This window comes from Camellia sinensis, chromosome 2 (assembly GCF_055761805.1).
Source record: "Camellia sinensis isolate YWXY chromosome 2, ASM5576180v1, whole genome shotgun sequence".
Lineage (NCBI taxonomy): Eukaryota > Viridiplantae > Streptophyta > Magnoliopsida > Ericales > Theaceae > Camellia > Camellia sinensis.
Genome location: NC_138962.1, coordinates 170,918,816 through 170,990,904, shown reverse-complemented (window position 1 = coordinate 170,990,904; position 72,089 = coordinate 170,918,816). Strand labels below are relative to the sequence as shown.

The 72,089-nt window shown below is 38.7% G+C and overlaps 2 protein-coding genes across 2 annotated transcripts; one reads left to right on the top strand and one right to left on the bottom strand.

The window, feature by feature from the left end:
- The first annotated feature begins 35,310 nt into the window (after nt 1-35,310).
- Nucleotides 35,311-35,897, top strand: LOC145819240 (oxidoreductase/transition metal ion-binding protein). Its single transcript, XM_082913202.1, has 2 exons — nt 35,311-35,663; nt 35,774-35,897. The coding sequence occupies exons 1-2, from the start codon at nt 35,311-35,313 to the stop codon at nt 35,895-35,897; spliced, it is 477 nt and encodes a 158-aa protein (XP_082769328.1).
- A 3,147-nt stretch (nt 35,898-39,044) lies between these two features.
- LOC114260181 (cytochrome P450 CYP749A22) lies at nt 39,045-58,923 on the bottom strand. The gene is made up of 5 exons (XM_028200238.2): nt 58,439-58,923; nt 58,121-58,344; nt 57,759-57,991; nt 40,245-40,620; nt 39,045-39,682 (listed from the first exon to the last, which is right to left on the bottom strand). The coding sequence occupies exons 1-5, from the start codon at nt 58,722-58,724 to the stop codon at nt 39,254-39,256; spliced, it is 1,548 nt and encodes a 515-aa protein (XP_028056039.2). The 5' UTR covers nt 58,725-58,923; the 3' UTR covers nt 39,045-39,253.
- Nucleotides 58,924-72,089: the final 13,166 nt, after the last annotated feature.

The following is a 72,089-nucleotide window of genomic DNA, read 5'->3' as shown; positions in this document are numbered from 1 at the left end:
TTATATGTTTCATTTATTATATAGACAAAACAATTGCTTTACATAGAATTTTTGTGTGTTTGTATTCCATATCAATAAAGCAATCTGTCAATTTTTTTTTTCTTTTTTTGTATATGTTTTTCTTTTTCTTATTTTTGAGAAAATTTAGTATTTTACAAGTTACAATAGTGCTGAAGTTCAAACAATACTCCTAAGTCGCAAGGAGAACAAACAACAATAAATGAGAATGATAATCGAGAATTACTAGAACGATCAAATAGATGGCTTTTATAGAGGAATTAGAAAGTTTTACCATGAGGAAGAAATTTTAGTTTGGAAGCACATATGGCCAACTAGTCTTAAAACAATATGTTAATAAGAAACTTATCAAAGACTACTATGTAAAGAGGACACTTCTGTTTTTGTTTCCCTTTTCTTTCTTTCCATCTTTTTTTTTTGTTTTTGTTTTTGTTTTTTTTTTTTTTTTTTTGTGTGTGTATAACTAGAATCTTGAATCATAAAAATGGTGTATATGAGATGGAGAGAGTTTTTCTATTTGAGTGTTCACTGTTGTTAATTGTATTTCAATTTTTTTTGGCACAATTTTTTCTTAGTCCAATAGATATGAGCACACCATTGTTTTTTCTTTCTTGCAAAAGTTTTAGCTTGAGGTCATGTGTGACAAATGGTTAAAACATTAATCTTAGATAATAATAATAATAATAATAATAATAATAAAACTAAGGACCAAATAAGAAAGGCAAAATTACTTATATTAATGTGTGATTTTGGTACATATGAAAAAATAAAAATAAAATATTTATAAGATGTCCAGTCCCTTCCTTTTCTTTTATCTTCTTATATACTATAAGAATGTAGTATAAAACATGAAAGGCCTCCAAACCCTTAATACTAACTCTTAATTACTTTCTTTCATACTGGTATTCTCTCAAGTCCCCTTTACTAATTTTCCTAACTTCTATTTTGTTTTTTAAATAAACGTAAAAAAATGTTTTTGATATACAAATAGATAAAGTTAACAAATTTGTTCTATCTCGTTTCTGTTAAACTCTTTCGTAATTAACAATTTTGATCCTATATGTTCAATTAAAATCTTTATTTTATCTCTCAATATCTAATTTTAAATTTTATTTTTTTTAAAGTCTATCTAAACAAATCTAATTTAAAATTTTGATTTTTTTTATTTGAATTTTGATTTTTTTACAAGAGCTTCAAGCATTAAATAGAAATTTTCAATTTTAAAATTTTTAAAAATAAAAAAAATATTTGGCATAAAGTGATTAAAAAATTACAAACCCACAAATATTTATAACCATATATATATATATATTAAAAATACATATAAACCCATAACAAATATAGATAGATAGATTTATGGCATTCAGTTTATTAGTAATTCTTTTTAGTATATATATGTTTTAGACATTAGAGTTATTGAGAAACATCTTATTTATTGTTAGTATTATTTCATTAGTTAGAAATCAAGTTTATTATTTCAAGAAAAATAGATCAGTTGAATTATAATAACATTTTGTGCATATCTGCTTTTTAAATTATTGTCTTTACTTATAAAATTTGAGAAGACGATCTTTATTCATTATGATTATAATTTTATGACAGAATTTAGAACTTGATGCATTATTAAAAGTAGCAGTGATTTAGACCCCTTCAAACTTCAACCCCCACCACCCCCACACACACACGTGGCGGGTAGTGATTGGAGAAGAAGAAAAAAAAAAGTGACCAATCAAAAAAGAAAAGGGGTCAAAGGGGGATGAGGGAGAAGGAGGTCTCAATCTTTATTCTATTAAAAAATTTATATACTATAAATTAGACTTGTGCATAGCACGGGTTTACCACTAGTGTATATATATATATATATGGGGAAGTGATTGAGACCCCTTCCAATCACCACCACTCCACCCCCCACACATACGTGGTGGATGGTGATTGGAGGAGAAGGAAAAAAAGAAAAATAAAAATAAAAATAAAAAATTGACCAATTAAAAAGAGAAGGGATCAAAAAGAGTGACTCCTTGAGAGGACCAACTCATTTTCCATATATATATATATATATATATATAGATTGATAGACACATATGCTTGGGTGAGCTCAGTATGAGTCTGTGGTCCATGGACGGTGGCATGTGTCGGTTGTTCACTTGCCCACTTTTTGATAACATGAATCTGAAACCAGCAATGCTACAGACCCCCAGTTGGGGTGACCTCCAGTGACCCCCAGTGCCACGTGTCGGCCTGGGGTTGGTTGAAAACTCAAAAAAAAAAAAAAAAAAAAAAACTGTTTTTTTGGACCAATGGGAGAGGACCCCCAGTACCCCCACTGGGGTCCAAAGCTTTATTCATCTGAAACCCATAATATTAATATAATATAATATAATTCTCACCGGCCTTTGGATTGGATGTAGTTTTGATGAGTCATCAAAGAAAAAAAGAGAATCCAATAATCAGCAGTTTAGGTAAAAGTCTTCTCTTTCCAATTCATTGATTTTTCTTCACAACCAAGGAAAACATCCAATCACACGCGCATCATACAAGTTAATTAGTTCTTTTTTTTTTTTTTCTTTGATAAATTACACTTTTTTGATTTAAAAAATATATAATTAGTTTCATACTCTTAACATAAATTTTGATATAATTACAATAATTTTTCTTTTGATATGGTTAATGTGACCAAAGTTAATGTAAATAATAAGTAGACATTAAAATAATCAAATATAAATATATATTTTAGTAAAAAACAAATAATGACATTACTTTTTTTTTATTCATACTACTAACAAATTAGTGATAAGAAATGATTTAACTATTATATAGATTAAAATATTAAGAGAAATCAAGATAATTATACCAAAAAGTGTAAAAATTAACTATATATATATATATATATTTTAAAAATTTTAAGAGAGATGAGTGTAATTATTTTTTTTTTTTTTCAAGCGAAAGTCATGATTAATTGTTATATTAACAATTGGGGGGAATTGAACTCCCAATCCCTCTTTGAGTAAAATTCACGATTTTTTCTTAGGATAGACTTGGTGACTAAAAAGTTAGTCACTTAAACTACAACATTTGATTTTGCATAGAATTAATTTGAAGTTTGTAATTGGAAAGATCAAAATTTTGGATAAAAATGAAAAACTCAATAAGGTTATGATCGTGGTGGCAAAAGAAGTAACCACGACTCTAATTTCATTACATAAATGATTATAAATATATATATATATATATATGTATGCATTTGTTATTGTTTGATCATATAAGATTATCTTTAAGATTTTCTTGAACTATTTAGGTTTTTTATGTATAGTACACCTCTTTTCTCTCTTATCTTTTTATTTTGCAAAATTACACTACATATCAGCACCAATTAACCTTTAAACTTGTAAAATTTGACACTTTGTAAATCATTTGTCATCCTAAGTAGAGCGTAATTTGGGTGGGCTTAACTTAAATTTTTTTAGGATTTGGATAAAATATTTTTTGAATTTAATATGAGTTTGAGCAAAAATTTAGAAGTTTGAATTAAATTTGGATGAGTTTGGGCAAATATATCAAACAACCCCAGCTATCTGAAGCTCGAATAATATATATAGATATACAAAAATTATTAGCTATTACGTGATATTAAAATAATTTAAATTATCAAATCATATTGAATATATTATATACACAAGTAACACAAAATCTTACCTTTTTTTATTTTTATTTTATTCTCACTCATAAATTGTAAAGATTACCATAACGACATCTCTTTTACATTATATATATTATTTATTTTGATGTTATTAATAATTTTCTAAAGAAAATGTAAAAAGAGTTTAATTTTAATAAATTAATAATTTAGCTGCACACATGCACACAAAAATGAAACTCATGTACAAGTCGGGCAATTTGGATTTAACTCGGATCAGGTTTGGACAGATAATCTCGAGTTGAAATTCGGGTTTGGATGAACATGGACAAGTCTTAGCATAACTTAGATTAGATTTGAACAACCTTCCAATCTGACTTGAACCCGCCTGAGTTGAATCTCCTAATCCTAAGTTATAAAATTATATTTTTATAATTCAACGTTGAAAATGCAAATAGTAAAAGTAAAAAGGTGAGGTAGAGTAGGGATGGCAATTAGGGATTGTTTGGAATGATCTAAATAAGTACACTTTTTAACTTTTTATGAAATATGGGTTGGATTTGGGTTGAGTTGAAATGATTTGTTAGAGAAGTGATGTGACTTAAATAAGATGATATGATTTAAATAAGATAATAACTTTTTGACTCTTTAAATTTTTTAAGAGTTGCCAAACTTCCTCACCACAGTTCGTGCAAGTTTTTCTAGCCCTGATAAGAAAACTGAGAGGGGATGGTATTTATTTCCTCTGCTTTGTTTTCCTTGTCCACACCCCGATTACATTAAATACATAACTTATATATATAATTTGTTAAATATAATAATTGTAAAGCACCAAAACATTCATATATATCTTATTTTTTTATTTCTCTATCTCCCATTTTAATCATTTTAACTGTTATTATTTATTAATATTTATTCTCTCATATATTATATCATCTTTTTTCTCATTAGTACCGCCTTTCCTTAAAAATTACAAATTATTCTGAAACTTCCCCACTCCCGCTACGTCTCTATTTTCTCCGCTCTCACTCTGTCCTATTGCCATTCCTAAAGCGTAGTTACATTAAGCCAGCGCAAGTTAATAGGTCTAGCTGCCAGATCAAGAATGTTCACTGTGGGGATATATTTTCTGAGTACCAACACGTGGCAAGGTGACGCCGACGTGTCAGCCGAGGTGCCACGTGTTCTGGTCGTGACGCCGAGGTGATCTCAGCAAGGCCGAAGATATCGGAATCCGAGATAAGTGGATAAGGGACAAGAGTCCTAGAATGAAAAGGAAACTCAACTTGGATGAGGGACAAGAGTCCTAGAATGGGAGAAGACTTCAGTTTGGGTAAATATGAGACTCTTAGAGAGTTTATCCTAATCCCACTGAGAGTCCCAGATTAGCAGTAATCCTAAGTCCATTAGGGCCAAGCTCCTATTGGGACTAGGATTGTATTGGCTATAAAAGAGAGGCACCCCCATGGGTCTAAGGTATGTTTTTAATACTCAAGCTTGTGAGTTAGTACTTGATTATCTTTGAGAGATATACTGACTTGATCGTCGGAGTGTCCCCGGGTGGTCGAAACCACCGCGGGATTCTTATATTTCTGTTACAGGTCAGTCAGGGGCCATCTATTCTGCCAGTGCTCTCCAGCTGGTTACTAAGCGGGCAGTGTGGTCGGAAAATCACCCACACAATTTGGCGCCGTCTGTGGGAAAGAAAGAAGAATAGATGGCCAATGACGGACAGAATGATCAGATTAGAGACAATACTCCTACTGGAGTGGGAGACCTATCGATCTCGACATTGAAGGGGACGATCGCAACACAGAAACTCGTGACCAGAGTCACGGAGTGAAAGACGCCAGCCAGGAAGGTGACGCACCAAAGACAACAGATCGAAGCGGATACTACAACGAAGATGGCCTCCAGGTATGGAAGGATAGATACCTGCGGAGGAACGAAGACCCTTCCAGAAGGGATGCAAAGACAGGGGGCATGAGCGCTCCCAAGAAGATAACATTCAAGTATAGAAGAGCTCAACCTGAGTGAACAAATCCCGGATCCCGGCCAGAAGACATGATCTCGGCCTAGATGAGTAAGTCCGAGAAAAGAAAAGCTCAACCTGAGTGAGCAGATCCAAGATTCCAGAAGATAAGATCTCGACACCTGAGTCCGAGAAGAGAAGAGCACAATGAGCAGATCTCAGATCCCAGAAGATAAAAAGGAAACACACAAGATCAAACTAAAGTTGGCCAGAAGTATGCTAAGGTCGAGGAAGACATGCCGGGAACAAAGGCGTCGGAACAAGAAAAACGGCTCGCCGATGCGAGGCCAAGAATCAAACTCAAGTTGGAGCCAAGTAAGATCAATAGAGAAACCAGGGCCGACAACCTCGGCTTGAATTCAACCTCGGCGACAAGGTCGAAGCTACATGTATGATGAGAACCCAAGTGGATTTTTAAGTTCACACTGGGGGGGCAGAGAGAAGAAGAATGCGTTTATCACTTGTTGAAATTTGTAGCAATTTACAAGTTGGTTAAACCAATATGATGCTTAATCGAAGTTAAGCCGAGATGATGTTTAACCGAAGTTAAACCGAGATGATGCTTAACCGAAGTTAAGCCCAGATAATGCTTAACTGAAGTTAAGCCGAGATGATGCTTAACCGAAGTTAAGCCGAGACGATGCTTAACCGAAGTTAAGCCGAGATGATGTTTAACTGAAGTTAAACCGAGATGATGCTTAACCGAAGTTAAGCCCAGATAATTCTTAACTGATGTTAAGCCGAGATGATGCTTAACCGAAGTTAAGCCGAGACGATGCTTAACCGAAGTTAAGCCGAAGATGATGTTTAACCGAAGTTAAACCAAGATGATGCTTAACCGAAGTTAAGCCCAGATGATGCTTAACTGAAGTTAAGCCGAGATGATGCTTAATCGAAGTTAAGCCGAGACGATGCTTAACCGAAGCTAAGCCGAGATGATGTTTAACCGAAGTTAAACCGAGATGATGCTTAACCGAAGTTAAGCCCAGATAATGCTTAACCGAAGTTAAGCCGAGACGATGCTTAACCGAAGTTAAGCCGAAGATGATGTTTAACCGAAGTTAAACCGAGATGATGCTTAATCGAAATTAAGCCGAAGATGATGTGTAATCGAAGTTAAGCCGAGATGATGCTTAACTGAAATTAAGCCAAGATGGTTCCTTATCTTCACTTGTTAAAATTTGTAGCAATTTACAAGTTGAAGTTAAGCCGAGATTATTCCTTAATTCACTTGCTGAAATTTGTAGCAATTTACAAGTTGGAGTTAAGCTGATTCCTTATCTTCACTTGTTGAAATTTGTAGCAATTTACAAGTCGAAGTTAAGCCGAGATTATTCCTTAATTCACTTGTTGAAATTTGTAGCAATTTACAAGTTGGAGTTAAGCTGATTCCTTATCTTCACTTGTTGAAATTTGTAGCAATTTACAAGTCGAAGTTAAGCCGAGATTATTCCTTAATTCACTTGTTGAAATTTGTAGCAATTTACAAGTTGGAATTAAGCTGATTCCTTATCTTCACTTGTTAAAATTTGTAGCAATTTACAAGTTGGAGTTAAGTTGATTCCTTATCTTCACTTGTTGAAATTTGTAGCAATTTACAAGTTGAAGTTAAGCCGAGATTACTGTTTCTCTTCACTTGTTGAAATTTGTAGCAATTTGCAAGTCGAAGTGAAGCCGATGTTATAGTTTGCACACTTGTAGCAATCTACAGGTTGGTCCAACCAAAGAAGATGCTTAACACTTGTTGAAATTTGTAGCAATTTACAAGATAATGTTAAGCCGACATATGATCATCTGTTGAAATTTGCAGCAATTTACAGGTTGAGGTAAAAGCTAAGTATATTGTTTAAACACTTGTTGAAATTTGTAGCAATTTACAAGTAGGTCATTGTTATAACTTGAGAAAAATTTACAGTATATGTTAACACTTGTTGAAATTTGTAGCAATTTACAAGTAGGCCAGATCGAGATCACCGTTTAAACACTTGTTGAAACTTGAGAAAAAGTTTGCAAAGTTAACATTGAGTAGTATATGTTTCACACTTGTTAGAATTTATGAAAAGTTTGCAGGTCAGTATCTTGCCGAAGTAAAAGTTTTGTAGCTATTATACCCGAGGTATGTAACCCAGAGAAGATTGCACAAAGGAGGCAAAGTATGAAAGGCATACAAAATATTCTAAGTATAGAATCATGCAAGAACAGTTAGAAGAAGATCAAAAACAGAATTCATCGTGATTGACACGCCCTCGCCATGCAATATCATCTTGGGAAGGCCATGGCTGCATACAATGGGGGCAGTTCCCTCAACGTTGCATCAACTATTGCGGTACCCCACAGAACATGGGATTAAAGAAATCAGAGGAGACCAACTGCAGGCAAAGAATTGCTCCATGGCAGCAATGAAAACTACCTGCAACATTCGGGAACCAGGGAAGGCAGAGATTGAAGACGGGGACATGGAGGTCCTAGATGATGTCGGCAAGGAGTCAGCCAAAAAGAGTGAAGAGACACTGAAGAAAATCCTCGTCCAGGAGGGCGACGAAGAGCGCTTCATTCAGAGAAGGAAAGTTGAATTAGACATTCAAGAACAAGGAGGCACATCGGCCATATGCAAAGCTTACATTATCTAAAGAACAAAAAGGTACAAGAGTACAAGTGACAAAAAAAAGGAAAAACTTCAAAAACTGAGGTGATGCTTAACCGAAGTTAAGCCGAGATGATGTTTAACCGAAGTTAAACCGAGATGATGTTTAACCGAAGTTAAACTGAAGTGATGCTTAACCGAAGTTAAACTGAAGTGATGCTTAACCGAAGTTAAGCCGAGATGATGTTTAACCAAAGTTAAACGGAGATGATGCTTAAACCGAAGTTAAAACGAAATGATGAAATTCTGAGAGTGCACAAAGTTAAATGTCGACAAAAGATTCGCCAGAGTCAAACGACGTTTTGATTAGAACCACTAAGTGCACGCCAGAAGTGGTGACCAGAATTGTGAAAGGAATAAATGCTTCAAGAGACAGCGATTATAATTTGCAAAGGCCAAAGAGAAAGAGGGTCTAAAGGGGGTGAATTAAATACCAGAAGTTGTAATACATTGGCGAAAGAAGAACACATCAGGTCTACAGCACGAGGCCCACTTCCCTAATGTGATCCTAAGTACAACTTGCGTTCACATTAGGGGGCAGGGAGAAGGTGTAGGGGGGAAGGAATGATAATTAAGGAGCAAGGAATGTTAACACTTGTTGAAATTTTTTGAGCAAATTACAAGATGAGTTAACCGAAGATTATGAAGTCTACCACTTGTTGAAATTTGTAGCAATTTACAAGTTTGGTATAGCCGAGATAACACTGAAAGACGTTTTCCGAGATATGATCAACCGAGATGACCAACTAGCTTGTTAAGAGCTGAGAAGGTTAGCAAGTACAAAAATAAAGACCTTAAAGAACTAGGGACTGAAAGCAAGAACGTCGGACTAATCTGCTTCAACGGACGACAATGGCTCAGCCTCGGCAGTCAGTTGGAGGAGCTTCTCTGTCATTACCTCGGCATCAATTTCAAGAAGGAAGCAAAACTACTCGGCATCAGCGGTAGGTTGTGTCTCACCCCCAGAAGACAGTTGGAAAGAACTTCTCAACAGCCTTCTCAGCCACAAGCTCAGCATCAACCTCTTGAAGAGTTTGATCAAAAGCTCTTCTCGGCGATTGGCATCTCGGAGTTTTAAAAGTAAGGATTGAAAACAAGAATCTGAAAAAAGACACAGAAAACAGAAACAAGAATGTAATCAAGAATGGTGATGAAGCTATCAAGAAAGCAAGACAAAAAAACTGTACAAGTGAGTCAAGCCAAGAACAGTGGTAGAAATCAACAGATGTGTGTGAACAGTGTGTATTCAAGAAAGATGATTTGGAAATAATGGGTAAAACAAGCAATGGTAATTAACAATGAAGCAGAGCTTCTTGGAAAGCAACAAGAAATAAAAACAGGAGGAACGGTGACTTACCAGAAAGAGGGAGGCCGGGATGAGAATTGCCGAAGTCTGACGACATTGACAGAATGATGTAAAGCTTCACTGGATGAGAGAAACAAAGACAGTTGCAGAAGCTTGAAAGCTTGGAACAAGCGACGGATTTAAGCAAAAGAGCTAGAAAGAGAAAAAGCCAGAAGATTAAATGAAAAAAGAGAAAAATAGTCAAGAAGATGACAAAGTTCAAAGAATAAAGCCAAGTACACAGGCACTAAGTAAGTATGTGAAGAACAAGAAAGCAACGAACCAAACATGATGCTAGCAACAGAAAACGGATATGACAAAGAACAATTCCAGGCATCTTAGCAATAAGAAATCAAAAACTTGAAGACAGACGAAAATAGAAGGCAACAGATGGCAAGTGAACAGATTTAGAAGAGTTATGAAAGATTGAGCCTAATAGTAAGTAAAGAATTTATGAATCTACAAAGTGAAATGAACGCCGATATGAAAATCGCCGGAGTCAAATAGATGACTGGAAATCGGGAACTCACTAGAGAGTGTGAGTAGAGCAGTTGCAAAGCTCTTGGAGTTTACGAATTAATGGAACTGGAACCTCGGTTAGAAGGTGTGATCTCGAGCAGCTTGGAAAGCATGAAGCTTGATACTTAACAGAAGTGGACAGTAAAGTCCAGGGAACTTTGAGGTCGGCGAGTTTGATCTCGGACAGAGGGGCACAGATGAACGAACAGTGTAGGTTCCATCACCTCAGAATGCCGAGGTAATAGAACCTAGGGGGTAGTTGTGGGGATATATTTTCTGAGTACCAACACGTGGCAAGGTGACGCCGACGTGTCAGCCGAGGTGCCACGTGTCCTGGTCGTGACGCCGAGGTGATCTCAGCAAGGCCGAAGATATCGGAATCCGAGATAAGTGGATAAGGGACAAGAGTCCTAGAATGAAAAGGAAACTCAACTTGGATGAGGGACAAGAGTCCTAGAATGGGAGAAGACTTCAGTTTGGGTAAATATGAGACTCTTAGAGAGTTTATCCTAATCCCACTGAGAGTCCCAGATTAGCAGTAATCCTAAGTCCATTAGGGCCAGGCTCCTATTGGGACTAGGATTGTATTGGCTATAAAAGAGAGGCACCCCCATGGGTCTAAGGTATGTTTTTAATACTCAAGCTTGTGAGTTAGTACTTGATTATCTTTGAGAGATATACTGACTTGATCGTCGGAGTGTCCCCGGGTGGTCGAAACCACCGCGGGATTCTTATATTTCTGTTACAGGTCAGTCAGGGGCCATCTATTCTGCCAGTGCTCTCCAGCTGGTTACTAAGCGGGCAGTGTGGTCGGAAAATCACCCACACATTCACTAAGCAGTGGTGGATGAGATGTGTCCTCAACTCATACCCATCCCAATGTCATTCCTATTTATCATATGATGAATTTTCCTACTTTCGATGATATTTTATTAGGAAAATTATACTTATGATTTTTGTAATTTACTTCTTTTGTTAATTTAATCATTGTTATTTTAATTATATCAATTTTTTTTTTGTGTGTGTGTGTGTAATAATCAAGACACAATTCCTTTTAAGTTAGATTAGACATCTAAATTTGAGGGGTGAAGAGATGCACCGCTCTTCATTACCACCATGTGAAAAGCAAGAGTCATTATAACGCCCAAGTCTTACCAATTCAACTATACCCTTGGATGCGCATGTCAATTAGACAATAAGCAATGATAGAATAATTCATTCAAAATGGAATTAACTATTTTAAATTACACGAATCTTTATTCACTTTGAGAAGGGCGAAATATTTTTTTCGTTGATTTCATTCCAATTTTTGAAGGACATTATCAATTAGAATAAATTCATATGAGTAAATCAATAAAATTTATGCAAATAGAACTAAAAGGAACAGATTGGTAGAAGAGGCAAATTAAGAGAACTACCATTGCAATTCACCCTTTATTATATGATGAAATTTTCTGTTTTTGCATATCTTATTTGAATTTTCCAAAGAAACACCATGTGTAAATTTAGAACTCCACAAATGCTATAGTCCAAGATTATTGGTCCCATAATTTTCTCGGTAAAATATTCATTTGGTAAAAATTGAATTGTTATAGTGTGAGTCCAATGGTTCATTTGTTTAGGTAAAAAATATTTTATATATTTTTTAGTGTTTAATACAATAGAAAACGAAAGTCAACGAAAAACATTTTTCATGATCAATAGAAAACTAGTCTATACAGGTAGAAAATGTTTTTCACTTTTAAGAGGTGGAAAACGTTTTCAAGATAAAAATCTTATCAATGTCATCACATTACTACCGCCACTTTCACCTCCTCCACCACACCGCAATCACCGTCGCTATCACTACCGTTGCCACCCCACCATCATGTCACTACTTTCACTTCCACCTTCGTTTCACCATTAGAACCAGTACTAAACATGGAAAAAAAAAATCATAAAAAATATTTTCTAATTGAAAATATTTTTTTGTCAAAACAAACAGAGCGCTGAATCATAAATTAAAACTTTTGAATAAAATTTATAGAATTATAGATGATGTTGATTGTGTTGATTAAAGTGAGAAAAATGGGGTATATAAGCTCTGATTTTCGGCGCGTGTTAATCATTGTCCGTTACAAGCGCGTGGATATTGTGCTTCAAAACAAATATTGAAAATAAGAAAAACAATTTGAAGAAAAGAAAAACAAAACCACTATATAAACCATTGTTCACCACAAGAGCTTGTCTCACAACAAAGCAACCAAATAATAGTCTCTACTCACAATTTCACTTCCTCATCTCTCTCTACTCTCTACCAAATCAAAACAAACCTTCATAGCAACCTTTGAGAACCAACCCAACCAAAGCTTTGTTAGAGATGTCAAATGACTACTCTTCTTCTCAGTCTTCTTTGCCCATTCACTTGTGCTTCTTCCTCCTAACACTATTCATGTTCATAAGCTTCTCATGGTACATGAACTATGAGTCCATCTTCGAAGGCTTTTTCGGCCAAATCAAACTCGCTCTCATTGTGTCCCCCTTGATTCTCCTTCTAGCTCTGCATTTGTTCTCCAACTTCAATACCCGCGGCCGGTCTCCCTCTTCCTTTTTCTTGCCGTTGCCGGAGAGAGAGTCTTTTCACAGGGCTGGTGGAACTCCATGGGGTGTTGGTCTCCTCCTTGTGCTGCTCTTTTTCATGATCTCCCACCAGTCTTCCTTTCAAGAGCGCTGGTTTCCTCTCCTCAGCAGATGATCATGATCAATAATTTATATATATACTATATAGTGATCAAATTACTGTGTTTGAAGGGTGGGCTTGTGATTAACTTCAATCTGTGCAGGGTTACTTGATTTCTTTTTTCTTCTTTAGTTGGTAAGGAAGCTGTAGTAGTTGGGTTGTGTTTGATTTTTCGATTTGAGAAGAGATTTGCAAAGAAAATAACAGAAAATATGAAAGGTATTTAGTTTATATTTTATTTTATTTTTCTTTTTTTGCGTCTTACTTTCGACAAATTTATCACTAGATGCGAAATTCAAACACAACTTACAAAGTTGCGGATTTTGAGTTGTTAATTATTATGAGTAAATGTATAATATATGTCAACTGTAATAAAATAAAATTGGTAAGAAATATGTAAACTATATTTTTTATGTATCGACCATGAAATTTATAGTGTCGGCGTGTTAATATCTGTTTTTCTTAAAAAGTAAGTGAACATTCTGTCTTGCTTAAGAAGTAAGTGAACATTCAATCTAATAAAAAGAAAAGAGAAATAAGTGAACAATATCAAAATTATGTGCAATTTGTGTACAAAAGAGAGAGAGGGGGTATAAAAGTGGGGTGCAGCTTATTGAAAGGTTGCAAATTAAGATTAATGTAGATCTATGTACAAGGTTGGTACAGCACAAAGCCAGTGGAGCCCCATTTTCTATGTTCTTCATAGGCACCTTGACTAAAATAGTAAAACGTTAGAATCAAATTAGGTATAAAGTTTCATTCCTGCATGGTGTAAATTAACCTGCTTTCTTTTCCTATATATTTTAAGAACAACAATATTCTCATCCCAATGTAAATGTGAATTACGCATTAGTTTAGGGTGATTTGGGAAGTGACATTTTTAGTGATTTTTTAGATTTTTATTAAATTATGAGGTAAAATTTTTTTGAAGTGTTTAGGATTGACTTTTTAACTTTTTATATAAAAAAAAAAGGATGAAAAAATAAAAAGAATAAGAAAAAATCTGTAATTCTTCCCAAATGCATCCTAAGATAGACCCTTATAAAAATAAGGGAAATTACAAGAAGAATTTTTTTTTAAGGTTTGATTCTCATAACAAAATAAATATTACATTTTTAATGAAACCATTTATCTATTTTCGTTTAGTAAAATTGATAAAAAAAAAATAGTATTTTAGTCATTATATTCAATATAATGTATGAAAAATGTGTAACATATCGTTTTTTTTTCCCCAACAAAAAGAGGACCTTTATTAATGAAAAATAAATGTACAAAATACATAGAAGTTACATCAATAAAGCAAACGACGAGTGCTCATCATTACATGAAGTTACATCAAGAGGATTTTTTTTATTAAGTTTAATGACTAAAATATTATTTTCGGATCAATTTTACTTAACAAAAATAGGCAAATGATTTAACAAAAAAGATCATAATTTAAATTAACAAAATTAAAAATTCAAGAATTATTTTGTTACAAAACACAATTTTTGTTTGTTTTTGTTTCTTTGTTTTGGGTTATTTTCCCATGAAAATATCTCTTTAACTTGAATCATAAACAAACCATCTCAAATGGACCGCTATTTGAAAGGCACTAAGCCATGCACAGCCGTCTGATTCATCAATGAATCACCACTGGCATATCAAAGGACAAACAATGAAACTAATGGAAAAAAGCAGACTGCTTTATAGCTAGAAAGACATTCCTTTAATAAGTGAGTGGTAGCTTATATTAGAATGACAATGGAGTGAGTCAGGAGAGTACAGGACAATACTTAAAAAAATGAGAGATGATAAGCTTATGAGAGGCATTTATCAATAAGCTATAAAGATAAGAAATAGAGAAGAATAACGAGAGATATATATGTAATATCTAAATTTCAATATAATTGTATTGAAAAAAATAAACTATATCTATACTATACTACTATAGAAAGTGAACAACTCACCTGGTGTCCATGCTTTCTTTACCTCTCCTTATGCCATGTATCTGTAATTTTTCTATTTAAAACAAATTAGATAAATGGGAGAAGTAGGAATCAAACCTTAGACATTGGGTTTATTGAAGAAAATTTTTATCACTTGAGTGACACACAATATATAATAAATGCTTTAATTTTAATTTTTTTAATTTAATTTATTCATGCATCGCATGTACTAACCGCTAATATAAATAAAAATTACTTAATTAGTGGATAAAACAAAATGGGATAAGCAAATCTCATCCCTATCTCTTTTTTCTTTTGAGGGCAGAAAAAATCCACACTGAACAAAGTGTGGCGAGATTGCAACCTCGATCACAAATTGCCATCTGTATTTTATGAGAAGGTTATTTGATGGCCTTTGAATAAGGTTTCATATACCATTTAATTTGTGACACTTGTCATGTTATTTTTTAAAAATGAGACATAAACGTAAGGGTGTAGGGCCATTTGTAAGGGTGACATAAATGTAAGGTTGACACATGGGTAATTTTTTTAGGCCCATTTGTAATATTAACCTGTCCCCACCCACAAACTATATTGTAAAATACTCTTTTTATAAATATACATATTTATATGTATGTTTGACTAGTTATATAAAGAATTAGTTATAAAATTTAAACTATTAATTTTGAATAGATTAAAGAGGCACACAAATGATTAAATTAAATATAATTTTTTATTTTAAAATATAAATATAAGGAGAAAATTAGGGAGACATCTCTCTACGAGTTTGTATAAGATTTTAAGGACAATAAAAATTTATTTGCTAATTAAAATCCTTAAGATTTTAAATTGTATAAGTATAAGGAAATTTTTTTACATAAATCGATCAAACTATCCCTACAAATATTAAAAAAAAAAACACTAGATATCTTTTTATCATATCTCTCTGTTTATCTCTCTATCATTTTCTCTTTCTCACTCTTTCTTACATCAACGATCACTATATACACTAGAGTTCGCTGCTTCAGCCACCATCATCTCAACAGTCACCGCCATCATTTTCTATGTCGTTTTCATATCTCTACATCTCTCTTACTCTTTTCATATACATTGTTATCTTCTCTCTATATCTATATCTCTGTAACGCTTTCACCTGTGAGAACCAACAAAATGGTTTATCATTTGATCTAAACATATCCTTGGAGTGAATAATGACGTATAAGATACCAACACTTCAACCAAGAACAATCAGTGTTTGGAAAGAGTAAATAGTGACTCAGGCGAGTTGAAACTAATTTTTTGTGAAAAACGTATCAAAAAATCTATTTTATTACTTTTATTACATAAAATATGTGAAATTGCCGAAATCAGTGGTTAGAAAAACTTCACTAGCCTTGGCATAGACTATAGTCAGTGAAATTTCACTGACCTCTTTGACCTCGTGCAATTTTATTGGATTCATACTAAAAAACTCAATAAATTTTCACTCACTAAGAGATTAAAATTCTAATTGACCTTCAATTTTATAACTTTTAACCATTAGGTGAAAATTTTCTTGTGTTGAAAGTTGTGAAATTTCTGTTATATAACTGTGTTAACCCAAAAAGAAAAAGTTCACTATATTTTTAGCTATTAATTAAAAAATTTCTATTTTAAAAATTAGTGAAATTTCACTTCGCCATGGAGTCACCAAAAAAATGTCATCAAAAACTGACGGTGGTCACTAGCAATCGGAGGTGGTGGCTAGAAATGGCAATGGCAATGGCAGTAGCAGTGACATTGACGGTGACAGTGACAGTGGGTAGTAGAAGGAGGTGGAATAATGAAATTAGGTTATGGGCAATTTCATCCAAAAAAAAGTTAGTGTCCTTAAACTAACAAGTAGATTTTAATTGTCCTTAATCAAAATATTTTTTAAGGAGCTAAATACTTTAGAAACCACTTATTTAAACTAATAAAAATTAAGTTAGGGCATCACGTATGTCCTTACACTAGCAACACTAAGGAGTGACTTGGAGTTTGCTTATCTAATAATTTTTTAATATTTTTAAAAAAAATACAAAAAAATACAAAAAATAAAAAGATGATATAACTTCTTGTCAAACCACCCCTAAATTAGTTTTCCTAGTTAAACAAAACAACAATGATTTATCCCACTAATTTGGGAGTACTAATTGACCACTAATGAGGTGGAAATTCAAAAGAAAAAAAGAAAAAAAAAAAACACAAGAGCAAAACATCCCATCATATGGGACCCACACCACTTTAGAGCTATTAGTGCTCCTCTTTTTAGTGGTCTCACTCATTTTTGTTAACAAAATTATTAGACAAAAACTGCAAGAATCTTAAAGAAATGACATGGATACCATACCTAAACTTTGAAAAATGCATCCCCTACTTACTAGTAAAATCTAAACTTCATATATAAAAAATGAGTATTGATATTCAGATTTAAAAATTTGATTTATTTTTTAAATTTAATGACATGACACTTCATTAAAATATGTAAGTCAATTTTAATTTTTATTTATTTTTTAATTATAAACTAATCATTTTATATACACATCACTAAATTTAAAAAATAAACTAGTATATACTTTTCATAAAGAATATTTTTTTTTTCTAAATATATATATATATATATATAGGGAAGTGATTGAGACCCCCACCACCCCACACACACGTGACGGGTGGTGATTGGAGGAGAAGGAAAAAAAGAAAAAAAAACGAAAAGCTGACCAATCAGAGAGAGAGAGGGGGGTCAAAAGGGGTGCCTCATTGTTGGAAATGGTAGAAAAATTCTGGGTAAAACCAGAATTTTTTTTCAAGTTTGGTCTATTTTTTAGGTGGGCCCCGAGTGTCGTTTTACTCGGGTCAAAGTGGTAACGCGTTCTATGCCGCGTTGTGATTCACGTGGTATATTTGGTTGCTCAAAATCATTACCGAGTGAATGGAAAATTGAAGCCAAAGTGTGCGCCATGGAAATAGAGTTTTGGTGGAAATTCGTTAAGGTTGTAAATTGGCTTGTCCCACATTGATTTGGTGGGAAGTTTTGAAAGGGTTTATAAGGCATGGGTTTGATACTTGGGGTGTGCCCCAAGGGGTACCCAAGTGTTTTAGAGGGAGAGGTTATGGGCAAAATAGGCTAGACCCATTGGACCCAAAAATCACCACACGCGCGCGCCGCCGTCCGTCCAGTCGGGCGGGCTGGGTTGGGCTTGTTCGGCCAAATACTAATCTTTTTGGGCCAAAAACATTTGAATTTAATTTTATTTTTTGGTAAAATAAAATCCAAAATTCAAATTAAACTGATTTAGATTTTCTGTACATCCAAACATGGCCCTTCCCATTTTCAAACAAAAATAAACTAGTTTGGAATTAGTGCACACCCAAACAGGGCCCTTCCTTTTTTTGCCATCTGTTTGAATTCAAAACCAACGGTTTCATACCTGTTCAATTTAAAACCAAGAGCCACCTTTACATCTATAAATATGATCACTCTCATTTGATGTTATTATTATTCAGAAATTTCGTATTTCACCTCTGCTTATTCTATTCTTCATTTTGTTGCATTTTATTTCTGAAAGAAAGAGTGTAAACACTTAGTGTGTTCGTAAGGCAAACAATTTGTAGTGCTGCTATTGTTTGTGGTAGATCATTTCATCCTGAGAGATAGACGTCCAAATTCTGAAAGCACCGTAGAAAGGACGAATCTGTCTTAAGGACACAGTGTCAAAAACTGGACTTGATCAGAAAATAATTCGGAGAAATTAAATCAAGTAAGTTATTTAATTTATTTTCATTGTTTTTTTTTTAAATCAGATTTAAATTTTGTTTTTTTGTAACAAAATAAAATCTGTTATTTATTTATGTATTTTTTATTTCGAGTTTGATTTTTGTAATCAAACAAATTTCTCTCATTTTCTTTATTTCTTTAAATTCTAATTGTTGTTGTGTACACAATAGAATTAAATCTTTTAAATACAGTGAAGATTGTCCAACAATCTTAAGACAGATTCCTTTTTGATATCTTCATTGTATTTAATTTTCTGTGTTTTCAAACTAATATTCTGGTTGGAAAAACAAATAGTGATTTATGCTATTTCACAGATAGTAGTAATATACTGTCTCTTTTCTTTGACAACTAGTAGTAATATACTGGTGTCATTAACAATTGCAGAATATTATTTGGTGTTACAGAAAATTATTTTGGTATTTTATTTTTCTAGTTTTAGTAACAAGGAAAATAAAATTATATTATTTTCTAGTTTTAATAACAAAGAAAATAAAATTATTTTGTGTTTTAATTTATTTTCTGGTTTTAGTAACTAGAAAATTATTTTGTGTTTGTTCTGATTTTTGTAATCAGATAGTTTTGTGGTATTTTATTTTCTAGTTTTAGTAACAAGGAAAATAAAATTATAGTATTTTCTAGTTTTAGTAACAAGAAAAATAAAATGATTTTGCGTTATAATTTATTTTCTGGTTTAAGTAACTAGAAAATTAATTTGTGGTTTGGTTTTCTGATTTTTGTAATTAGATATTATTTCGGTATTTTATTTTACTAGTTTTAGTAACAAGGAAAATAAAATTATTTTGTATTGTAATTTATTTTCTGGTTTTAGTAACTAGAAAATTAATTTTGTTAATCAATCATGTAACTTTGTGACTCGGTCACAATCTGTTAATTTTGTAAGTAACTTATGGTTTCATTTGGTAGACCACTTATTTTTGAACCCTTTGTGAAAAGGTGTTAATTATTTTGACTTTATCATAGTTCATCGTGAGTGTACATGGAAGAATTTGTTTCTAGAGTAAAATATTAGTTTTACAAACTAATTTTATTTTTATTACAATGTGGATTCATAATCTTGAATTATTTCTGCACTTGAGTCGGAATATATATATATATATATATTCACAAGAACATTTTTAATGCATATTTAATTTGTTTATTTATGTACAAATCAAACTTATTAAATGAAGGTATGTTTTGTCATTTTGAAGTTTAAAGTTTAAATGCGTTGGATTTTATTTATGAGTTGAGAATCCTTTTATTTCATGATGCAAGTGATGGGATCATGCATGATTAATTTATTTTGTTAATTCATTATTGTTAGTTGATGCGTTTGATATGCATGTATGATATCAACTCAAGTTATTTATTAACAATAAATTCAAGTGATTTGGAATGATAAATTGTTATGTCGACTTTGGACATAAGCAGGTTAATTTGAATATTTCTAATCAATTTTGAATGGGTGTTTAAACACCAGAGAAATTTAAACATGAAGATGTATGTAATTATATCGGTCCGTTTAATTGGGAAGTAATTTAAGAAATCTTTTATGTTGATTATTGAATTATGTGACATGAGATGTCATTAATAATTATTTTACTTGCGTAGTAGAATTTGTTAAACCATGAACCATTTTATTAATATGGGGGTGTATCTCTTGCATTAGTTGAGATAATTTAATTTCCTTCTGTCACAAATATTTTTATGACAGTGACATTTATTTGTTATTGAGTTGCAAGAAAATATACAATCAAATGGGTTTTTGAATTGTTTGATTCTTAGGCAAAAATTTTTATGAGGATATGATTTTGTCAAAACATTAATTCTGACTTGAGTAGTCATAATTATTTTGGTTTTTTCTTGAATTTGTTTTAAAATTCATTGATTTATATTAGAAGTGATAAGGGTGGTGAATATGATGCACCATTAAATGAATTTTGTGCACAACATGGCATTATTCACCAAACTACAGCACCCATGTTACTAAGTTCAGGCTTACCACAGAACTTGTGGGGGGAAGCAATTTTTATCTGCTAATTATGTTCTTAATAGAATACCCCACAAGAAAACTAACAGCACTCCTTATGAATTGTGGAAAGGTCGACCACCTTCCTACAAATACTTAAAAGTGTGGGGGCGTTTGGCAAAAGTTGAAGTTTCTGTTCTTAAAAAGACTAAGATTGGACCAAAAACAGTAGACTGTGTGTTTATTAGTTATGCTCAGAATAATAGTGCATATCGGTTTCTGACTTATAAATCAGAAATACCTGATATAAATGTGAACACTATTATAGAGTCAATGAATGCTGTGGTTTTTGAACATGTCTTTCCTTACAAGAAATGACAGGAAATAAGTTCACAGAAAAGAACTTATGATTGTACACAAAGTCAAGAGACTAATGACAATCAAACACAAGAAACTAGTAATAGTCTTGACCAACAGGATTTAACTAATGATGAACCAAGACGAAGTAAGAGAGCTAAAACATCAAAATCCTTTGATCCAGATTTTCTGACATACTTGTTAGAAAATGAACCTCAAAGCTTTAAGGCAGCAATGACAGGTCCTGAAACACCTTTGTGGAAAGAGGCTGTTAATAATGAAATTGAATCCATTATGCAAAATCATACTTGGGAATTGGTGGATCTTCCACCAGGTTCTAAACCTCTTGGATATAATTGGATATTCAAGAGAAAAATGAAAGCAGATGATTCAATTGACAAGTATAGAGCAAGACTTGTAGTTAAAGGTTACAGACAAAAAGAAGGCCTGGATTATTTTGACACATATTCCCTTGTGACAAGAATAACATCCATCCGCATGCTTATTGCTATAGCAGCGTTGTTTAATTTAGAAATACATTAAATGGATGTTAAGACAACTTTCTTAAACGGTGATCTAAATGAAGAGATCTATATGGAATAACCCGAAGGATTTGTAGTATCAGGGCAAGAAAAGAAAGTTTGTCGACTTGTAAAATCCTTTTATGGATTAAAACAAGCACCTAAGCAATGGCACGAAAAATTTGATCATGCAATGCTTACTAATGGGTTTAAGATAAACGAATGTGACGACTGCGTCTATGTTAAAAACACTGACCAAGGATATGCCATAGTTTGTCTTTATGTGGATGACATGCTTATCATTGGAAGCAGTCAAAACATGATCAAATCAACTAAGCAGATGCTTAACAAAAAATTTGATATGAAAGATATGGGGGTCGCAGATGTTATATTAGGAATGAAAATTACTAAAACATCTGACGGATATGCATTATCTCAATCTCATTATATTGAGAAAATTCTTGATAAATTTATCAAGGATGATTTGAATTTAGCTAGAACACCTGTAGACATCAGTCTTTATTTATCGAAAAATAAAGGTGATGCAGTGTCTCAATTAAAATACTCCCAAATCATTGGAAGCCTAATGTACCTAATGAATTGTACTCGTCCTGATATAACTTATGCTATCAGTAAATTGAGTAGGTACACTAGTAACCTTAGAGAAGACCATTGTAAAGTGATCATTCGAGTTCTTAGATATCTAAGATTCACCCGTGATCATGGTTTGAACTTTACTCGATATCCAGCAGTACTTGAAGGTTATTGTGATGCAAATTGGATATCGGATACTAAAGATTCAAAAATCCACAAGTGGATATGTCTTTACTCTAGGAGGCGCTGCTGTTTCTTAGAAATCCACAAAACAAACATGCATCGCACGATCCACAATGGAATCTGAGTTCATTTCTTTAGACAAAGCAGGTGAAGAAGCAGAATGGCTTCGTCACTTCTTAGAAGACATTTCAATGTGGCCAAAACCTGTGCTAGCTATTAGCATTCATTGTGATAGTCAATCTGCAATAGGCAGGGCACAGAATCACATGTATAACGGTAAGTCACGACATATTCGTCGTCGACATAATACCGTAAGGCAATTGTTGTCAAACAGAATAATCTCAATAGATTATACAAAATCTAAAGAGAATATTGCGGATCCGTTAACAAAAGGTTTGACAAAAGAGCTAGTGTATAGTTCATCAAAGGGGATGGGATTAAAGCCTATTACATAAGAGTCGTCATAATGGTAACCCTACTTATATGACTGGAGATCCCAAGAACTAAGTTCAAAGGGACAACTAAGTTATGTATGGCTCACCAGAAATCACCAAGGGATTAAAAATTTTCTTACCCATTCTTATGGTGAGAGTGATATCTGCAACATATGTTATATGCAGGGGTATAAGGATAAGCTTTACTTTTAATGATTACTTATATCTTGATTAAGGCATAAAATCAAGACGAGTATAAGGAGATACTCACAATAAGAATCACCTATATGAGTGTTGAACTGGAGCCGGTTCTATGAGAATGAAAAAGGCTAAATTCTCTAGAAACACTTATGAAAACCAGGCGTGTTCAAGGCCAAAATGAACACAACAGTGAGAACCACGATGTGTCAGAAGATATTTTGTGTGAAATCTATTGTCTTGGCTTACACAAACGGCTGAACAATTCAAGGCATCGCGTCCATTGGTTAGCCAGTAAGTCTGATAGGTTATCACTAGGAAATGTTCAAGGCCGAAAACTATCTATCCTGATGCAAGATATTTTCGACTTATACTCTTTCGTTAAATCTGCATATTGTTGCATTTCCGTTGTCATCAAATTCCATTTATGTGGGGGATTTTTGGAAATGGTAGAACAATTCTGGGTAAAACCAGAATTTTTTCTCAAGTTTGGTCTATTTTTTAGGTGGGCCCCGAGTGTCGTTTTACTCGGGTCAAAGTGGTAACGCATTCTATGCCGCGTTGTGATTCACGTGGTATATTTGGTTGCTCAAAACCATTAACGAGTGAATGGGAAATTGAAGCCAAAGTGTGCTCTATGGAAATGGAGTTTTGGTGGAAATTCTTTAAGGTTGTAAATTGGCTTGTCCCACATTGATTTGGTGGGAAGTTTTGAAAGGGTTTATAAGGCATGGGTTTGATACTTGGGGTGTGCCCCAAGGGGTACCTAAGTGTTTAGAGGGTTATGGGCAAAATGGGCTAGACCCATTGGACCCAAAAATCACCACACGCGCACGTGCGCCGCCGCCGCCGCCGTCGTTCATCCGGTCGGGCGAGCTGGGTTGGGCCTGGGCTTGGGCGCGAGTGCGTGGTGTGTGGTTGGGTTGGGCTTGTTCGGCCCAATACTAATCTTTTTGAGCCAAAAACATTTGAATTTAATTTTATTTTTTGGTAAAATAAAATCCAGAATTCAAATTAAACTGATTTGGATTTTCTGTACATCCAAACATGGCTCTTCCCGTTTTCAAACAGAAATAAACTAGTTTGGAATTAGTGCACACCCAAATAGGGCCCTTCCTTTTTTTGCCATCTGTTTGAATTATTAACAGATTCAAATCTGTTTGAATTCAAAACCAACAGGTTTCATACCTGTTCAATTTAAAACCAAGAGCTACCTTTACATCTATAAATAGGATCACCCTCATTTGATGTTATTGTTATTCAGAAATTTCGTATTTTACCTCTACTTATTCTATTCTTCATTTTGTTGCATTTTATTTCTGAAAGAAAGAGTGTAAACACTTAGTGTGTTCGTAAGGCAAACAATTTGTAGTGCTGCTATTGTTTGTGGTAGATTATTTCATCCTGAGAGATAGACGTACAAATTCTGAAAGTACCGTAGAGAGGACGAATCTGTCTTAAGGACACAGTGTCAAACACTGGACTTGATCAGAAAATAATTCGGAGAAATTAAATCAAGTAAGTTATTTAATTTATTTTCAGTATTTTTTTTTAAAATCAAATTAAATTTTTTTTTTTGTAACAAAATAAAATCTGTTATTTATTTATGTATTTTTTATTTCGAGTTTGATTTTTGTAATCAAACAAATTCTCTCATTTTTTTTTATTTTTTTAAATTCTAATTATTGTTGTGTACACAATAGAATTAAATCTTTTAAATACAATGAAAATTATTCAACACTCGTAAGGGCCCAACTCATTTTCCATATATATATATATATATATATATTGATAGACACATATGCTTGGGTGAGCTCAGTATGAGTATGTGGTCCATGGACGGTGGCATGTGTCGGTTGTTCACTTGCCCACTTTTTGATAACATGACTCTGAACCCCATAATATTAATATAATATAATATAATTCTCACCGGCCTTTGGATTGGATGTAGTTTTGATGAGTCATCAAAGAAAAAGAGAGAATCCAATAATCAGCAGTTTAGGCAAAAGACTTCTTTTTCCAATTCATTGATTTTTCTTCACAACCAAGGAAAACATCTAATCACACGCGCATCATACAAGTTAAGTTGGGTAGCTTGAGCAAGGATCCTCTAGAGTGATTTTTTTCTAAAGTTTCTTAGAGTGTTACATTGTGTGGTTGAGATTTACTGGCAAGTCACATCAATTTTTCTGATGTAACTTGCCAATAAATCTCAACCACACAATGTAGTACTCTAGGAAACTTTAGGAAAATTTCACTTTAGAGGATCGTTGGTGGGGTAGGTTAGTTCTTTTTTTTTTCTTTGATAAATTACACTTTTTTGATTTAAAAAATATATAATTAATTTCATACTCTTAACATAAATTTTGATATAATTACAATAATTTTTCTCTTGATATGGTTAATGTGACCAAAGTTAATGTAAATAATAAGTAGACATTAAAATAATCAAATATAAATATATATTTTAGTAAAAAACAAATAATGACATTATTTTTTTTTTATTCATACTACTAACAAATTAGTGATAAGAAATGATTTAACTATTATATAGATTAAAATATTAAGAGAAATCAAGATAATTATACCAAAAAAGTGTAAAAATTAACTATATATATATATATATATATATATTGTACGGGAAAGAAATACGCCTCCTCGTATAATCCTGTTGACCAAGTCCACGCTCCTCCGTACGACGTCGCTTTGTCACCTGAAAATACAAACGTGAGCTAGCCGGCAGGTGTGTGCCGGAAACCTCTCCGATGCCTAAGTCAGTAAACTTGGCAAATAGACAAAGCTCTATGTTTTCAGAAAGCAAAATTGTGTGTTGTGTTCTGTTACCTCCTCCAAGGTGATGTTTGTGAGCTTTTATAGGTTTCGAGTGGCACAATCCTAGTAGGACTTGTACTCCTCCATGCAAAGTCCTCCTAGGATTCATACTCCTAAAGATAATGCTTATCCTTTTACACCCCCCACTGCTTTAACCAAGTGGGATGGTTTTCATCATGGCCGAACTGCCATACGACCGAGATAAGCCTGGCTATACTAAGCCACAGAGTAGGCCGTACTAACAGTAGTTCGGTTCTTCTTGCTACACCATATCTCGGTTCTCTCATACACGAACCATGGTGTGTTTGGACCGTTCTACCGAGTAGCAACATTCCAACCGATCTACCCGGAATACCTTATGACTGGACTATCTCTGAGACCGGCCTAACTAGAAAGGCTGCACGGACCGAAGTAACTCAACATCTCTCCTGGGCCGGAGTAACTTTATCACTCTGACCGGAGTAACTTTCATATTTCCATTGGGCCTTTTTATCCAGTCCTTCGTACTTTGGGCCATAAAGTCCATCTCGCAGCTCGGCCCAACTTTTACCAAAAATTACCCTCTCAATTTCAAGAGAGATGAGTGTAATTATTTTTTTTTTCAAGCGAAAGTCATGATTAATTGTTATATTAACAATTGGGGGGAATTGAACTTCCAATCTCTCTTTGAGTAAAATTCACGATTTTTTCTTAGGATAGACTTGGTGACTAAAAAGTTAGTCACTTAAACTACAACCTTTGATTTTGCATAGAATTAATTTGAAGTTTCTAATTGGAAAGATCAAAATTTTGGATAAAAATGAAAAACTCAATAAGGTTATGATCGTGGTGGGAAAAAGTAACCACGACTCTAATTTCATTACATAAATGATTATAAATAAATATATATATATATATATGTATATATTTGTTATTGTTTGATCATATAAGATTGTCTTTAAGATTTTCTTGAACTATTTAGGTTTTTTATGTATAGTACACCTCTTTTCTCTCTTATCTTTTTATTTTGCAAAATTACACTACATATCAGCACCAATTAACCTTTAAACTTGTATAATTTGACACTTTGTAAATCATTTGTCATCCTAAGTAGAGCGTAATTTGGGTGGGCTTAACTTGAACTTTTTTAGGGTTTGAATAAAATATTTTTGAATTCAATATGGGTTTGAGCAAAAATTTAGAAGTTTGAATTAAATTTGGATGAGTTTGGGCAAATATATCGAACAACCCCAGCTATCTGAAGCTCGAATAATATATATAGATATATAAAAATCATTAGCCATTACATGATAGTAAAGTAATTTAAATTATCAAATCATGTTGAATATATTATATACACAAGTAACACAAAATCTTACCTTATTTTATTTTTATTTTATTCTCACTCATAAATTGTAAAGATTACCATAGCGACATCTCTTTTACATTATATAAATTATTTATTTTGATGTCATTAATAATTTTCTAAAGAAAATGTAAATAGAGTTTAATTTTAATAAATTAATAATTTAGCTGCACACATGCATACAAAAATGAAATTCATGTACAAGTCGGGCAATTTGGATTTAACTCGGATAGAGTTTGAGCAGACAATCTCGAGTTGAAATTCGGGTTTGGACGAATATGGACAAGTCTCAGCATAACTTGGATTAGATTTGAACAACCTTCCAATCTAACTGAACCCGCCCGAGTTGAAACTCCTAATCCTAAGTTATAAAATTATATTTTTATAATTCAACGTCACTGTTCGTGCAAGTTTTTCTAGTCGTGATAAGAAAACTGAGAGCGGATGGTATTTATTTCCCCTGCTTTGTTTTCCTTGTCCACACCCCGATTACATTAAATAAATAACTTATATATATAATTTGTTAAATATAATAATTGTAAAGCACCAAAACATTCATATATATCATATTTTTTATTTCTCTATCTCCCATTTTAATCATTTTAACTGTTATTATTTATTAATATTTATTCTCTCATATATTACATCATCTTTTTCTCATTAGTACCGTCTTTCCTTAAAAATTACAAATTATTCTGAAACTTCCCCACTCCCGCCACATCTCTATTTTCTCCGCACTCACCCTGTCCTATTGCCATTCCTATAGCGTAGTTACACTAAGCCAGCGCAAGTTAATAGGTCTAGCTGCCAGATCAAAGAATGTTCACTAAGCAGTGGTGGGTGAGATGTGTCCTCAACTCATACCCATCCCAATGTCATTTCTATTTATCATATGATGAATTTTCCTACTTTCAATGATATTTTATTAGGAAAATTATACTTATGATTTTTGTAATTTACTTCTTGTGTTAATTTAATCATTGTTATTTTAATTATATCAATTTTTTTTTTGTTTTTTGTGTGTGTAATAATCAAGACACGATTACTTTTAAGTTAGATTAGACATCCAAATTTGGGGGTGAAGAGATGCACCACTCTTCATTACCACCATGTGAAAAGCAAGAGTCATTATAACGCCCAAGTCTTACCAATTCAACTATACCCTTGGATGAAAAAAGGAAATTAAATAATTATAACTTAAAGGACCACGATTTTCCTCTCTAGCGATGCTCTCTCTAGGGCATCTCCAGTAGGGGTTAGGTCTTGCCCATCGGTGCAAGGTTTTTTCTCACCATCTAGGGTGAATATTGGGTCCGCTGTGACTGGCGTTATGGTCGACACTATTGCCGATCTTGCTAGTCAGTTAACTCTTACGACGGATGAACAAGATACTATGGTCGTGGATGAGTCGTTAACCACGTCCGTTGCTGAGAGGGCTGGGTTAGGTTTAGTGGGGAAGGTGCTAACCACTCGAACTTTCAATACGGAGGCTATGAAGTCTATGCTCCTGCAGATTTGGAGACCAGTGCAAGGGATGGACTTCCACGTCATTGGGGATAATTTGTTCCTGTTTCAATTTCACCATATAGCGGATAAACGCCGGGTGATGCTTAATGGCCCATGGAGTTTTGATAAACACCTTCTTCTCTTGAATGAGGTGGATGTGCACCTTCAACCATCCGAGATCCGACTATCTGAGATTGCCTTTTGGATCCAAGTTCATAATCTGCCTATCCTCAGTATGACTAAGGAGGTGGGCTATCTGATTGGGAATAAGCTTGGCTCTACTCTGGATGTTGAATATGGAGCCGGTGGCCTGGCAGTTGGCCGATATATGCGTATAAGAGTCACACTTAATGTGGCTAAGCCGTTGCGCCGGGGCATGAAGCTTGCGATCCATAACCGAGAGTCTGTTTGGGTGAATTTTAAATATGAAAGATTACCAAACTTCTGTTATTTTTGTGGTCTTTTGGGGCATAGTGAGAAGGAATGCAATACGCTGCTGTCACACCCAGAGATTGGCCCTGGTAAAGCAATGCAATATGGACCATGGCTGCGTGCAAATGTTCAAAAGACGAGACCTCGCCCTCCGTCTCCTGCTGCGAGCTGTAGTCAGAGCAGAGGTAAGGATGGTGCTGTTGGGCTGTTGGTGCCGGAGACGGAACTCCACCGTGAGATGGGACCAGGGGTGGTTGCGTCCCCTCCTGTTTTGGAAGAGGCCTCTCCTTTTGGAAAGGGTGATCAATCAGCATCCTCACATGAGTAGATTCTGGCGCTGACTGGGGGCGTTGGAGAATTATTGCCTTCCCAGAAGGAGAGTGAGCGGGCACGAGTGCGGCATGCTGTTTGTTTGAAATCTGGGCCTCCTCAAGGTGGGCTCGTTAAGGAAAATGTGGCCTCTGGTCCGCACAAGCCCATTCAGGAAGCTGATTCACTTCATGATGTAACTCATGAAACTTATGTTTTGGGGCCCACCTTGGCTCTGCCTACAGGGGACAGTGGGAGTTTGGACTTGGCTGCGAAGGCTCATTGTGTAGGCCCATTTTTGCCCTCTCATTCGATGGAAATAGACCCAGGGTTTGTGACACAACCTTCCGAGTTGGTGACCAGAGAGGAGCCTCTTATTTCATTAGCACCAGCTGGTAGGGTGGGGAAGAAATGAAAGAAAATAGCTCGTCCTCAAAACGGGGATTTTGGGCTTGATGCTATACACGTAGGTAACAAACGGAGCTTGATTGAAACGAAGGTTCTGGCCGATGAAGGTGATTCCAAGGAGAAACGAGCTCGGCTTGATGATCTTGTGTTCGGTCTGGATTCAACGGTGGTGGCTGGGTCCCAGCCCCGCCGACAGCCATGAAAATCATCTGTTGGAACTGCCGTGGGCTTGGGAACCCACGGACAGTTCGTTTTCTTCAGCTTTTGTTGAAGAAGGAAGTGCCTACTATGGTTTTCTTGGTGGAAACCAAACTTGATGCTAGAGCTATGGAGAGGATTCGTTGTAAACTTGGGTTACAGGGGTGTTTTACGGTTGATCGTGTGGGGCTCTCGGGGGGTTTAGCATTGTTATGGGTTGGTGAATTTCAGCTACAGATTAAGAGCTTCTCAAGAGGCCATGTTGATTCAGTTATCCTTTCTGAGTCTGGGGTTGCATCATGGCATTTTACTGGGTTCTATGGAAACCCGATAGCTTCTCTACGGAGTGATTCGTAGGAATTGTTGCGACGCCTTCAGGATCAGATGCATCCACCGTGGTTGTGTGCGGGAGATTTCAACGAAATTTTGTATGCCCATGAAAAATTTGGAATGGCGGCAAGAAGTCAAAGGCAGATGGATGGCTTTCGCCAGGTCCTTTCTGACTGTGACTTAGCTGATCTGGGCTTTAAAGGGGCGGCTTTCACTTGGTGTAATGGTCGGGCGAGGGACGGAATGATCCGGGAACGGTTGGATCGATGTGTGGCCAATGAGAGGTGGTTAAATTCTTTTCCGATAGCTCGGGTCTACCATTTGGGAGGTACATCGTCTGACCATCTTCCTATATTGTTAGATCTGGAAGGAGTTAAAGCTCAGATGGCCCACAGGCCGAAATACCGAAAGTTGTATCGTTTTGAAGCAATGTGGTTGCGCGAGGAGGACTGTGCAGGCATCATTAAAAGGGAATGGCACCAAGACAGTAATCTCTCTGGAGTTGAGCTTGTGTCAGGTAAATTGCGAGCAGTGGCTTCTCAATTGCAAGCTTAGAATTGGCAAGTTCTGGGTAATGTGCAACGTAAGCTGCATATAAAGTTGGCAGACATCCAACGGTTACAAGCTCTGCCGATTCTTAGTGCTGTTGATTTGGAGGCGTTGCGTCATGCCCAATTAGAGGTGGATGAGCTCCTTGAAAAAGAATCGGTGATGTGGGCTCAAAGGGCTCGTGCAAATTGGTTGAAGGATGGGGATCGAAACACTGCCTTCTTCCATGCGAAGGCTTCCCAACGGCAGAAGAAGAAGGCAATTTCAGGCCTGGAAAATGAGAGGGGTGAGTGGTGCTTGCGGCCAGCTATTTGGAAGATATTGTGTTAGGCTATTTTCAAGACTTGTTTACCACCAATAATTCTCAAAATGTGGATGAGGTTGTTGACTGTATCAATCCCTCTATACTTGCAGGCATGGGTCAGCATTTGGATCGGCTTTTTGTGGCAGACGAGGTTCGTATAGCTTTGTTCCAGATGCACCCTACAAAGGCCCCTGGGCCTGATGGTACTCCAGCTCTTTTCTTTCAAAAATTCTGGGATTTGGTAAGCGGCGATGTGTGTCGGGCCGTTTTGGGAATTCTGAATGAGGGGCATGATGTTTCTGTAATCAATGATACATACATTGTTCTTATTCCAAAATTGAAACACCCACAATTGCCGAGTCAATTTCGTCCTATAAGCCTGTGCAATGTAGTGTATAAACTAGTTTCGAAAGTCTTAGCTAATAGGCTTAAGGAGGTGTTGGCTACGGTTGTGTCAGTCAATCAGAGTGCTTTTGTCCCCGGACGGGCTATTACCGACAATGTATTGACGGCGTTTGAAGTGTTCCATTACCTTAAGAATAAAAGATTGGGAATCGGGTTTTTTGCTTTAAAGCTTGATATGAGCAAGGCTTACGACCGGGTGGAGTGGAGTTTTTTGGAGGCGGTTATGATTAAGATGGGTTTCCCATTAAAATTTGTTGGATTGGTGATGCATTGTGTCTCGAGTGTCTCTTATTCAGTGCTTCTAAATGGTGAACCCACACGTTGTTTTCGACCTTCGCGGGGCCTTCGGCAGGGTGATCCCATTTCCCCGTATCTGTTCTTGCTGTGTGCTGAAGCTTTATCGGCTCTGATACGGCGGGCTGAAGTAGAGGGTCGCCTTTCGGGTATCTCTATTTGTCGAGGAGGACCGCAAATTTCCCATCTTTTTTTCGCCGATGATAGTTTGTTGTTTGCTAAAGTGAACGACCAGTCGTTTCATACCGTTCAAGCTCTGTTACGGAAATATGAATTGGCCTCTGGACAACAGGTGAATTTTGACAAATCCGGGATATGCTTTAGTCCGAAATGTACGGCTGGAGGAGCAGGATCGCCTTTCAACTCTAGTGGGTGTGGGCCAATTGGTGACTAGCGGGAAATACTTGGGGATGCCGTCTGTTGTGGGTCGGTCAAAAAAGGCAGTGTTTGGTTATATCAAGGATAAAGTGTGGCAACGTCTTAATGGTTGGAAGGAAAAGTGCTTATCGGCAGCGGGCCGAGAAATTCTTATTAAGGCAGTTGTTCAAGCTATCCCCACTTATATAATGTCCTGCTTTGAATTGCCAGATGGACTGTGCCATGAGATTAGTGGCATGATTGCACGTTTCTGGTGGGGTCAACGTGAGGAAAGGCGCAAGATTCACTGGTGCAGTTGGCCAACCCTTTGTAAGGTGAAACCTGAAGGCGGGATGGGATTTCGATCTATTGTGGCTTTCAATAAAGCTTTGTTGGCTAAGCAATCTTGGAGACTCCTTTAATTTCCGAATAGTTTGGTGGCCCAGGTTCTGAAAGCCAAATATTACCCACAGTGCTCGATTCTTGATGCACCTTTGGGGGCCAGCCCGTCTTTTTCGTGGATGAGTATTTGGAATGCGCGTTCTCTCTTGTTGGAAGGTTTACATTGGCGTGTGGGCATTGGGGCTCAAATCCGTATTTGGCAGGACAAATGGGTTCCGCGACCTTTTTCTTTCAAAATCTGCACCCCTCCTTCTCACCTGGACGTCAATGCTAAAGTAAGTGCTTTGATTGATCATGATGTGGGGAATTGGGATGAAGGAGTGCTTGGTGCTTGCTTTCCCCCCTCAGAGATTGAGATTATTAAATTGGTCCCTATATGTCCGTTGTTGGCAGAGGATATATTAGTATGGCATTATACCAAACAGGGTCAGTTTTCGGTTAAATCGGCATACCATCTTGAGATGAGTATCCATAGAAGATCTGAGCAAGCTTCGTCGTCGAATGGTGGGCTGACTCGGGCTAGTTTTTGGAAGAGTTTCTGGAATATGCGGATCCCTGGTAAGATTAAAGTTTTCGGCTGGAAACTGTGTTTGGAAATTTTGCCTGTGCGCTTAAACTTACGAACTCGGAAGGTTTTAACTATGGCAGATTGTGGCCTCTGTCATCAGGCTCCTGAATCCACTCACCACTGTTTTTTCGACTGCCCTTTTGCCAAAAAGGTGTGGGCCTGCAGTAGTCTCGTGCTGGTTGCTCACCGGAAACGGGTTGGGACCTTGTTCGACTGGATTTCCGAGTTCATTTCATCTGTCGATTTAGTAACGGGGGAGTTGTTTTGGGTAATATGCTGGTGCATCTGGACACACCGCAACCAAGTGGTTTTCAATAACACGGTCCACACTGAGGTGGAGCTTGCTCGGTATGCATCTGACTATTATCAAGAGTTTTGCGCTGTCCAGACTCGTATTCAAGTGCCGCAGCACGTTCTCCTGCCAATTCGTTGGAATCTTCCTGCAGAAGGGATGGTTAAAGTGAATTTTGGTGGGGCTTGCTCTGCTACTGATGGCTTTATTGGTGTTGGGATTGTGGCTCGGGACCATACGGGTGCTGTCATTGCTGCCATGTCAGCCAAACGGATGTCAACGATGGAGGTGGATTGCATCGAGGCCTTTGCAGCGCTTGCTGCTATTCAATTCGCGTTGGACCTGGGGCTCCACCACATCGTTATTGAAGGTGACTCGCTGATAATAGTTCGTGCTTTTCACTCCGATTCGAAATCCTTGGCTTCATTTGGGCATTTTGTGGAGCAGGCAAAATCTCTGCTACCCAGATTCCAATCCTGGGCTGTTCAGCACGTGAAGAGGGAAGGAAATTCAGTAGCCCACTGTCTCGCTCGGATGGCTTTTGCTATGGACAATTTTACCATCTGGCTGGAGGATGTTCCGCTTTCTTTGCATTCCCTCGTTAGGAGGGAGATGCCTCTTTGATTTGTTTCTTTGTTCCTATATTTGGCAATCTAAAAAAAAACTATACCCTTGGATGCGTATGTCAATTAGACAATAAACAATGATAGAATAATTCATTCAAAATGGAATTAACTATTTTAAATTACACAAATCTTTAATCACTTTGAGAAGGGCGAAATATTTTTTTCGTTGATTTCATTCCAATTTTTGAAGGACATTATCAATTGGAATAAATTCATATGAGTAAATCAATAAAATTTATGCAAATAGAACTCAAAGGAACAAATTGGTAGAAGAGGCAAACTAAGAGAACTACCATTGCAATTCACCCTTTATTATATGATGAAATTTTCTGTTTTTGCATATCTTATTTGAATTTTCCAAAGAAACACCATGTGTAAATTTAGAACTCCACAAATGCTATAGTCCAAGATTATTGGTCCCATAATTTTCTTGGTAAAATATTCGTTTGGTAAAAATTGAATTGTTATAGTGTGAGTCCAATGGTTCATTTGTTTAGGTAAAAAATATTTTCTATATTTTTTGATGTTTGGTACAATAGAAAATGAAAGTCTGCGAAAAACATTTTTCATGATCAATGGAAAATATTTTCATAATCAATAGAAAACTAGCCTATACAAGTAGAAAATATTTTCCACTTTTAAAAGGTGGAAAACGTTTTCAGGATAAAAATCTTATCAATGTCATCACATTACTACCGCCACTTTCACCTCCTCCACCACACCGCAATCACCGTCGCTATCACTGCCGTTGCCACCCCACCATCATGTCACCACTTTCACTTCCACCTTCGTTTCATCACTAGAACCAATACTAAACATGGGAAAAAAAAAAAAATTCATAAAAAAATATTTTCTAGTCGAAACAAACGGAGCGGTAAGTGTAAAACGAATCTGAATCATAAATTAAAACTTTTGAATAAAATTTATAGAATTATAGATGATGTTGATTGTGTTGATTAAAGTGAGAAAAATGGGGTATATAAGCTCTGATTTTCGGCGCGTGTTAATCATTGTCCATTTCAAGCGCGTGGATATTGTGCTTCAAAACAAATATTGAAAATAAGAAAAACAATTTGAAGAAAAGAAAAACAAAACCACTATATAAACCATTGTTCACCACAAGAGCTTGTCTCACAACAAACCAACCAAATAATAGTCTCTACTCACAATTTCACTTCCTCATCTCTCTCTACTCTCTACCAAATCAAAACAAACCTTCATAGCAACCTTTGAGAACCAACCCAACCAACGCTTTGTTAGAGATGTCAAATGACTACTCTTCTTCTCAGTCTTCTTTGCCCATTCACTTGTGCTTCTTCCTCCTAACACTATTCATGTTCATAAGCTTCTCATGGTACATGAACTATGAGTCCATCTTCGAAGGCTTTTTCGGCCAAATCAAACTCGCTCTCATTGTGTCCCCCTTGATTCTCCTTCTAGCTCTGCATTTGTTCTCCAACTTCAATACCCGCGGCCGGTCTCGCTCTCCCTTTTTCTTGCCGTTGCCGGAGAAAGAGTCTCTTCACAGGGCTGGTGGAACTCCATGGGGTGTTGGTCTCTTCCTTGTGCTTCTCTTTTTCATGATCTCCCACCAGTCTTCCTTTCAAGAGCGCTGGTTTCCTCTCCTCAGCAGATGATCATGATCAATAATTTATATATATACTATATAGTGATCAAATTACTGTGTTTGAAGGGTGGGCTTGTGATTAACTTCAATCTGTGCAGGGTTACTGGATTTCTTTTTTCTTCTTTAGTTGGTAAGGAAGCTGTAGTAGTTGGGTTGTGTTTGATTTTTCGATTTGAGAAGAGATTTGCAAAGAAAATAGCAGAAAATATGGAAGGAATTTAGTTTATATTTTATTTTATTTTTTCTTTTTTTGCGTCTTACTTTCGACAAATTTATCACTAGATGCGAAATTCAAACACAACTTACAAATTTGCGGATTTTGAGTTGTTAATTATTATGAGTAAATGTATAATATATGTCAACTGTAATAAAATTATCAACTTTTTTTTGTCCCAGATTTTTGGTCAAGATTTGCCATTGTTGTGTCTATTTGATACTTGTTTAATTTGAGCTGGAAAGTGCTCGTCATGATTAATTTATGGTCTAAAATTTTTATGTTTTTGGTTTATTTTCTTGATCAACAACAAAGAACCCTTTATTGACGATGGAAAACCTTACAGAAAGGAAGAAAACATCAACAAAAAAGAGAGGGATGATGCAAGCCATCACAAGGCAGCACCAATCCAAGACCCTGTTGATGAGAAACCAACAGAGACAACAACCTGGACAATACAGCAACCACCAGATGCAGCAAGTACAGCATAAACAAATCAAAATAGAGACATGCATCCTAATTCGAATACAAACAGATCAAAAAGAGGCATGCAAAGCCCAAAACAGCAGCAGAAACACAGCTACAGCAGCATTAGATACACAGCTACAGCAGATACCATCCCCACAGCAGCAAAAAAACAGGTCCAGAATCCACCCAACAGATTTTCACTCAACAGACCCAGCAGATTTTCACCCCTCAGTCCCACAAACAACCCTCAGATTATATCAGACCATACCCCCAAAAAACCAGTCCAGAAACCACCTCAGCAGGCTAAAAATTGATCAAAACCCTGGCACTCCTCAACTGCAATCCTTAATCTGAGCCAAATTGATGATTATATCCAAGACAGAGCACAAGTTCCTTTTCACAGAAGCTTTAACCCATAAAGCAAATCTAATCTTAATCAGCTCATCACCTAGCTCAGATGCACAAGGTTGCACTCCATAAAACAAACATTCATTCCTTAACTTCCAAATGGACCAAAGTATAATACATGGCAAGGCTCTCCACAATCTCCTAGCTAATTTCTTGTGCAGATTTTCACCCAACAGACCCAAGTTTTTGGTTTATTTTCAATAGGATCGGGCTATATTTTAGTTGAGTAGAGTTACGGCTCCTCTCACAACTGATCTATATAGTTAACTAAAGAGAAGCTATATACATGTTTTTTAATAATTGAGTACTCGTAGTTAATTGAAGAGAACTCACATGCTTTTCAATAATTGGATCCTGATGATTTATAAACTTAGAGAGTTTGCTTGATGTAGTAGCACCACCACTTAAAGTTGCCTCTAACAACATTTGCCTAGTTAAAGTAAGTTTTTTTAAGGGTACAAATAGCAAATGTCTCTGATCTCTCTCTCCGGTATATGGCAAACAACAATTATTAAATGATCTGATTCACCACTCATTAATGCATGATATTCTAATTAAAATTCAAAAAGCTTATAATTATACATAATGCTATGACAATGATAAATTTTGTAATTTTCCATGAGCAAATATAAGGTGTCGTTTGGCAAACTTTATTTTTTGGTTTTTTTGACTTTTTAGTCTGAGACTTTTTTGTTTGTTTGGTTTTTTTGTTTGGTTTTTTTGACTTTTTTTGCATTGGAATTACAAAATTACCCTCCACTTGAAATGATGCTTTTTTGACTTTTTGTTTGTATATGGGTCAATTTGGTAATTTTGCATCGAAAGTTAAGTGTTTTGTCATTTTGTGATTTTATGACTTTTTTTGGTCCTAATGTGCTTATGTTGTCCCAACTCAAAAACCAAACCAAGGCTAAGTAACGCCAATTTGTACGAAAATTTTACATATAAGTTTTGATTGTATAACAATACCCTTAAAATTCATAGTTGCCTCTAGCATTTAGCCGAATAGGTAGTGATGGAAGCTTGTCCAGTGCCGGTGGGGTTTCAATGCTTCAACCCCTAAACCAAGTCAAGCTCCATCAGGGGTAGGCGTGGGCATTCATCCGCTGAAACAGGTTTGGGTTAGGCCGATATTATATAATGAGAGATTTTATATCTGTTCAAACTCGGTCCAGTCCTAATATTAGGCTTCTATATCTGCGCAAGTCCAATTTAAAAAATAATCATAAATCTTAAGTCCACCAATCGGATTATATATTAATTTTTTTAAAAAAACATTTCATAATTAAATTCAATCACAAATTATATTTCTTAAATAAGTATACTGACATTATTATAAATTAAATAATTTTATGTATAAATTGAAGGATTTCGTAAATAAATTCAATCAAACATTACCACAAATGTAAGTTTCAATAAAATCAATAAAAATAAAGTTTAGATACCAACAAAAAATATTAGTTTAATGTATAAGTATATTGACATTATTGTAAATTAAATGATTTTATGTATAAATTGAAAGATTTCTTAAATAAATTCAATCAAACATTATCACTAATGCGAGTTTCAATAAAATCAATAAAAATAAAATTTAGATCCCAACAAAAAAATTTATAGTTTAATATATTATAATTAATTAATTTACTAGTGGGCCAGACTAGGTTGAAAGTATAAATCCTAAGTCAAGCCCATTAATATATCGAGCTAAAAAAGTTGGCTCAGCCTGATTTTATGGGCTAAAACAATCTTCTCAAACCCCTAAAAAATAGATTTGAACTAGGTAGGCCAACGGACCAACGCCTACCCCTAATCACCCCCCGCGCGCGGGGGGGGGGGGGAAGATTAATGAAGGAAACAATATATAGTCCATTGGATTGCCCCATTCATATTTCACTTAATTGATGAATTGTAATGAAAAAGCAAATTGTTTTGTCGATTTTAATCTAATAATACTATAAGCTTCTCCAAATGTGTGTTTATAGTGTTACACATAGGTAGATAAACAACTTATCAAGCTCAAATACTCTTTCAAAGTTGAGATATCACAACTTGAGAGAAGTTCAACCCTTCTAAATGTGTATGTTCATGGTTTACCGCTAATTGAGCCTAACTTAATGCCTTTTAGGCTTCTATAGTTATTCTTGCATAGCTACTTTAGGCTATGTTTAGAAATTACAATGATTTAAAAAATAAAAATAAAATGTATAAGGAAGTAAAATGAAAAGAAAATAAACTTTTTCTACATGTATTTAGTTGTGTAAAAGTTATGTTTAAAAAACTTGCAAGAAAATAAAAATTTATTACTTTATTTGCATAAAAGTGAAACAATTTCTTTTATTTTCTCCAAAGAAAGTAAAAATAAATAGCATGTAAAAAAAATTAAAAATAAGGACAAATTACAATAGTAGTCTCTAAATTTGTTTTCCTGTGTCATTTTGCTCCATACACTTTGGGGTTCATTATACTCATTTCACTTGTATGTCCACACTTATATTTCATAAATTATGATTTGAAGTCCATGTTGTGGGCGAACCATGAAAATCTGAATCGGGGAATGGACATAAGCTGAGGATAAGGTAAACATGTATCGTTGCAGAATCATGGAGAGTGTTATCTTTGCTTCAATGACTGCAAAATTCAAGCCCACACAAGTTCGAGGTCCAAAACCAAAGGGCAAAAATGCTGCCGATGTATTGTTGGTAGCTTTAGCCACCCCTCCTGCAAATCTTTCTGGTTTGAACAAATGAACATCTTCTCCCCATATCAAAGGGTCATGGTGAAGCGCTAAGGGAGAAATATATAACTCCATTTGTCGAGGAAGAATAAGCTTCCCTAATTGAACTTCCTTGTCCACTTTCCTCTTTATAAAAGGTACCGGAGGGTACAATCTTAAAGATTCTTCAATAATCATATTCATCTGTATCATAGGAAAAAGTTGGATTGGAATGAACATGCTAAACTTTAAGATTGCATTGAATTTTTTTGTTAAATTTAAAATAAATGCTAGAAAAAAAGAAAAGAAAAAAAGGTGATGATATACTTCTTAAACAATTAATAATGATGAATAACCTAACTTCTACAAATTCTAGAACTAATTAAAAAATAATATGAAACATGCAACATAAAAATATGGAGAGAAGAGAAAGTGCAAAAAAAATAGACATGTTTTTTTTTTTTTTTTTTTTTTTTTGTAGGGTATTCTGGGTCAGTTTACACACACCAGAAAAATTTGACATGTAAAGAGATGCTCAATGTCCTAAAATTATTATTCCAAGATACAACTTTTATATTCTATATATAATTTAAGTGTTCAATGAGTACAATGGTTACATATGAAATGATAATAGCTACATTAAAATTTACAAATTAATTTGTAACGCAAGAATAGTATTATAACATCTATAATTGTCAAATAATTAATTAAGAAATATTTTATATTGATTAAAAAAAACTGCAACAATTAAAATAGTTAGACTTACAATTTTGAGTCTTGCAATGCCATCTGAATTTGGATTGTTTTGGCCAAACAAATCAAGCACCTCCCTTCTAGCTTTGTCTTGCCAATCAGTATGAATAGCTAGAAGAAGAACAGTCCAACTGAGTAAGGCTGTAGTTGTTTCATGCCCAGCAAAATAAAATGTCTTGCACTCATCAACCATATCTTCTATTGAAATCCACTTGTTCTTATCTTTATCATGGTTTGCCTCCAAAAGTTTTCCTAGAAAATCGCTTTCACACCTTTCTATTTCTCCAATTTTCAATTTCTCCCTTTTCTTTATGATCTCTACAATGCAATCTCGAATCCCTTTCTCAATAGTTTCCGATTCTTTATCATCGGCACTTCTGAAAATTTGACTGGAAAATAATTTAAATTTTAATGCATGATGAAAAAGACAATTAGTACTTGGAATTGTTTTGGTGCTTAAGATAGTCACAAAGCTGTAATACGAGGCCATGTGTAAGAGGGGCTAATTTGAGCCCACTAAATTATTTAGGCCCAATAGCCCAAGATTAGTGGGCCCGAATTTATCGCAAGTCCAAGAATCGGTGGGCCCAGATTTATCGCCATCAAACGGATTGAATCGCTGTAAGCCTCGAAAGGGTTCGGGTCCACGAACCTAGAGACTTACTCGGGCCCGGACTCGAAAGGGTATTAAGCAAGCCTAGAGATCTGAGGCACTCGGACTCGAAAGGATTCGGACCCACGAATCTAGAGATCCGAAGTACTTGGCTTCGAACGGATTCAAACGCAATCTAGAAGTCGCTCCGTTAATGAGTCCCAGAACACTTGCGGGCTCGGAGCTTTCCGGGATCTACGCACCAGAACCATGGGCGTAATGGAGTTCGAACAAAGGACCCGATCCCGAGGACGGTGAGTGGAGATAAATTCACTCTTCGGTTAAACTAGCCTATACCCGGGTCGAGGTGGCACGACCTCGGGGGGTCCATGAGACTCGGCAATATTTTGCGGCAGGACGTCCTCTGGGACTACCCCTGACCCTTTGGGATGATTGGGGATCATTGGTTAGGTGTGGCTAAGAAGAAGGGTTCGTCGAGGGACTGATCTCCTCTTCGGGGTTTTCTCATCCTCGGAGAAGTCACCTCCTCGGAGAGGTCACTTCCTCGGACAAGGTGGTTAGAGAGAATATCCCCCATGTGCCTTGCACATGGGCTCCATCCTACATCATGAGGTGCCTATAAATAGCACCCACCCATAGCTTTACAAGGGATGGATTTTGGAGATTTTTAACTCTTGGGAAAGAACTAATTTCCCTTCTCCATTATCAACCTTGAGAGTGAAAGTGGGAGATCCCTGGGAGAACCTTGCCATTATTCTATTCTCTAGCCATTTTGCCTTCTTCTTCACCCAATCTCTTATCTCCATCATCTCCTTTGTTGTTGTGTTCCTAAGTTGAGATTATTGAAGAATCTAAGCCTCTCATTATATTCTAGAGAATTCGAAGTTATTCTTCAAGGATGAGAAAACCCCGAAGAGGAGATCAATCCCTCGGCGAACCCTTCTTCTTAGCCACACCTAACCAATGATCCCCAATCATCCCAAAGGGTCAGGGGTAGTCCCAGAGGACGTCCTGCCGCAAAATATTGCCGAGTCTCATGGACCCCCCGAGGTCGTGCCACCTCGACCCGGGTATAGGCTAGTTTAACCGAAGAGTGAATTTATCTCCACTCACCGTCCTCGGGATCGGGTCCTTTTTTTAGGCTCACACGTGCCTTTGTTGTTTGGCACACACGGATAATGCTCTTTTTTTTTTTATTTAAGGAAAGTGCCAAAACCCTAAGCCTCACCAAAATCTTTTACACAGCCGCCACACCTACTCTCTTTCTTTCTTTAACCCAGCTTTTCTTCTTCTTTAAGAAAAACTTGTTTCTACAATACCAGAGCCCATTTCGGCACACTTTCTCTGCTGCGATTTCACCACTTCTCAGCCTCTACTGTCCAGCTCCGATTACGCACGTCGCCCTACTCAACGCGACGTGTGTGGCCACCGTTCAGCTTGTCGCCAACACAACAACTCGGCAGCGCACACTCACTCACGGCAGTCAGTACACTGCGTTGCTGTCCTGCTCCAGCCGCTGCTGCGCTACGGTTCGGCTCGCACCTGTGACCTCACTGCGCTACGGTTCGGCTCGCACCTGTGACCCAAGCCGCTGCTCACTGTCGGTGCTTCATTTCGGCCCAGCAACGCCACTTCAGAACTCCGAACAGAGCTCAGTCTTGCTCTGCCGAAGACCACCACTGTTTGTGTGTTACTTGTTACAGCAGCCTTAGGTGCCGCAGCAGCCGCCTCAACCTGCGCTACTGTTCTTTGCTGCGCTGTTGTTCACTGATTATATCTGCTCCGAATACGCCAACACCGCGATCCTAGCCATCGCCCGTTCAGCTCGCCAACTTCAATGTTTGCTCACTCCGGCGCCACTTCATCACGATCTCGGTTTGTATTGTTCTTGGCCACTCTCTCTCATGGGCGTGGCCTTCAGATCTGTAAGTATTTTATCGAAACCCACTCTCGATCCTCTTGCTTTGATGAAATCTGAATTTCTTTTGATTTGGGCGTTTAAGATTTGTGGGCATTGTTTTATATTAATTTTGAATTTGAGATAACTGAAGCTTCCATTGAATCTTGACTTGCATATGAAATGTAATCCTGAAATTCATATTCTGGAGCTTCATTTTTGGTGGGCCTTGGTCTTCCTCTCAACTAATTTCATTTTTTTTTTTTTTTTAAAAAACTTTCTTCTCTTGATTTCGGGTTTCAAAAAAATCTGGGTAAATTTTGGCCCTTGAACAACTTGATTTAATACTCCGAGAATTTGCAATTTTTCACCTGAGATAGGTAATACTCTGTTGAATTTCATGACATTGCACTCCTGCTAATATTTAAAACTTGAGCCCGTGCTTTGATGATTTTGATACAAATAGAGCTATTGAAAAATATTGATCACTCGTTGGTTGTTTCAGTTTTTTTTTTTTTACTTTGCTGTTTGACAAACTTTGGGCAAATATATATATATATATTGATTATCATATATATATATTTTTGTTTAGAGCTCAGATTACCCACATTAGCCTTGGCTTGTGCACAATCAATTGCTGCTTCCGGCTTCAGCTTATCCGACGTCGACCACGCACGTTCGCCCTCTCAACGCAACGTGTGTGGTCTTGCCCAACCTAGCTCCACATCGCTGCTTCCGGCTTCAGCTTATCCGACGTTGACCACGCACGTTCGCCCTCTCAACGCAACGTGTGTGGTCTTGCCCAAGCCTAGCCCAGTCTTGTTGATTACAGTCTGTAAAGCCTCTCTGATTTCAGCTTATATTTCCAGTATCGGCTTCGGACTTCACCTCTCTAACTGCCCAAATTTGTAAGTATGACATTCGACCCCCTCTTCCGAATATAAATATATTTAAATATATATAAATATATTTTGTGGCAATGTAGAGGGCTCAAGCAATCTGATGAAAATAAAAATAAAATACATAAATAAAAACTGAATCTGAATATGGACTCAATTTTTTTGTGGCAATCCCAATGATATATTTTTTTTTTTTTAGCTCAAACACCGTGATTTTGGCCATATGAAAACATGCACTAGCACTTGAAACCTTATTGAGGTGCTTGGCTTGAACATAATTTGTTGAACCTTATCACCGAGGAAAGGCCGAATATAACTTGTTGACTAGTATTTGAGCTCCATTTTTGACATGGAGAGGGAAAACCCTGGACTTATGAATATGGACTTTGGAAAGGACATTCTTGTAATTTGCATAATGATCCATTGAATCTTGCTACTGATAAGCAATGTAATATACTTCGGATCTCGGGCCTGAAATTTACTATTGAACTTCACTCTGTCCAAATTTTGAACCCCGTATAAATTGGACCTTTAATATAGAACATAGTGACTTTAAGAAATTGACCCAATTGAACTTCATCATGAAGCGACCTATGACATTGCACCTCTTATTGATGATAGAAGACGAAAATCTATATGTTGATGATGCACCCATTGGTATTAAAATTTGTTGAGCTTGAAGAATATCCAAGAAAATGAATTGTTGATGACGTCCGAAGTTGAATTTGTTGATAAACCCATCATGTTGCATGTAACAATATTCTGAATTTTAATACGGTCAACTCTTTAATATTTATACAGGTTATTTCAGCCATATGTCTTCTCGAAAGAAACCCGTTGTCCCGGGGTCATCGGAACCGGCTCTCATGAAAGAGAGGGATGTACCTCCGGTATCTGAGTGGAGGAAATCTCCTTATTTTGGTCGGAAGGACCCCTTCTGGCGGGCGGCTACCTCTACCACTTCTCTTCTATCTCCGAAGGGGGCTCCATTATGTCTCACTGAGGACACTGACTCTGGCCAGGAGGCCCTCATTTCTCCTTCCTCGGTGCTACGCTTTCGGATTGAGCGGGGGGACTTTCCATACTGTTATCCTCAGTTCAAGGCCTTCTCAAACCCTCCTTTCGGTTGGCAAGAGTGGGTCGATGATGTCCTCTCGGACAAGAGCCTCTGTCAACGGCTTCAGGAGGCTCGGCTATTGATCCCGGTGAAAATATCTAGATCTCTATCCATCCGTCGCAACAATGCTAGCCTGGAAGCCATGGCTCTTCGGTGGAGCACCGAGACACACACCTTTATACTTGGCCAGCACGAGATGGGGCCCACCCTTGAGGATGTGTTCATGTTGCTGCGTCTGGAAGTGACCGGCCCTGATGCCTTCGACCCTGAGCAGACACCCCCCGAAGATGATTCTTTGATCCAATCTCTGAAGCTAAATCTTCAAACTTGTGGTCGGTGGAGTTCTGTTTTTGATGGTTCAGCGAGGAGGACTAGTCGAGTAAGGACGGACCGTGCCTCCTATACTGCATGGATCCGTCACTTCTTCAAGGATCTTCAGCCCTTGGCCAGAGATGCTGACCCTGACTCTCGGGAGTATGAAGCCGGTCCGATGTATGGCTCCAGGCTCTATTTCTTGGGATTTCTGGCTTGCTTCCTTTCATTCTTCATTCTTCCGAGCACACCTCCGGATTCCCTCAATCCTTTCGTCTTCCCCTTGGCAGTCAGGCTCTTTAGAGGAGATCGGATCCCTTTGGCTCCCCTATTTCTTGGGAATCTCTACTATCGGCTGGATCTACTACATCGAGATATGGTTCGCTTCGTGGGTCGATATGAGCCTGTCTCCTTTATTCACAGCCAGTTCCTGCTATGTTTCTTCTTCGAGAGGTTCCCAAAATTTGCCCCTGCTCCGACTGTATTTGAGGCGGAAGTTCTTCGGGAGATAGTGGATAAAGATGGCATCCCCGTGGTCAATACTGATGGGTCTCGGACATTTGAGAAAGCGAAGTCTTGCCAGCCGTTGATTACACGGTGGTCACGTACCATTTCCACCTTATCCTTGAATACTCTGGTGGATGATCCCCGACGCTTTGTGGCACAGCCGTATGTATGCCCACCTGTGGGTGTGGCCACACCGCTTATCTATCATGGTTCCTCCCGCTCGGTGTCCTTTCCTTTGCCGAAGAACATCCCTGCACCCTTTGTTGATATGCTGATTATGATCCGTCCGAGTTCATTACCGGTGTGGCATGAGGAAGGCGTTGATAGTGCCGTTTATAGGCCCGACCGCGTAGCATGTCAATTCGGGTTTGATCAATGTGCCCCGGGGCCAGCACCTCCTTTATTATCATTTTCAACGAGCTACGGGAGCTTCAGTCGCGGGCTTGTACACACCGTGCTTCCCATATCCGGCTCTTTGACGATGCCAGGCTTGAGCCGAGTAGGGGGTTTCACCCCCTCTTTCAGGCGGTATTGGCAGAAGAATATCGATGCGTTTATTGCATTTGTCCAGAGCAGACCGACCGTATGTTTGCCTCCGCCGATTTATAAGAAGGATTCTTCTCTTCGGCTACCCGAGAGCCGAAAATCTGACCACATGTACGAGAGTTTCTTCACCTCATCTGCTCCAACTGACCCTTCTGCTCGGGCATCTGCTTCTAGCTTGGCAATTACTTCTCCGGAGCCAGTCCCTTTGAATAAGGCCTCTGGTCCTCGGACGACCCGCCTTAAGAAGATGGCTCACAAGAGGACTTCTGATGCCAGTCCTTCCGCTCCTCGCCTTTCCAAAAGGCTTCATGAGGTACCCGAAATTTTTGATTTGAAGCTACTTTCCTTTTTGCGACTATACCTTCTAAAAATGAAAACTTTTATTTGCCCATGTTGTGCAGGATCCTGCGGTTGTTGACGTTCTCAGTATCGTGGCTCCTGGCCATGCTGCCTCCCCCAGGCCGGACTCAGACTTGGACGACACCCTCCCTTTGTCTGCAAGACTTGTGAAGATGTGCACCCCTCGTATAGCAGTTATAGATGACGATGATGATGAGGTTGAGTCCTCCGATCATTTTTGTGACCTTATTCCACGCACGCGTCGTCATCGCCCTACCGTAGCTGAGGAGGAGCACTACCTTGGTGACGAGTTTATTGGGGCTCACCGTTCTGATGTTGAGATTGCTGGAGGGACTGATGCCACAGAAATTGATGTCGCGGGCCATGCTTCTAGAAGCGATGTAGAGATGAGGTGCGCCTCTGGGAATGGTGTGGAGGTGGATGTGCTAGAGATCTCTGAGACTCGCTCTGGCACTTATGGTGATTCTCATCCTCCGGCCCTCCTTCCTTCTTCAGGGATGACTGCTACTGTTCAGGCTTCATCAGACATTGAGATCGATCAGGTGGTCTCTACACGACCAAGTGACTTTGTTGATGCTAGGAGTCCTTCAGTTGCCCCTGCTTTGCATATTGATTCTCCTTCTGGTAATCTTTCTTTCCGAAGTTTGTCATTTACTTATATCTGTGAGAAATCTTTACTTAAATGACTTTCCTGTTCCCTACCTCTAATAAGGCCTTCTTATCTTTTCTTCAGTGTTAGCTGCTAACGGGGTCTTGCCTTCACCTACCTCAGACTCTGCTCCAGTGTTAGCTGCTACCGGGGTCCTGCCTTCACCTGCCTCGGACTCTGCTCCAATGTTAGCTGCTACCGGGGTCCTGCCTTCACCTGCCTCGGACTCTGCTCCAGTGTTAGCTGCTACCGGGGTCCTGCCTTCACCTGCCTCGGACTCTGCTCCGACTCTCTTTGTAACTCCTCACGGTTCTCCTTCTCAAGGGGGGACACCTGCCTTTGAGACGACTGCCAGAGGTTCTTCATCGCCAGTGCCTTCGAATATTTTGGATCTGAATCTTAGTGATTTCCACATTGATAGTGATGCTTTTGGTCTTTCCCCTTATCGTTCGGCATTCTCAGGCTCGGGACCTCTGCCGGGAGTTACCCCTCCGGGTGGTTCATCTAACCCGATAGACATTGGGGAGATTCCTGAGACTAGCAGCTTTCCGGCCCCAATTCCTCCTTCAGCTTCTGGCAAAGTATCATTTCTCCATTATTGGGTAGCTCCTGAGTTTGCTTCAGTTCTACAGCTTGTGCATTCAAGTTACCCGGAGACCTTTGCTTCATTTGCTTGCCAGTGTCCACTCATTCAGACTGCTCTTCTCGAGTCTTTTGCCACTATCTTATATAGCTTGGACAGGCAACGGTTGTGTGACCTTAATGGGAAAGTAGTCGAGACGGCGTATCAGGGGATCTCTGACATGGAGCGTCACCAAGTGGACTTATCATGGCTTCGGAAGCGCCTGGATATAGCTTCGAACGCCAGTCATCAGCTGGAACTTATGTCTGTGCTTGCCTCTTATCGCACCTCTATAGATGAGATAAAGGCAACTCTTCGTGAACTTGAGTCGGGTTATGCTCGGGCCTTGGAGACTTTAGAGGCACACTCTACTGTTTGTCCTCCAGATGTAGATATGACGGGCAGCTTCTTCGAGGGTGTCTTTAGGAAAGATTGAGTTTTTTTTTTATCATTACTTTCTTGCCCCTTTCGATAAAAATGTTTTATCTAGGACAATGCAATGAAATGACAAAATTTTTGTTGTTTGGATATTTTCGCATTGTTTTCTCATTCTACTTGATAAAATATTTATTTCGAATGATAGAACAATCATATGCACATGTTTACAAAAGCTGAAATATTCTCATTAGTTCTTCAACTTTCTTGACAAAAGCATAATAGATTCACTGTAAGTGATGGGATAAAACACACACCATAGAGAAAACCAGCTTCTTCATAACGCAAGGGAAATACAACCTTTAGACAAAGTAAGAAAGTGAAAATGAATTTCAACATAGATGAGTCCAACTATGGGTAGTAATGCTTGATAAACTTTGCATTGAGCGGGCCAGTTCGGAAGCCGTCTTCAACCCTTACAAGTTTGTAGTACCCGCTTGAGCTTGCCTGAACCACCTTGTAGGGCCCTTCCCATTTTGGAGAAAACTTAGGTAAAGGCTGTCCTCGCATGATTGGGTCTACAATCTTCCATACTAGATCACCTTCTTCAAACTTCCTTGGTACCACAGTCTGGTTATAGGCTCGGGCGATGGACTCATGATACCTTTCCATGACTTTTGCAGCTCTGTCATGCTTTTCCTCTAATGCTTCCAATCTGGTGGTTCGAGGCTCCAATACCATCCCCGAGGCGAGAGCCATTCGAGCAGATGGCGTTTCCAACTCTATAGGTAACACTGCCTCGGACCCATACACAAGGGAGTAAGGAGTTGCTTGAGTTGGCTTTCTCTTCGAAGTGCGATACGCCCATAGGGCTACTATCAACTGTTCGGACCAAGTCCCCCCAAACTCATCCATCATCTTGCTCAGAATCCTTATCAGTGTCTTGTTTGTGGCTTCCGCCTGCCCGTTCCCTTTTGGATAGTAGGGTGTGGATTTGTGATGCTTCACTTGGTAAGTCTCTAGGAGGCTCTTCACATATTTGTTTATGAAGGGAGTGCCGTTATCCGAGAGGATGGTGTTTGGTACTCCAAATCGGCAAATGATATTCTCTTTGATGAAGTTCGCAACTGCAGGCCCCGTAGCGTTCTTCAGAGGAATTGCTTCGACCCACTTTGTACTCAATTCTGTGGCTGCGAGAATCCACTTGTACCCCTTAGAAGATGTGGAGATGGGCCCTATCAGATCAAAATCCCAGGTATGGAACGGCCATGGCGTTCGGATACTATGCAGGTCTACAGCTGGAGCATGGATCAAATTTCCGTGTTTCTGACAAGTCTGGCACCTCTTCACGTGATGGGATGTATCTGACTCCATGGTCGGCCAGTAATACCCAAGGTGTATAAGTTGCTCGAACAGCCGAGCCCCTCCTTGATGTTCAATCTCGTGGGCTCTTCCGAGGACTAGATCTGACTCCTCCTTGGAGAGACATCTCAGGGGAGTGCCCTCAATACTTCTTCTATACAGCTTGTCCTGATCAAGAAAGTACCGCCTCGCTCTCCTCTTGAGGTGTGCAATGTCCCTCGGGCTCTCAGGTAGTGTTCCCTCTTTGAGATAGTCAATGTAGACTTGCCTCCAGTCAGGGGTATCAATTTCAAAGCAACTCTCATCCTCCCGGATGTATGACTGACACTTGGGGCATTCCCTCTGTAATTGATTTGAGTCCTTCTCCATCTCGGGCCAATAATAACCTTGTCTTTGGATTCTTCTATACAGACTGATATCCCCATCCCCGCAAGACTTTTCATGGATCTGTTGTAATCGGAAGCTTGCTTCTTGTTGGCCAATACACCGGGCTAGGAATCCGGTACCTCCTCGGAAGTAAAGTTCACCTTGAATAATTGTGAATTGGGCAAGCTTGGCCATAGTCAGTTTTCCAACTTTGCTTCTGAGTTGCTCGAGGACTTCTCCTCTCCAGTCCTCCGGAAGGCCTTTGTCTTCGGGTATTATTGAAGGTTCTGTTCTCTTCTTGATAACAATTGTTGCCTCTTCCTCTGGAATGTCAACTCTTGCCCCTAATGTTGCGAGGGCATCTGAAAACTTGTTGTCGGAGCGAGGCACATGCTCTATTTCGACCTTCTGAAATTTGTCAAGAAGCCTTTGGACTGTTGTTCGATATGTGGCCAAGGCAGGCTCCTTTAAGACGAACTGTCCTGAAACTTGCTTCACTATCAGCTTTGAGTCCCCCCGGATCCGAATCTTCTTGATACTGTGCTTCTCAGCTGCTATCAAGCCTAAAATAAGAGCCTCATACTCGGCTTCATTATTCGAACAATGGAAATCCAATTTATAAGACAAATATAACTTTTCCCCACTTTTGCTTGTAAGGACTATCCCGGTTCCTCCTTTCCCTCCGGCTGCTGCTCCGTCAAAGCTCAATGTCCAGAAGCTTTCCTCGGAAGCCATAGCTGCGTGCACCTCTCCTCTTAATTCTTCATTCACTGGTTCATAGTCACCACTTGGAAATTGGGCAAGGAGATCAGCTAAGGCTTGACTTTTGATCGCCTTGGGGGCTACACATGTGATCTCGAATTCACCCAATGCTAACAACCATCTTGCCACCTTCCCGGTTAGAGCAGGCTTGCTGAGGAGGTATCGGATTGGATCGCTTCTAGTAACAATCTGAATCTGATGTGCTAGGAAGTAATGTCTGAGCTTTTGGGCAGTGAATACCAAAGCTAAACAATGTCTCTCTACTGGAGTATATCGGACTTCTGCTCCTCGAATCTTCCGACTGATGTAATACACCGGGCGTTCTACTCCATCTACATCTTGGACCAATAATGCCCCTATGGACTTGGGGGTTGAAGTTAGGTACAACATTAGAGGCACCCCGGGCTGCGGGGCTATCATGGTCTGAGGCGAGGTCAAGGCCGCCTTGATTCTCTCAAAGGCCTTTTGGTGCTCTTGGTTCCACTCGAACTTGGCATCTCCTTTTAACAAAGAGCCGAAAGGTGCAGAGATCTCTGCCAGTGCTGGGATAAACCTCCGAATATAAGACACCTTCCCGAGGAACTTCTTTAACTCCTTCTGAGAATGCGGGGGAGGCATTGCTCTAATAGATTTGACCTTGTCTTCATCTGCCTCGATACCATGCCTATGTACAAGAAACCCGAGGAACTTCCCGGCCGTCACCCCGAAAGCACATTTGAGAGGATTCATCCTCATTTTGAATTTCTGGCACCTCTTGAATACCTTCTCAAGGTCTCGGAGATGGTCTTCTTCTTTCTTGGATTTCACCACTAGATCATCAACATAATCTTCCATCTCATGATGGATCATGTCATGAAAGATTGCAGTCATAGCCCTTTGGTAAGTTGCACCGGCATTCTTGAGTCCGAAAGGCATGACTGTATAGAAGAAGTTTCCGAGAGGTGTTCTAAAAGCGGTCTTTTCCGCGTCCTCTTCAGCCATCTTAATCTGATTGTATCCACTGAATCCATCCATGAATGAGAACATCTGGTGTCCCGAGGTAGTATCCACGAGGGTGTCGATGTGAGGAAGAGGGAATTCATCCTTTGGGCAAGATTTGTTCAAATCTCGAAAGTCTACACATACTCTGATTTGGCCATTCTTCTTCTTTACTGGCACGATGTTTGCTAACCACGTGGGGTACTGTATTGGCCGGATGAAACCAGCCTGTTGAAGTTTTTCAATCTCCTCCTTAATCTTCTCTTTGAGATCTGGATGATATTTTCGAGCAGCTTGCTTAATTGGCTTGGAGTTTGGGAACACATCAAGATAGTGGGAGACTAGGTCAGGATCTAGTCCGGGCATTTCCTTATATGACCAAGCAAACACATCTGAGTATCGGCTTATCAACTTTAACAACTGTTCCCGCTTTTCTGGGCAAAGGCTCGAACTTACGAATACCGGCCTCGGTGCATCTTGTCCATCACTCAGATCTATTTCGATAAGTTGTTCGGGCTGAGGCTTCGGCCTATCTTGCATACATTCTGGAGCCACTTCAGGCTTTATTACTATATCATTGTCAGGAGGCTCTTCTTTTGACTCGGAGTCGGTGACTGAAGAAACCGACTCCCCGCACCTTCATAAATAGTACACCATCTTGCCTCATTCTCGAACTTTCATCACCTTCCGAGGAATAGGCGGACTTTCTGTTCTAGACATTGCCCGCTTACTTGACTCTACCATCGGCTCCTTGTCATCTTTGATATCCTCCCAACGAGGAATTTTGACCCCTCGAGGCTTAGAGGTGGTGGGAACTTCTTCGACAGCCAGTTCGGTGAAGTAGATGGCATCAGAATAATGAGCTTCATGGATCTCGAAAGGCCTTTCTGTAGCCTGAATTGTCACCGTCTTCTTTCCCCATTTAGCCTTAACACACTGATGATAACTCGATGGTACAGCCCCATATCTATGCATCCAGGTCCTCCCTAGAATGATGTGATAATTTGCCTCAGAATCGATAATATGGAACTTGGTGGCTGAGCGAATCTCTCCAACGGCTAAATCAACTGTTACGCATCCGATAGTAACTCTCCTTTCTCCACCAAAGCCAGTGATGACTATCGGCTGCTTCACAATGCGTTCTTCAGAGATTCCGGCCTTTTCTAGAGTAGCGCGAGTCATAATGTTGATAGAGGCTCCACTATCTAGAAAGGCCCTTTTGAACTCAACCCCGTTAATAAAAGCAGTCACATAAAGCGGGCGATTGTGAGAAAAAGGATACTTCCGATCAACCTCGGAGAAAGTAATGGCACTAGATTGCTCTTTTGCCTTCCTCGGGATAGATCCCTCAGTCGTCATGCATTCCTCATGGTGTGCCTCAGCTATATTAATGATAGACTTGGTGATTTCTGTTCTTGCCACCTTGGAAAGTCCAAGCTGGTCAAAGAACTGCTTGAACTTTACACAGTCTTGCAAGGTTTTGGCATAGTGATCCGGATCTTTTTCCACTCTTGGAGGCTCGTAGTTAACCATCTCCTCGGTCTCCTCAAAATAAGATGCCACATAAACATGGTGTCCTCCTCTTCCATAGTATTCTTCTCCTCCTTCTGGATCAAAGGGATCTTCGCCATGAGTCATAAATGTTCTGCCCTCTGGATCGAGAGCACTTCCATAGTAAACTTGCTCACCCTCTGGCTCGAGGATGTCGTCCAGATAACAGTCATCGTCATCGAGATTAGCGATAGCCTCGATCATTGGGCCTTCATAAGCTATCATAGCAACATTCTTGCCCTTGTCTCGGTGTTGAGGATATGGTTGTTCTCGGATGTCTTGAGTCCCTCGCTTTTTGAACCTCAATTCGTCTGCTTCGACTTTATCTCTGAAGATTTTCCTGAGAGTCCAACACTTCTCTGTCGGATGTTTCAATGTACGATGGTAGACACAAAATTCAGGGCTCTCACGGTCCTTTTTTGAAGGCATTTCTTCGACATAAGGCAATTTTAGCTCTCCGTCAGCCACCCATTCCTTAACTAGAGCTTTTACTTCCTCGATTCCACATGGATAAGAAACATTCCCCTTTTCACCATTATATTGCTTCCTCTTCTGGCCTCTATGACCTCCTCCTTGTGAATTTCGGGTATCCGGGGTAGAGGCAGCAGCAACGATAGGTCCACGAGATGACTTAAAACTAGTCTTGTAACTGGCTTTAAATCCGGACTCTTGAGCCTGAGGAATGCTAATGTTCCGAGCTGCTTCTATTAATGCCGAGAAGGTGGGTAGCTTGTGGTTAACTAGAAACATTTTGTACCTGCTCAATGCCCCTTCTAGACAAATTTGAACCAGATAACTCTCCTCAACTGCTTCATGACAATCCACGGCCTTGTCCTGAAACCTTTTGACGTAGTCAAGGATGTCTTCACTTTCTTGTTGCTTTTCTTTACACAATGTAAGTGTGGTCACCTTCTCCGCCACTTGAAAGAACTTGGAGTGGAATTTGTTAACCATTTCCTCCCAACTTCGGACAGAGTTTGGGGCCAAATTAACATACCAACTATATGCTCGGTCGGTGAGGGACTTAGAGAATTCTCTCAGTCGGAGGACGTGGTTTGAACCATGAATACCTAGAGTCTCGATGAATCGCACAACATGTTCTCGGGCATTTCCTTGTTTGCCGTCGAACTTGATGAACTTCGGCACTGTATACCCCTCAGGGTATGGATAGCTCAGCATCTCAATGGGGTAAGGCGGCTTGACGTCCGGATCAGGCAAAGAGGGTAAGGTCCTCTTGCCCCGTTCGAGATCGAACATGGCCTGCACATCGGCGAGAGTGAGAAACTGTTGAGGGAGAGAGTTTGATGGTGGTATTCCCGGAACTTGGCTTATGTACCCGAAGACTGAGCTAGGGGCGTCTTGGCCATTCTGGTGTTGCGAATTCATCATTGGTGAGGACATTTGACGATACTGGCCATCAGCGCCTATAGACAAGCCAGTTGGTGATGGGATATTGAATTGAGGCCCATAGAGTCCACCGCACGGCGCCGCTATACCGGGTTGTGCTTGCAGATTTGTTGTTGGCACCAAAGGAGGCCCGCTTGGTGCTTGGGTAACATTCACTGGTGGCGTAACAAGATTAGGTGCGGGCATAGCTCCCTTTTGCGCCATCATGCTCCTTATGTTTTCCTGGACACCAGCAGTCGTTGGAGTGCCGTTCATTACACCAGAAACTCCCCTAGTCACCATTGGATCTTGGCTCGGAACGCCATGGAGCCCGGGCATGGGCAAACTGCTGCTGCCTACTGTGGTTTGAGCATGTGTTACTATGGCTGTGTTGCCATGAGCCACAGGCTGATTGGGGCCTGCTTCTCCTTGGATTTGATTTTACGCTCCGGCGGGAATAACTCCACCACCCGTTTGATTTCCGTTTGGCGCCGATGCAAAATTAGAACTCATCACTAACATGGTGTGAGTGAGATTCTGAAGAGTGGTAAGAATCTCTTGCTGAGTATTTTGAAGTCCTTCAATGGCTTCAAGCAAAAGTGGTTGATCTGGAGCCATGGTTCTGTCATCACCACCATTAGAGGATCCTTGTTGGTGAACTTCATCTTCTCCCGCCAACCTTGTTGGAGTTGTGTGGATTCCAGATCTCGTTGAGACCATTAACCAATCCGCCTCCCCAGCAGAGTCGCCAAAATGTAGGAGAGGGTTCAAGAAAGGAGTTGAAAAATTCGAAGATCTTCGAAGATCCTTGAAGAATAACTTCGAATTCTCTAGAATATAATGAGAGGCTTAGATTCTTCAATAATCTCAACTTAGGAACACAACAACAAAGGAGATGATGGAGATAAGAGATTGGGTGAAGAAGAAGGCAAAATGGCTAGAGAATAGAATAATGGCAAGGCTCTCCCAGGGATCTCCCACTTTCACTCTCAAGGTTGATAATGGAGAAGGGAAATTAGTTCTTTCCCAAGAGTTAAAAATCTCCAAAATCCATCCCTTGTAAAGCTATGGGTGGGTGCTATTTATAGGCACCTCATGATGTAGGATGGAGCCCATGTGCAAGGCACATGGGGGATATTCTCTCTAACCACCTTGTCCGAGGAAGTGACCTCTCCGAGGAGGTGACTTCTCCGAGGATGAGAAAACCCCGAAGAGGAGATCAATCCCTCGGCGAACCCTTCTTCTTAGCCACACCTAACCAATGATCCCCAATCATCCCAAAGGGTCAGGGGTAGTCCCAGAGGACGTCCTGCCGCAAAATATTGCCGAGTCTCATGGACCCCCCGAGGTCGTGCCACCTCGACCCGGGTATAGGCTAGTTTAACCGAAGAGTGAATTTATCTCCACTCACCGTCCTCGGGATCGGGTCCTTTGTTCGAACTCCATTACGCCCATGGTTCTGGTGCGTAGATCCCGGAAAGCTCCGAGCCCGCAAGTGTTCTGGGACTCATTAACGGAGCGACTTCTAGATTGCGTTTGAATCCGTTCGAAGCCAAGTACTTCGGATCTCTAGATTCGTGGGTCCGAATCCTTTCGAGTCCGAGTGCCTCGGATCTCTAGGCTTGCTTAATACCCTTTCGAGTCCGGGCCCGAGTAAGTCTCTAGGTTCGTGGACCCGAACCCTTTCGAGGCTTACAGCGATTCAATCCGTTTGATGGCGATAAATCTGGGCCCACCGATTCTTGGACTTGCGATAAATTCGGGCCCACTAATCTTGGGCTATTGGGCCTAAATAATTTAGTGGGCTCAAATTAGCCCCTCTTACACCATGAAATTTAAATTTTGTACAGTATCTATTCTAATAGTAAAGACATGGCAGTATGAACTCTATTTTTTATTTTACACTCACCTCCCTGGAGGTTTCTGACAATTACATTGGCATCCCTTTCCTTTTTTTTGAAATTACACTGGCCTCTTTTGAGGTTTATTTTAATTTGTAGATTCCTTCTTTCCGTTAGTTGGCCGTTAGTTTGACTAACAATTTTATTTTCTTTTATTTTTAATATTTTTTTTGGCAAAAGTTAGTGATTAGTTGTTAGATTAACACATAGCTATAACATTTGAAGTGATTATCTATAAATTGTAAAAAAAAATTACTTAACCAGAAAAAAAAAAATGTATCTGTAAATTAAAAATAAAAGAAATCAATTAATCATTTTGTAGGTAAACAAATTAATATGAATTATTGAAGCCAAATGACAAATGCGGTGTCCCAATTTGATTTTTGTTAATTTAGATAATGAGACTCATCAATTTTATTTTATTTATTTTTATGACAACTGAACCGTATGATATCAAATATTAATTAAAAATTACCAAATAACTTCTTTTATATTTATGTAATTAATTTTTTAATTTGTTTGATCATCACTTTTGTCACAATAATAGGTTGTTCTAGAATACACACCATTTTGTGTGTACCATATTTGGTTATAAAACACACACCATTTTATGTATACCGTATACAAGTTATAATATTTGTGGTGTTGATTACCACAAATATTATAAGTAATTTTTTTCCATCATAACTAAAAAAAAATTGAGTCATAACCAAATACCACATAAAATATAACTAAAATAATAATCGCACATTTAATAGTTATCAACAAAAATATTTCTAATGTTAAAATTACTAAACTAACCCTCCTACTAACGCCGTTAGTCACATGGGAGGTCAATGTAATTTCAGAAAAATGAGAGGAGACCAGTGTAATTGTTAGGAACCTCAAGGGGAGGTGACTGTAATTTACCCTTTATTTTATCTTTTATCCCAATCAGAGCTCAAAATAATAAAGAAAGTGACTAGTTATATGGTCTATAAAGTGTGTAAAATTTCATGGTTTATTTGATCAACAGCCATCCTCGTAGTTTATATGTAATATGGTCTATAAAGTATGTAAAATTACATTGACCATTACATGTGAATTTGATCAACAGTCATATCCTTTTGATTTTGTTGAAATAACATGTAAATTTTCAAAAATTACTTATATCACATTTTGAATGATGTGAGCACATTAATCATTTTGTAATGGGGAGACTAAAATTGACAAGATGAGTGTCACATTTTGCAACAAAACACATTTTTTTTAGGACAATTGCTGTATTAGTCATTTATTTGAGCCATTTATAAAATTGTAGTATTTGTAAGGAGTGAAGGTGTACCTGATGCCAGGAAATCTAATTTTATGAGCATTCCTGGAAACTATCAAAGTCAACTTCATCAACATCTCAAAAATATTTTTCCCTTCTTGATAACTGCTTCCAAAAGCTGTCTTAGAAATGACTTCTGATGTTAATAATCTGAACTCTTGAAACACCTCCATCTCTTTTCCTTCATATTGTTTCCACCTTTCTAGCATCACCTCAACACTTGTGACCATTGCTGGAAACATACTCTGCACACACACACACACACATATATAGCAAAATTATTTGACACAACACAACACAATAATATTAGTACTAATAATCATAGATATCATCTTGATCATTGAATATTAACAAGTGGGGTGTATCTATCTTACTTTCAAGTTCTCTGCGTGGAAAGCATGGTTGGCTAGTTTTCGCAACTTTGCCCATTTTTCGCCTTTTGAGGATGAGAGTCCATCCCCTAATAGCTTCTTGGCATGGCCTTCAACATCTATTTTTGGATAAGTGTCATCTTTGTTGTTCAATATGTCTTTGATGAGCTCTGCTTCTGTAACAACCAACTGAGCTTGATGGCCATACCAATTAAGGAAATTCTTACCTAGTTTAACAGCAATCAAAAACAAAATGTTGTTCAAATTTTAGAAATGGACTACAATTAGTAACAACCAGTGTAGAAAATTACAAAATGTTACCATATATGTTAACCCATTGAAAGACATGAGGCAGAATTCTAGGAAGTATGTTGTGTGATAAATTATTCATGGGTTTTGACATGGATTCTTTTCTCATATTGAATATCTCTTTGGTGTTTCCATGGAGAAATTTGTATGAAGGGCCTTTGATACCCTGTGACTTCATTTTGTGTTGTATTTGAATTGGAGTCCACCATACTTTGTGAAGGAACCTGGTGAGAGCCAAGAGCAGACATACAAACAAAGAGGCTGCAAGGAGGATTATGAGATTTCCTACCACACCCATAATATCTTCTTAACTATTAAAACCAAAATGACTTAAAAAAACTAATGGGAACCAAACCCATGTATTCATTTTTATATGTACTTCTTTTTGTGCACAATAATGGTGGAAAGAATCTCTGTGTTGAAGGTAGAAGACATATGCTCAGCGACGAGATTTTATTTTATATTTTAAAGATTGGTTAAAATACAATTTTTACTTTCATCCCTCATCTTCTAATTGCAATAATTAAATATCGAAGTTCAATTTGTTTCAATGTCCTGTCACTAGTTATTAAAAAAATTAACAGAAGGGAGTATGATTAAAGGTATTAAAGAAAAAAAAAATCTTAAAAAAAATTACATATATCCTTCACTTTCACTCAAATTTCACTTTAGTTTTTCAAGTTTTAACTTTCATCTAAATTTGAAATAGAATGTGATTGGGGGACTACACTGAAACTCAGGTTAAAGTCTTACGTGAGTTGAATCGTTCCAATTATGATGACCATCTAAATCGTATGCATAAAAATTACAAAATTCATGTGTGATCCTTCTAGTGTGTTTTGTATCAGTTTGATCTCTGAAAGTTTTAAATTTTCACTTTCGTCCTTCATATTGCAAGACTATGTTTTCATCTTCTTCAAAAAGTGTTTAAGCTATATTTTGTCCTTTTTAACAATATTTTAAGAACCAAAGTGACACAAAATAATTGTTTTAAAAATTATATATCTATTTTTATCATACTTCACACATTCAATTATTCAAATTTAAAAGAGAATGATTTTAGTGAGGGGTGCTCTTCAATCCAAGGATCTTTTGTACTTAAATCTATATTATTATTCTTTTATCCCAATCCAATCCTTGTTATACAATTGTGTTAATTTTGAGATTCTCATGCTTTAAAATTTTTACATTATTAACAGTGACGACTTTAGAAATTTATACAGATGGGGCCATTTCATAAGCTTAAGTTCTACAAATTTTGAAAATATTTTTTTTTAAACTAAACATTTATACTGTTTGGTTTTGAATTTTTAAAAATAGTTTCTGAATTTTTTTTATTTGTTGTGTTTTGTTGCCTTTAGTGAATTTGTTTTTCTATTTAGCCATTTTTTTAGATGTTCCTAAAAAATAAAATATTTGTGAAAAATTAGTAATTAAAAAAAAAATTCACAAATATTTTTCTTTTTAAGTGTATCTAAATTAAGTGAATCTAAAAAATAAATAAATAAATTTGCTTAAAATATTTAAAAAATTCATCAAAGATAATTAACACAACATACGAAAAACTCAAAAACTATTTTTGATAATGTTTACCAAATAATGGCAAAAATTCAGTATCACGGTGATACCATGGCACTATTGATATGCGGTATTACCTACTAATAATAAACCTATTTGTGGAGTGTGAATTTTACTCTCAAAATATAACTAGATTGCCACATATACATGAGAAGGTAAATGACAAGATGTTATTAGATGATGATACCAATAAAATAGTATTATTATTGTATTGAATATTTTTTTTTTATTTGATGGGATCTGTGATTTTTTAAAATAACCAAACTATATATAATAAAATATTAATAATAAAAATAAATTTTTTTTAAGAGCTTTTGTTTGCTTGATGGGGGGATGAGTTATAGCGATCCTGGTTCTTCCTTCTTTGATTGTTGTATCCGGACTTAGGTTCCGTGGAGTTGGTTGTTGTATATGTCTTGTTGTCATCCTTTAATTCCATATATTTGAGTTTTAGGATGTATTGAGCGTGTTTCGAACAGGTCAGTTGAACTTTAGTCCTATTCCTTGTTGCCCAGATTTTTGGTGGTCCGCTCGAGCGGGTCCCTTTGCGTTCAAGCGGAGTTTACACACTTTCAGCTTTTTGTGTCTCTGCAAAACTACTGTAGGTGTGTTTTTCACGCTCGAGCGGATTTCTTTACGCTCGAGCGGGTTGCGCTCGAGCAGGCCTCTTGACGCTCGAGCGGGTGTTTAATGTCTGTAAAAATATTAAAAGAGGGTAATCTACGTTCGAGCGGATTTCCCTTTGTGCTCGAGCGGGTGCTTTTTGATTTTGTGTCTTGGCGCTGGAGCAGGTCTTTTTGCGCTCGAGCGGGTCCAGTTTTTGTGTTTGACGCTCGAGCGTCCTATTCTTCGCTCGAGCGGGATAGTTGTATATCAGATGGCAGCTGGGTGATTTTGAATCACTTTTCACATTTCTTTTCTCTCTCTTACTTTTCTAAACCCTCTTTTGAGAGCTCCTCTCTCTAGAATATACCTTCTCTCTAGGGATTGATCTAGCTTGAGTGATCTACTCCTTTAGTGTCTTTGCAAAGAGTGTAGAGCTTGGCTTGGGTTTCTTATCCATCTGAAAATCTTGGATTTTGGAGCATTTCGAGATTTCTTTATCACCTCCTTTGAGTTTCATCTTTTGAGGTAGGGATAACTACTCATTTTTATGAGCTTTGACCTAAATGTTGAGTTTTTGTATAAATAGTTTGATTTGGGAAGTTAGGGTTTGAGATGTGTTATATTGGAAAGAGGGGTTTTGTTCTTTTGATTCAAACATATGTATTTTGGGTCTGAAAATGAGGTTATTGATGTTGTTGATAATATTTGGATCTTTGGGTTAATGTTGAGAAAAAGGAGAAAAATGTCATGTTTGGGTATATTTGGGTCATTAGTATAATTAATGACATTTATTATGGAGATATGAAATTGGCTCATTATGAGGTAGAATGGTGGAATTGGACTTATTAATCGCTCACTTATGAAATTGTTGTCAAATTACCTGTTGATGCATTTATTATCTGTTTAAAAATAAATTACTTTGGGCTATCGGTGGAGGATAGTCTTGATTGTTGTAGACAATGCATAATGATTAGGCAAATTAAAACTAATCAATGGAATATGTCATTAAATATGATGGTTAGAATAATACATTAAATTTATGTATTGATTGATTATGTATATGATATGTATTTATATACATTGTGTTGTGTGGGAGGACATAGGAGATGTACTCCACAGTTTAGGAGGAGATAGGGGATGAACTCCTAAACCGGATATTATTTGGGAGGAGATATGGAATGTACTCCATTGATACAGCAAATATGTGTATCTATTGAAGTGTTGATACAGCGAATATGTGTATCTATTGTGAAGTATGGAAGTGTTTAAATGTATTATTGATATAACGAATATGTATATCTATTGTGAATTATGGAAGTATTGTTGATATGAGCTGTGGTCTCATGAGAATTGTTTGGTCAGGTTCTGAGTCATATCTATGAATTGAAAATCGATTAAGTAAAGAAAAGAGAAATGAAACATGGACATATTTGTCATGTAATTGAAAGGAATTATAAATTGATTTATGTGAGTTAAACATTTATCAAATGGTCATGTTTTAGTTATTGCTCATATTATGTTTAGCATATTTCTACTGGGAGTTGGCTCACCCTATATAGGACGTCATTTTCAGGTGCAGGTGCTATGCCACCTCCAAGGACGTAGCTTGGGAGGCTTGAGGCTGTTGGACTCTTTTTGTTATTTTTGTTGTATTACATGTACATCAAGCCAAGGGCTTATTTTGTGTAGAGTTAGTACTCCATTTTTGTAACCAAGTGTTGACTTGGAAAGTTGTAAGCCTTTAGGGCATTTACTTTTGTTGTCAACATGTAATACCTTTTGTAAGAATACTCTGATGATTGTAATATGAAATCTCTTTTCTTTATCGTGAATATATGATATTATGGTTTTATTTTGAGGGCGTTACATGAGATCCCATCAGCTATGTGCTAGAGTCGCAATGATTATTGATTGAAAGTGCATTAAAATAGATCAAAAACATTAATTAATTAATATAGAAGATCCCAAGCCCAATTTGATATCATTTCAGTCTCTCGTAGTTCATTTGAGTCATAAAGAATTAGTGATCCATGAAAAACTTAGAAGCCATGACAATAAGTTGATTAGGATAATTATTTCCTTATAGTTTGTTTTGCATCAGTTTTGTCTTTAAAAGTTTTATTTCATTTTGTCCTTAACATTGTAAGACTATGTTTTCGTCTTCTTCAAACAGTTTTTAAGCTATATTTCGTCTTTTTAACAGTGTTTTTAAAAAAATATATATATATAAAGTAAGAAGCTTTATTGATAATAGGAAAAGTATAAAGTACACAAACATCAATAAAGCAAGAAAGAGCAAAATCATCATACCTAAATTAGACGATCCCAACTAGATTGATACCAAGAAAAAAGTTCAATCATATACTAGTTCTAACCCAGGTTGGTGAGAAACCGACCATGCCAACAAGAAAGGAAGCACCAGCCGCCAAGTAACATGCCACTCTCAAATGCAGACCCTCATATGACTGAGATTGGATAATAAATCACCGGGTAATGGAAGTCCTTTAACAGTGTTTTAAGAATCAAAGTGACACAAAATGAATGTTTTAAAAATTATATATCAATTTTTATCATACTTCAAACATTCAATTATTCAAATTTAAATGAGAATAACTTTAGTGAGGGGTGTTTCTCAATTTGGTAGTCAAGGATATTTTGTGCTCAAATCTTATTATTATTATTTTATCATAATCTAATCTTTGTTATACAATTGTGTTTCGAGATTCTCCTATTTTAAAATTTTCACATTACTAATTGAAAGTGCATTAACATAAATAATAAAATAAATAAATAAATAATTTAATATAGAAGATCCCAGGCCCAATTTGATATCATTTCAGTCGCTCATGCCTCATTTGATTTATAAGGAATTAGTGGTCCATGAAAAACTTAGAAGCCATGACAATTAGTTGATTAGGATAATTATTTATATAAAAACTGTACAACAAAATCTCTCCTTATCTGTGATATACTGGGTTGAAAGGGAATAAAGGATAGTTTAATAAACAAAATGGAGGACCATCTTTCTCATAAATCCAATTTCATATAAGATATGCTTGCATAATCGTTTCATATTAAATACCAATAATATGACTATATTATACTATACTAATATTGTTAATTCAAAACAATTTCATTTCATTTCATGTCGTTGTACGTAATGAATTGCAAACAATATTTAATAGAATTATTTTACAAATATAGATCTATCACAAGAAAATATACACTAAATTATTCTTAGTGAAACGATTGGGGTTTGAGATATGCATATTATTTGTATGTAGTTATTAGGTAGGTTTAGAGGTGACACAAACAACCCGAATCTATCATTTTATCTAATTACACCCATTTAACACACATTGAAGAAGGTCCAAATTTATAAACGGGTCGAAACAAGTTTCTCTTTGTGAGCAAATTAAAATTGAGTTTATTTGGATTGGACATAATCCGTTTAAATGTGCCACTTCTTCCACCACTATTCCTTCACCATCACCAACACATCACCACCATTACCATCCCACTACAACAAATTAAAGCTTTACTGAGAAACTTTAAGAATAAAATCACCTTTTAAGATAAAATAATTTAGTTGTCAAAGTGTCATTATTGTGTTTTTAGTGACAAAATTGGACATTTAGGGGTCTTCTGAGAACATATTTTTTTTTTTTTTTTTAGTTTTTTTGGCTAAAATATGAAATATATTTGGAATGACTTTTTGATTTTATACAAAAGGATGTGCAAAAGATACAATGAAAGAAAAGAAATTTTTGTCTTTTGGGTATTTGTTGCTTTTTGGCCTTTTTAGCGACTTTTTGGCTTTTAGTGATAAATTACTATCCTCTCATCCATGGCTCATAGTAAAGGCATCAAAGCCACACATCTTTGTTTTCATCATTAGGAAGTGACATGGGTAAGCTCATAAAGGATACAACCCATCACTCAGGACCCAATACATAATTCAAATACTAAAGCCCAACATTGTTGGAGCTCAATATGGCATTAAGAACTAATGACATCTAGACACGTGGCAAGAGAAGGACAAGCCACATAGGCAGACAAAGATCCTGCAAAGTTATTGCACTGCACATCAGCCATTAATGGAGTTCCTTACAGCATTTATTGTGATAACCCCTCCTCGTCGAGACAGAACGGCTTTACCATGAATAAGGTAAGCTAGAGCATAGACTTTCGGCCAAAGTGACAGGTCGGAAGGGACAATGAAATGATTACAAGAGGATATAAGCAGACGTTGAAGACAAGAAGAAGGTTAAGCTTTTCTATCACTAATCTATTCCTATATTCCATATCTCTTTCTAACTTGCTCGTCGGAGGGTTCGCTGGGGGATTGCCCGTTCCCCGTTGGACTCTTGTGGAGGTCTCTCTGTGGGCTTGTACATCGGGCACCGGTTTGGGAAGCATGGATCAGTCCAACCCGTTCCATCTGGAACACGCTGTATCATCAGTTAGCGCTGTCCGTGGGAATCCTTTTGATCCGCACGCCAGTTATGCTTATTGTCGCCGGAGACCCTTTCCCAATAACCCCTTCCTGCCACCCACCAAGGTGGATGGTCACAACTAGATCTATGGCTTCTCACCACAATGTTGCCGACCACCAAGTCGACCCTCCCAATCCAAATAACCCGCTACAGTATTTCACCGAGCTCATCAACAGCATTAACCGCCTGGCCGAGCAAAACCAAGCCCTGATTAATGCTCTACTCCAAAGAAACCTTCATATGCCTCCTCCATCACCTCAGATATCCCACCCAACTAAGAACGAGCCTCGAGCCATACTATCCAGCAGCCCCATCCACCCAACTTGGAAGGCCTGCGACCCCCTCCCCTAGATATGAACCCGCCACACCGGGTCCCACCACCATCGGTCCAGGCACCCACACCCGAGGGAGAGGCCAATAGTGTCTAGCCCCCGTTGCATTCCGGTGGTGACAATGTTCCTCTCTGGGACGCAGAACTTCGAGCCATGAAACTGCAGCTCCAAGGAGTCATGCAGAATATACAGGATAAACCATCAACTACAACCAACTCACCATTTGTTGCCTCCATCAGGGACAAACCTTTACCTCCTAAGTTTAAAATGCCCTCGATTGACTCTTTCGACAGTGCAATGGACCCAGTCGATCACTTGAAGACCTACAGGACCCTCATGATCCTCCATGCGTTCCCTAATGAAATCATGTGTCAGGCTTTCCCTGTAACACTTAAGGGGTCGGCCTGACTGTGGTTTAGTCAGCTACCGACGGGCTCTGTCTCTACATTTCAGTACCTGAGTGACTCCTTCCTCAGCCACTTCATTGGTGCCCAGCGCCAAAGGCGTCCGGCAACTCAACTCCTAAACATCCGTCAAACGGAGAGAGAGTCGTTGCGCAGCTTCATCACCCGCTTTAACACCGAGGCCTTGTAGGTGGCAGAAAATGATGATAAGGTCATTCTCACGACTTTCATGGCCGGTCTACGATCATCTAATTTCCTTTTTTCCCTCTCTAAAAACCCCTCGACCTCCATAGCCACCCTACTTTCCAAAGCCCAAAAATACATGAACGCCGAAGATTCCCTAGTCGCCTGACAAGATCCTACAGCCAAAAACCTGACCCCCAGAGAGAAGGGAAAGGACTCAGAAACCAGAAACACCCAGTACACTCACCACACACCTTAGTATACCGACCGACCACCCCGAGCCGACCAGTCGGTATCAACCCGACCGCCCGACCGGTTCGAGCGATACACCCCCCTCAACTCCCCCATGGAACAAGTCTTGAACCAGATTCAACAAGATAATCTGCTAAAATGGCCCCAACCGTCACGGTCTCCTTCCAACCGGTGAGACCAGTCCAAATACTGTCGCTTTCATCAGGACCACGGCCATAACACGGAGGAGTGTGTTAATCTTAAAGACCAGGTCGAGGGCTTGATACGTCAGGGTCGTCTTAGACGGTTCACAAAAGCCCGCCCTTAGCAAAGGCAAAGGACTGAACCTATCAGAAACGATCACCGGCGCAATTTGCACAACCTAACCAAGGTCATGATCGCCCTCCACAGCAACCCCGAGAACAAGGTAACCTTGCCCCCCTGTTGGAGAGATCAGAGTTATTGTTGGCGGGCTTGCTTATGGAGGACCATCCTGCTCGGCTCAGTAGGCAGAACTCAGAAAAATAAGGCAGGGCTCAGACAAAGAAGTTGCCACATTGGACCGCCCTTTCAAACAGCCCAAGCAGTGGATGGAGACCATCACCTTTACGGAGGCCAACTGCACAGGCATCCGTTACCTCCATGACGACCCCCTCGTCATCTCTTCCCTCCTCTCCAATTACAAAGTCAGATGGGTTCTCGTTGACAACGGCAGTTCTTCAGACATCATCTTTCTAAATGCCTTTCGCCAGCTCAAGGTCGGAGAAGAAAGTTTGTCCCCTCTTCAAACCCCACTGGTAGGCTTTACTAGAGATCAGGTGACCTCCATAGGCTCCACCGATCTTCCCATCACAATCGGTGAATACCCGCGGTAGACCACAAAGTTCCTCACCTTCTTCATTGTTGACTGTCCCTCTACTTACAACATTATCCTCAGCCGCACCGCCCTGAATGCCTTCCGAGCTGTGACATCCACTTTCTATCTTGCCGTCAAATTCCCCACTGACCTTGGGGTCGGCACGTTGAGGGGAGAGCAGACCGTGGCCAAAGAATGTTACATCGCTTCACTTAAAGAGGTCAAGCTAAGGGAGGCTATGATCATTGAAGGACTTGACGTCAGTGACGAAGACGAGCTGGTCAGAGAGGAACCGGTGGAAGAGCTTGTCGAGGTCCCCATCGATCCCACCAACCCAACAAAAACAGCCAAGATCGGCAGCGAACTATCCCCACAAGCCAAGGTCGACCTTATAACCCTCCTGACTGAACACAATGATGTGTTTGCTTGTACCCACTCCGACATGCCGGGCATTGATCCCTCCTTCATCACTTATCATCTCAGCGTTGAGCCCCATTTCCGACCCTTTCGCCAAAAGCAGCGCATCTTTCACCCAGAACGCAATACCCTAATTGCTTCTGAAGTAGATAAGCTCTTTGAGGCACAGTTTATCAAAAACGTGGACTACCCCAGATGGCTGTCAAATGTGGTCCTAGTCCGTAAAAACAATAGTAAGTGGCGACTCTATGTCGACTACTCCAATCTCAACTGACCTTGCCCCAAAGAGAGCTATCCCCTTCCTCGCATAGATCTACTTGTCGATGCCACGGCCGGACATCAAATGCTTAGCTTCATGGATGCCTTCTCTGGATACAACCAAATTTTGATACACCCATCTGACCAGGAACACACCTCCTTCATCACCGACCGGGGAACCTACCATTATCGTGTCTTGCCATTCGGGTTGAAAAATGCCGGAGCCATTTACCAACGGCTGCTCAACACCGTCTTTCATCATCAGATAGGCAGGAACATGGAGGTATACGTTGATGACATGCTAGTCAAGAGCAAACTCGTCACTGATCATCTGGCCGACTTGCGAGAGACATTCGGCACCCTACGAATGTATCAAATGAAGCTCAATCCGGAGAAATGCGCCTTCGGCGTAGGATCTGGGAAGTTCTTGGGTTTCATGGTCAGTTAGCGGGGCATCGAAGCTAACTCCAAAAAGATCAAAGCCTTAACAGAAATGCAGTCACCCAGAACGGTTAAGGAGGTTCAGAGGTTTACTGGCAGAGTCGCCGCCTTCAATCGCTTCATTTCCCACACAACGGACAAGTGCCTCCCTTTCTTTAAAGTTCTTCAGCAGACTTTCGAGTGGACGACCGAATCTGAAGAGGCTTTCCAACAGTTGAAGCAGTGCATGGCCAACCCTCCCTTACTCCCAGGCGCTCACGGGTGAGCCCCTTTTTCTCTATTTAGCTGTCTCGAGCACCGCAGTCAGTGTGGCCCTCGTTAGGGAGGATGGTTTAGTACAACGCTCGGTTTATTACATTAGCCGGGCTCTCAGAGGCACCGAACAGAACTACCCGTTGCTAGAAAAAATGTCATTGGCCTTGGTCACCGCCTCAAGACGACTCTGTCCTTACTTCCAAGCCCACTCCATAGTGGTCTTCACTGATCAACCTTTGAAGAAGATAATGCAACAACTAGAGTTGTTCGGCAGACTTATGCAATGGTCGATCGAGCTCAGCCAATTTGACATCTCCTACCGACCTCGAACGGCGATCAAAGGGCAGGCTGTTACCGATTTCATCCTGGAATTCATTAATCCCACTCCAACCGCGGCCTTAGCGCCCCCGCAATCCCACACTGAGGCAGAAGACCCCCATTCTTGGACCCTCAACGTCGATGGATCATCCCGCAAAGAAGGCAGTGGGGCTAGTCTCACCCTCACCGTCCCCGAGGGTGGTTATTTCAAGCGTGCTCCCTGCTTCTTATTCGACGCAAGAAATAATGAGGCTGAATATAAGCATTGATAGCAGATCTCCGCCTAGCCAGAGACATTGGTGTCAGCCATATCCAGGTATTCAGCGATTCCTAGCTCATTGTCGAGCAAATCACGGGAGAATTCGATGCCAAGGAAGACACGATGCAGGCTTACAGGGATATTGCACTCCCCCTTGCTCGCCTCTTCAACACTTTCCACATCAAGCACATCCCTAGAACGAAAAACTCCAAGGCAGATGAAATGGCTCAATTAGCTTCTGCCGACCAGTCAAACCTCAGCCATGGTGTCCGCCTTGAATACCTAGCCCACCCTGCCATTTTCCCACAACAACGGCAAGTCCACTTCTTTCAAAATGAACCTATTCCATGGGTGGCAGATATCATGCTATTTTTGACAAATGGGGAATTGCCGGCCGACAAACACCAGGCCGCCAAGGTCAGGGCCCGGTCGTCCAATTACATCCTTATCAGCGGCCTCTTGTACAAACGTGGCTTTTCATGCCCATACCTGAGATGCCTCAATCCTACTCAAGCGACCTACGTGATGAGGGAAGTCCACGAGGGTGTATGTGGTAATCATTCGGGCGCCAGGTCACTAGCCCACAAAATTCTTTGCACTGGTTACTTCTGGCCTACTCTCAATCAAGATGTGACTGAATTCGTGCTTGAATGTGATAAATGCCAACGCTTTGCCAACATCCTTCATGCTCCTCCTACAGAACTGATCACACTCTGCAGTCCTTACCCATTCGCCAAATGGGGGATTGACTTAGTTGGCCCATTGCCCACCGGCCAAGGTCAAACCAAATTTGCAATCATCGCCATTGACTACTTCACTAAATGGGTGGAGGCGGAACCCCTTGCCACAATTATCGAGCGGAACACAACCAGATTCATCTAGCAGTCGATCGTGTGCTAATTTGGCATCCCTCAAGCCATCATCTCCGACAACGGCAAACAATTCGACAATGCCAAGTTCAAGAAATTCTGTGCAGAACTTCAAATCCAGCCATGTTTCTCTTCCCCAAGTCATCCCCAAGCAAATGATCAAGTTGAAGTCACCAACCGTTTTCTTCTGAAGATCATTAAAACTAAGTTGGAAGCTGCTAAGGGACTCTGGACTGAGGAATTACCAAACGTACTCTGGGCTTACGGCACTACTGCCCGAACCCCCACGGGGGAGACTCCCTTTCACTTAACATACGGCGCTGAGGCGGTCATCCTAGTGGCAATCGGTCTACCTACCTCGAGGGTTCTGCATCCGAGTCCAGAACTAACTGAAGAACTACATCGGGCAGACTTAGACCTAATTGAAGAACTCCGAGAGACCACTGCTATCAGGCAGGCCTCATATCAACAGAAAATGAGAACACACTACAACCACAAAGTCCGACCGAGGGAGTTCGCCATAGGGGACCTTGTTTTGCGCGAAGCAACTCTTGCCATCAAAAATCCGGCTGAAGGCAAGCTGGCAGCCAAGTGGGAGGGACCTTACGTTGTTAAGGCCAGACCTCGTCCGGGCACTTACCGACTTCAGGACATGGAAGGTCGAGATCTCCCCCATCCATGGAATGCCGAGCACTTGAAGCGATATTTTTAATAAAGCCCTATTTTATGTATTGATCCATTGCTGTATGTTCTTATTGACAATCTACACATTTAGATGTTTTTGTCCTTTTCTCACATGGTGTAAATTTGTGATCAATGGGCTATGCTTTAAATGACAGCACTCTTATATCTCAGTTATCTGCATAGTATCTTAGTTATTTGCAGCCTCAGCCAAACTGAGTACGAAGGGCTCAGCCAGACTGAGTTACTTAAAGCCTCAGCCAGACTGAGCACGAAGGGCTCAACTAGACTGAGTTATTTAAAGTCTCAGCCAGAATGAGCACGAAGGGCTCATCCAGATTGAGTTACTTAAAGCCTCAGCCAGATTGAGTTAATTATAGCTCAAGCATTCTTGAAACTTCATGTTTGTAGCATACTTGCCATACCTAGTTACAGTCCAGGTCCATGCTTTTATGTCTCTCAACATTCTTTACATCTTTAACTTTTGTTTTTTCCATTTCTCAACACTTTTACGACATGACTTAAAACTTTACACTTTAATACATTTACATTTCAACGTTTTTTACTGTTAACATTCTTAACGGCCTGGTTTTCTCACAAGTTAGATTGGCTCCCTACTTCTCAACTTTTACTACGATTTATAAACAAGCCTTATTTAAATGCTCATTTTCATTCTTTTCAGTTCTACAAGAAATACAGGCAACAGCATGAAAAACACAACTCATAATTTTATTTATTCACAAACTTACACATAAATTCACTACAGGCATTACATGACCAAAAACAAAAAAACAAACAACAACAAAAATTCTATTTACAAATTTTAGTTACATCAATCATTCATCCTCGCTCGAGGCAAGGTCTTCTTCTTCAATCCCCTCATCCAGAGGGGTCAGGGCAACATCATCCTCATCTATATTCACACTACTGAAGTCCAAGTCTGGGAACAGCTCTCCCACTTTACGTTTGAAGGTCTTCCAGCCGCTGTCCCAAAACTCAGCCATCTTGTGCTTATAAAAATCCGACCACTGGAAGCTTTAGATCGCTTCTTCTTCACTCCTGTTTCCAGCAGCCGCCCTCGATGGCCCGGCCCCCCCCATCACCCTCTCTCTCCAAGCTCCTGGCAACTGCGGCATCGATGGCTATCTGAAAGTCAGCAGACTCCTTGAATTGTTCCACTGCCGCCTTGCACAGGTCGGGATACCCCGCCCTCTCAGCCGCCAGTCTAGCCTGCTTGTCTGCCAGAGCTTTCTCCAACGCAGCGATTTTCTGATCTCCTTCTTCTTTTTCCTTGATCGATTACGCGCGCAGGTCTTCATTGCAGACCATGGCCTCATCTCACCTTTCGTTGGCGACAGTGCAAGCTTTCTGGGCCTCTTCTAGCTTCTTCTGCTCGCCAGCCAACTAGAACTCGAGCAACACCACCTTGCGGCGTTCCGTCTCCAGCTCCAACTTGGTCACGAGCAGCTCAGCATTAGC

Excerpts from the sequence above, each read along its gene's own strand:
- LOC145819240 (XM_082913202.1), top strand. The coding sequence starts at position 35,311 with ATGTCAAATGACTACTCTTCTTCTCAGTCTTCTTTGCCCATTCACTTG. Across the intron at positions 35,664-35,773 it reads TCTTCCTTTCAAGAGCGCTG|GGTTACTGGATTTCTTTTTT; the intron begins GTTTCCTCTCCT and ends CAATCTGTGCAG.
- LOC114260181 (XM_028200238.2), bottom strand. The coding sequence starts at position 58,724 with ATGGGTGTGGTAGGAAATCTCATAATCCTCCTTGCAGCCTCTTTGTTT. Across the intron at positions 58,345-58,438 it reads TCAATGGGTTAACATATATG|GTAAGAATTTCCTTAATTGG; the intron begins GTAACATTTTGT and ends CTGTTAAACTAG. Across the intron at positions 40,621-57,758 it reads ATTAGATTTCCTGGCATCAG|TCAAATTTTCAGAAGTGCCG; the intron begins GTACACCTTCAC and ends ATTATTTTCCAG.